Source organism: Lolium perenne, chromosome 4 (assembly GCF_019359855.2).
Source record: "Lolium perenne isolate Kyuss_39 chromosome 4, Kyuss_2.0, whole genome shotgun sequence".
Classification (NCBI taxonomy): domain Eukaryota; kingdom Viridiplantae; phylum Streptophyta; class Magnoliopsida; order Poales; family Poaceae; genus Lolium; species Lolium perenne.
In genome coordinates this window covers 93,176,920-93,249,008 of record NC_067247.2, presented here as the reverse complement: position 1 = coordinate 93,249,008, position 72,089 = coordinate 93,176,920, and the positions used below count along the sequence as shown (strand labels likewise).

At 43.7% G+C, this 72,089-nt stretch overlaps 3 protein-coding genes across 4 annotated transcripts; 1 reads left to right on the top strand and 2 right to left on the bottom strand.

Annotated features, from left to right (window-relative positions):
• The first annotated feature begins 53,620 nt into the window (after positions 1-53,620).
• Positions 53,621-57,938, top strand: LOC127293339 (FLUCTUATING-LIGHT-ACCLIMATION protein 1, chloroplastic). The gene is made up of 6 exons (XM_051322930.2): positions 53,621-54,330; positions 55,656-55,758; positions 56,067-56,122; positions 56,411-56,575; positions 56,872-56,985; positions 57,666-57,938. The coding sequence occupies exons 1-6, from the start codon at positions 53,686-53,688 to the stop codon at positions 57,756-57,758; spliced, it is 1,176 nt and encodes a 391-aa protein (XP_051178890.1). The 5' UTR covers positions 53,621-53,685; the 3' UTR covers positions 57,759-57,938.
• A 552-nt stretch (positions 57,939-58,490) lies between these two features.
• On the bottom strand, positions 58,491-60,727 carry LOC127293338 (proteasome subunit beta type-2). Its single transcript, XM_051322929.2, has 3 exons — positions 60,455-60,727; positions 60,248-60,371; positions 58,491-59,039 (listed from the first exon to the last, which is right to left on the bottom strand). Exons 1-3 carry the CDS (start codon positions 60,610-60,612, stop codon positions 58,686-58,688), a joined length of 636 nt encoding a protein of 211 aa, XP_051178889.1. The 5' UTR covers positions 60,613-60,727; the 3' UTR covers positions 58,491-58,685.
• Positions 60,728-62,345: 1,618 nt separating this feature from the next.
• Positions 62,346-71,036, bottom strand: LOC127293336 (chloride channel protein CLC-d). 2 transcript variants are annotated; one of them, XM_051322927.2, is made up of 23 exons: positions 70,564-71,036; positions 70,369-70,441; positions 69,496-69,717; positions 69,375-69,421; positions 69,187-69,285; positions 68,413-68,487; positions 67,074-67,162; positions 66,364-66,504; positions 66,209-66,279; positions 65,507-65,586; positions 65,268-65,417; positions 65,109-65,168; positions 64,957-65,031; positions 64,401-64,552; positions 64,079-64,214; positions 63,873-64,004; positions 63,697-63,774; positions 63,574-63,629; positions 63,425-63,502; positions 63,177-63,333; positions 62,996-63,097; positions 62,845-62,888; positions 62,346-62,738 (listed from the first exon to the last, which is right to left on the bottom strand). In XM_051322927.2, exons 1-23 carry the CDS (start codon positions 70,753-70,755, stop codon positions 62,660-62,662), a joined length of 2,388 nt encoding a protein of 795 aa, XP_051178887.1. In that variant the 5' UTR covers positions 70,756-71,036; the 3' UTR covers positions 62,346-62,659. The 2 variants fall into 2 exon arrangements, with proteins under 2 accessions (XP_051178887.1, XP_051178888.1); XM_051322928.2 differs by having other exon boundaries at positions 62,850-62,888.
• Between the last annotated feature and the right edge of the window lie 1,053 nt (positions 71,037-72,089).

Below are 72,089 nucleotides of genomic sequence, written 5' to 3'. Positions count from 1 at the left end.
GACGGCGACGGCTACGGCGCGCGCGGCGATTGGGCGGCCTGGCGGTGTGCGCTCGTTCGTCTCCGCGGGATTGATCTCCGCGGAGACGAAGGAGTTGCAGTTATAGTGCCCCCCCCCTTTGGACCCGGTTCGTGTTACAAACCGGGACCAAAGGCCCCCCTTTGGACCCGGTTTGTAATACAAACCGGGACTAAAGGCCATTTTTGCTGCGTTTTCGCTGCGCGCGCAAAAAAGGCCTTTAGTCCCGGTTTGTAATACAAACCGGGTCCAAAGGCCACTTTTTTTAAAAAATTTCATTCCCGCCTTATTTCAAATGAAAAAAAGCCACCGCACTGCCACACGTGTCCACCGCCGCCACCGCCGTGTAGTGGCCACTGTCGCCACCGCCACCGCCTGGCCACCACCGTCACCGCCATGTACGGGCCACCGCCGTGTACTGCCCACCACCGCCACCGCCATGTACTGGCCACCACCGCCACCGCCACACGTGTCCCTTCCCCGTGCCACGTGTCGCCGCCGCTTCCACGTGCCTCGCCCCGCCGTCACCGCCATGTACGGGCCACCGCCGTGTACTGCCCACCACCGCCACCGCCATGTACTGGCCACCACCGCCACCGCCACACGTGTCCCTTCCCCGTGCCACGTGTCGCCGCCGCTTCCACGTGCCTCGCCCCGCCGTCACCGCCATGTACGGGCCACCGCCGTGTACTGCCCACCACCGCCACCGCCATGTACTGGCCACCACCGCCACCGCCACACGTGTCCCTTCCCCGTGCCACGTGTCGCCGCCGCTTCCACGTGCCTCGCCCCGCCGTCACCGCCATGTACGGGCCACCGCCGTGTACTGCCCACCACCGCCACCGCCGTGTACTGGCCACCGTCGGCACCGCCGTGTACTGCCCACCACCGCCACCGCCACCGCCTGGCCACCACCGTCACCGCCATGTACGGGCCACCGCCGTGTACTGCCCACCACCGCCACCGCCACACGTGTCCCTTCCCTGTGCCACGTGTCGCCGCCGCTTCCACGTGCCTCGCCCCGCCGCCACCGCCGTGCGACGTGTAGATCCCGCTTCCACGTGCCACGCCCCGCCGCTTCCCCGCGCCACCTGTCGCCGCCACTTCCACGTGCCACGCCCCGCCGCTTCCCCGCGCCACCTGTCGCCAAACTTGCCGCGTCGCTGTGCTATAAAGCGCTGCGTGCGCGCGGAACCACACGTCGCCGTCGCCTCCGTTCATTCGTCGCCGGGATGCCGCCGCGCCGTCGCGGCTCGTCCGGTTTCCGTGGCGTCCGAGCGCGGCCGAACGGTAGGTTCTACGCCGAGATGCGTGCCGGTGGCTTCCGGCTCACCCTCGGCACGTACAACACCCCGGAGCTGGCGGCGCGCGCTTACGACGCGGCCGCATGGCGATTTCGGCGGCCACGGTGCGACATGAACTTCCCAGACGTCGAATCGCTAGAGGAGGCGGAGTTCCTCGCGCCGACGCCGTGCCTCGTCGACGACGAGGACCGTCGCCGCCACCGCCAGGTGCAGCGCCGGATCGCAATCGCCGAGCACGACGAGGAGTTGATGCGCCAGTGGAGGGCGTAGTTCCCCAACGACGTCGACAACACCGCCGCGTTCTTCGCTGACCTCCGGGCACAACGCAGGTCCAACAGGCGCCATCGTCGGGTCATCGCCGTGTTCGAGCTCGATAACCCGAATACAACTTGGGCCGACAACGACCCTCGGTGGGACGACATTTGGACCGAGACAACCTCCGACGACGAGTAGATCGACTAGACTAGTTGTTTATCTATTTTATTGTATTTTCAATAAAGTCGTTGTGGCAGACGCTGATGATGAGAAAAGTTTCCCGCCAGATTACATGTGGAATTAAAGTACAGAACTCAACTGAAAATTAATTAAGATACATGGCCAGATAGTACTCGTGCCTAGCCCTATAGTACTTGTGCCTAGCTCAACTGAAAATTAATTAAGATACATGGCCAGATTCGACTGTTCGAGTCATTCAGTCATACTCGTGCCTAGCCCTATAGTACTCGCCACTGTAGTCGTCGTAGTCGCCGTCATCATCGTCGCTGGCATCGGGGTCGCGGTAGTCAAACCTCGGCGGGAGAGCACGCGTGGGCTGGGACTGAGGGTAGCGCAGGCGGGGGCCACGGTGGGCCATGACGCCCTGGAGAGTTCGGTCGCGCCACCACAGCCGACGGCCGGCCTCGTTGAAGTTCGAAGGAGGCGGGCCGCCCTCCTCGTGCCTGGCGAGCGCCCTCTCACGCCGATTGATGAAGAAGCTCTCCCAAGTCGGGCTGTAGTCGGGATGCCACTGGGGATTCCTCCGCTGCTGCGGCGTGAGCTCGAAGTAGTAGTGGTTCGTGATGGCCATCTCGCGCGCCACACCTAGAGGGACGGGGAGGGACCGGTACCCCTCCGACGCTCAAGGCAACCAGCCGGTAGGGACGCGGTAGCCCGGCGGGCAGGGGTAGTTCGACGCGCAAAGCGCCTCCGCCTCCCGGAGGGTTAGAGATACGATGGAAGCCATGTGACCTGGTGATGAGGTTTGCAGATATGAGTCTAGATGTGATATGTAAATGGTGGCCAAGCCAACATATATATAGTGAAAAAATGGCGGGAGGACGGAGGCGGGAAGTAGTGGAAAGCGCGGGAAGAAAAATAGGCGGGAACGCAGTGGCGCCAAAAACTGTCGGTGGGATAAGGACGTGTGGGTAACCTTTAGTCCCGGCTGGTGGGTACAACCGGGACTAAAGATCCTTTTTTGTGTCATCTAACAAAACTGTCGGTGGGATAAGAACGTGTGGGTAACCTTTAGTCCCGGCTGGTGGGTACAACCGGGACTAAAGATGTCGGCAGGATAAGAACGCATGGGTGGACGCACTGCTCGATGAGATAAAGCATGTAGCGCACGACGCCCTGTCGAAGGAACAAGACAAAGTAGAAGAGGTGCCGTGCCTATAAAAGGAGCATCGATACGCCTTGCCAAGCCCCTGAACGACTACATCTCATCTAACAGTGTTGGGGAAAGGGTTGGGAAATCTCCCGTGGCGCATCTCCACTTTTAATATCTTACATACAGTTACATGATTACACAAAAATAAATGGGAAATTGATTGCCATGTTGAGATACTCATTTGTGCCATGAACATTCTTCAATTAACTTGATGATGGAGCATCTTCATCATTTAATTAATCTTCTTCGGCCGTAACCATGGAGCATCTTCATCATTTAACTTGATGCTTGGATCAATGTTCACTCTGAAGGGTGGAATTTCATCAAACTGATTATAATCTTCTGACATGTCTGTCTTGTCCTCCACTCCCACGATGTTTCTTTTTCCAGAAAGAACTATGTGGCGCTTTGGCTCATCGTTTGATGTATTTATTTCCTTATGTTTCCTTTTTCTTGGTTTGGTAGACATATCCTTCACATAGAAAACCTGGGCCACATCCTTGGCTAGGACGAATGGTTCGTCTCTATACCCAAGATTGTTGAGATCCACTGTTGTCATTCCATACAACTTGTCTACCTGAACCCCGCCTCCTGTTTTGTTGACCCATTTGCACCTAAACAAAGGGACCTTAAAAGAAGGTCCATAGTCAAGTTCCCATATATCCTCTATGTAACCATAATATGTGTCATTTGGGCCTTCATTCATTATTGCATCAAACCGGACACCACTGTTTTGGTTGGTGCTCTTTTTATCTTGGGCGATCGTGTAAAATGTATTCCCATTTATCTCGTACCCTTGGAAAGTCACTACGATCGAAGATGGTGTCCGGGCCAGCAAGTACAACCGATCTTCAATATGTTTGTTATTCAGGAGATGTTTTTGCAACCAACCGCCGAAAGTCGACATGTGTTCACGTCTAATCCAATCGTTCGACTGCCCCGGGTTCTCGGGAGCGTAGAAAGTTCTTGTGGTCACCGATATACGGAGCCACCAAGGTGGAACTTTGTAGGACTGTGTAGTGTGCTTGAGTCAAAGAAATCCCGTCCCTACATATCATTGATTTCCTTCCTAGCGTGCCTTTTCCACTTAGTCTCCCTTCATGCCGCGATTCAGAACACCAATCGGCTTAAGGTCAGGAATAAAGTCAACACAGAATTCAATGACCTCCTCTGTTCCATAGCCCTTGGAGATGCTTCCTTACGGCCTAGCACGGTTATGAACATATTTCTTCAAGACTCCCATGAACCTCTCGAAGGGGAACATATTGTGTAGAAACACAGACCGAGAATGGAAATCTCATCGACCAGGTGAACGAGGAGATGTGTCATAATATTGAAGAAGGATGGTGGGAACACCAGCTCAAAACTAACGAGACATTGGACCACATCATTCCGCAACCTCGGTAGAATTTCTGGATTTATTACCTTCTCGAGAAATTGCATTGAGGAATGCACATAGCTTCACAATGGGCGATCGAACATTTTCCGGTAGAAGCCCCCTCAATGCAATCGGAAGCAATCGTGTCATTATCATGTGACAGTCATGAGACTTCAAGTTCTGGAATGTTTTCTTCTCCATATTTATTATTCCCTTTATATTGGAGGAGAAGCCAGACGGGACCTTGATACTGCTAAGACATTCAAAAAATATTTCCTTCTCTCGCTTTTTGTAAGAGCGTAGCTGGATAAATGACGTCCTTTAACTCTCTCATGCAGCTTTTTGGGGTCTTTCCAACGTTGCTGGTCCTCCCGTGCTTCCGGTGTATCTTTTGTCTTCCCGTACACACCCGAAAGCCTAGCAGGTTCACGCAAAGATTCTTCGTCACGTGCATCACATCGATTGAAGAGCGGACCTCTAAGACTTCCCAATAGGGTAGATCCCACAATAGAGATGTCTTCTTCCACATGGGCGCGTGGCCGGCCTCGGCATGCGGAACCGACCGTCCGCCAGGACCCTTTCCAAATATTACATCTAGATCCTTGACCATACCAAATATATCAACACCATCACGATGGGAGGCTTCCTCCGGTGATCAGCCTCACCGTTGTAATGCTTGCCTTTCTTTCTTACGGGATGGGTAAGCCTAAGAAATCGACGATGCCCCGGGTACACGACCTTCGACCTTTTTCCAAATAATCACCTTCGAGCTCATGTAAACAAGTGTGTGCATGCATTGTATCCCTTGTTTGACTGTCCTGAAATGTTACCAAGAGCAGGCCAGTCATTGATGGTTACGAAAAGCATCGCTCTTAGGTCAAATTCCTCCCGCTTGTGCTCGTCCCACACACGTACACCTGCTAGGGACCACAGCTGTAGAAGTTCTTCGACTAATGGCTTAAGTTACACATCAATGTCGTTCCCGGGTTGCTTCGTGCCTTGTATGAGCACTGGCATCATAATGAACTTCCGCTTCATGCACAACCAAGGATGAAGGTTATATATACAAAGAGTCACAGGCCGGGTGCTATGGCTGCAGCTCTGCTCTCCAAAAGGATTCATGCCATCTGTCTTGAGACCAAACCGTAAGTTCCTTGCATCCTGTGCAAAGTTTGGGAACTCTCTATCGATTTTTCTCCATTGGGAGCCATCAGCAGGGTGCCTCAACATCACGTCTTTCTTACGGTCTTCTTTGTGCCATCGCAACAACCTAGCATGCTCTTTATTTCTGAACAAGCGTTTCAGCCGTGGTATTATAGGAGCATACCACATAACCTTGGCAGGAACCCTCTTCCTGGGGCGCTCGCCCTCAACATCACCAGGGTCATCTCGTCTGATCTTATACCGCAATGCAGTGCACACCGGACATGCATCCAAATTCTCGTACTCATCGCGGTAGAGGATGCACTCATTAATGCATGCATGTATCTTTTGCACATCTAATCCTAGAGGGCAGACAATCTTCTTCGCTTCGTACGTACTGGCGGGCAATTCGTTACCCCTTGGAAGCTTCCTCTTAATTATTGTCAGCAACTTTCCAAATCCTGAGTCAGTGACACCGTTCTCTGCCTTCCATTGCAACAATTCCAGTGTGCTGCCTAGCTTTTTATGGCCATCTTCGCAAGTTGGGTATAACAATTTGTTGTGATCTTCTATCATCTTGTCGAAGGCCAACCTTTCCTTTTCAGTTTCACATTCTCTCCTTGCATCAGCAATGGCCCGGCCAAGATCATCATCAGCAGGCTCATCTGGTGCCTCTTGATCTTCTACTTCATTGTCTTCATTGCCTTCTGCAGTATCATCGTATTCAGGGAAATTGGGATAACCGTCATTGATGACCCACAAGTATAGGGGATCGCAACAGTCTTCGAGGGAAGTAAAACCCAATTTATTGATTCGACACAAGGGGAGACAAAGAACACTTGGAAGCCTTAACAGCGGAGTTGTCAATTCAGCTGCACCTAGAAACAGACTTGCTCGCAAGGGTTTATCGATAATGTGAGCTTTATAGCGATGGCGATAGTGAAATAACAGCAACAGAGTAACAGAGACAGCAGTAGTGATTTTAGTAAACAGCAGGATTAAAATACTGTAGGCACGGGGACGGATGACGGGCGTTGCATGGATGAGAGAAACTCATGTAACAATCATAGCAGGGCATTTGCAGATAATAATAAAACGGTGTCCAAGTACAAAGCAATCAATAGGCATGTGTTCCATATATAGTCGTGCGTGCTCGCAATGAGAAACTTGCACAACATCTTTTGTCCTACCAGCCGGTGGCAGCCGGGCCTCAAGGGAAACTACTGGATATTAAGGTACTCCTTTTAATAGAGTACCGGAGCAAAGCATTAACACTCCGTGAACACATGTGATCCTCACATCGCTACCATTCCCTCCGGTTGTCCCAATTCTTGTCACTTCGGGCCATTGGTTCCGGACAGCGACATGTGTATACAACTTATAGGTAAGACCATAAACAATGATTATCTTGATGAAACAATAACATGTTCAGATCTGAGATCATGGCACTCGGGCCCTAGTGACAAGCATTAAGCATAACAAGTTGCAACAATATCATCAAAGTACCAATTACGGACACTAGGCACTATGCCCTAACAATCTTATGCTATTACATGACCAATCTCATCCAATCCCTACCATCCCCTTCGGCCTACAGCGGGGGAATTACTCACACATGGATGGGGGAAATATGGCTGGTTGATGTAGAGGCGTTGGCGGTGATGGCGGCGATGATCTCCTCCAATTCCCCGTCCCGGCGGAGTGCCAGAACGGAGACTTCTGGCTCCCGCGACGGAGTTTCGCGATGTGGCGGCGTTCTGGAGGGTTTCTGGCGACTTCGACTTCTTTTCGTGCGTTTTTAGGTCGAGGCCGATAAATAGTCCGAAGGAGGGCGTCGGAGGCCGGCCGAGGGGGCCACACCACAGGGCCGCCCGGGCCCCCCCTGGGCCGCGCCGCCCTATGGTGTGGGGCCCTCGGGCCTCCACTTCAATTTCCCTTCTGGCTCCGTTAGTTTCCTGGGAAAATAGGGCCTTCTGCATAAATTCCGAGGTTTTTCCCGAAAGTTGGATTTCTGCACAAAAACGAGACACCAGAGCAGTTCTGCTGAAAACAGCGTTAGTCCGTGTTAGTTGTATCCAAAATGCACAAATTAGAGGCAAAACAATAGCAAAAGTGTTCGGGAAAGTAGATACGTTTTGGACGTATCAACTCCCCCCAAGCTTAGCTTATTGCTTGTCCTCAAGCAATTCAGTTAACAACTGAGCGATAAAAGAACTTTCACGAACACATTTGCTCATATGATGTATATATTCTCATGATATGGCTAATACTTAAGCAATTCATAATGAGATACATGTAAATAAGATCATCTAACAGCTATGTCAATCATGGAGAGGTACCAACAATTAATAATAAGCATCATGAATCATGTATATAAGCAGGATTGCAATGTTCATAAGAGAGTATGATAAAGTGGTATCTCGCTTTTTGTATTTGGTTGGCAAAACATAAATGCCCGGGCACCTCTGGAGTTCATAGAAAGACTAGAAGTAGTGATTGTCAAAAGATAAATGCATCAAAGTTATACCACAATCAATCATATTTTGAGACAAGCATATTATACTAAGAATGACAGTTGTGCTCTCAAGATAGTGCTCAAAGAAATAATGGAGACACAACATAAAAGTAAAAGATTGACCCTTCGCAGAGGGAAGCAGGGATTAACATGCGCTAGAGCTTTTCATTTTTATAAAGACAGGAGTAAAATTATTTTGAGAGGTGTTTGTTGTTGTCAACGAATGGTAATGGGTACACCAACTACCTCACCAACCGGACTTTCAAGAGCGGCTCCCATGAATTATTTGCATATTTATGTGGCACTCCTTCCAACCTTTCTTGCACAAACCATGGCTAACCGAATCCTCGGGTGCCTGCCAACAATCTCATACCATGAAGGAGTGCCCTTTTATTTTATTTTCATTATGATGATGACACTCCCCCCCAACCTTTGCTTACACAAGCAATGGCTAACCGAATCCTTCGGGTGCCGTCCAACAATCACAAACCATGGAGGAGTGTCTATTTAAGTTAATTAATTTGGGACTGGGAATCCCATTGCCAGCTCTTTTTGCAAAATTATTGGATAAGCGGATGTGCCACTAGTCCATGTGAGAGTCCGTCAAAAGTAAATGACAAGGTTGAAAGCTAAACACCACATACTTCCTCATGAGCTATGAAACATAAACACAAATTGAGAAGCATTTTGAAGGTTTTAAAGGTAGCGCATGAGAATTTACTTGGAATGGTTTGAAATGCCATGCATAGGTATTTATGGTGGACACTCTGGAATAAGTTGGTTTTCATGTGTTTGGAAGTACGAGCAGCGTTCCCGCTCAGTACAAGTGAAGGCTAGCAATAGACTAGGGAGCGACAAATCAAGAGAGCAGTAACTGTCATAATCATGCTTGCGGCAAAATAAATTAACGGAGGCATAAAAGTGATACAAGAACTCTGAAACAATATAAATCATCGAGGCTTAATTGACTTTTTTGTTCAGTCATATGCATGCGTGAGCATGTGCCAAGTCGATATAAATGAATTATTCAGAGGAGGATACCACAATGCCATACTTACTTATGAATAAAACAATGCAAGCAAACATCCATGACATGCTACTCATATTAATAGATTGGAGCTAAACATGAGAGATCATAAACTACTAGACTTTCTCAAATAGCATATACCTCACATAAACCAACTAAGCATGCTCACATGGATGAGTATATGTACAAAAATGAAAACAAATAGAGTTCATACCAGCCTCTCACCACAATCAGATTGTCGTAGATCGTCATTATTGCCTTTTCACTTGTGCAGCTTGGATAATATGAAATGAAAACCACGCTCCAGCCACCGAAGACCATTGAACTCATAAAGAACTTTACAAACCAGAGAAGAACAGCAAATATTTTTGGTGTTTTCGAATTTAGAAACAAGAACAAAAGGAAACAAGCAAACAAAGTAAAATCTTTTTGGGTTTTCTTATAGCAAACTAGAAATAGCAAATAAAGTGAAACAAATGCAAGAAACCAAAGCAAACAAATGGTGAAGAGAAACAACAGAAATATTTTTGGTCTTTTTGTGTTTTGGGAAGGAAACAAAGCGAAAACAAGAAATAGCAAACTAAAAGAAACACAGAACAACAGGATGACAGAAATCTGCCAAAACCTGACAGCAGTACAGAAATCGATTTTTACAAAAATCTTACGTTGCTCAGATCGAAAAGTGTTCAACTAATGAAAGTTAGATAACAACCTGGGGAACCTGCACAAAAATTGGCAGCTTAAAATTACGCTCTGGCTATTTTTAAGAATTTTTACGGTAACGCTCCAGAATCTGTTTTCAGGCAGCACTTCCCCAAATATCATCTTCCTCTCATTAGAAAACCACTCAAACGAACAAAATAAGTATGTACAAGTATCCAGCAACCATAATATGCAAAGAATGAGTGATGCCGGTATACCTCCCCCCAAGCTTAGGCTTTTGACTCTTCTTGATCATATATCATCCTCCTCTCTTGACCCTTGAAAACTTTCTTCACAACAAACTTCTCATAAACTTCATTAGAGGGGTTAGTACTCAAAAAATTTGAATCCACCTTGGTCCTGTAGTGGCACATTGCAAAAACTCAATAAAACATTAGCTACAGCTCTCTATGTCTAGAAAAGCTCGCTTAAAGTCCACAAAAGACAATGCAAAAAAAAATAGAGACAGAATCTGCCAAAACAGAACAGCCAGTAAATACGAATTTTAAACAAACACTTCCGTTGCTCAAATCAGAAAACTCAAAACTAATGAAAGTTGCGTACATATCTGAGGAACACGCACGTAAATTGGCATAATTTTCTGAGTTACCTACAGAGAAAACAGCCCAGATTCGTGACAGATAGAAATCTGTTTCTGCGCAGAAATCCAAATCTAGTATCAACCTTCGATTAGAGGCTTCACTTGGCACAACATTGCAATAAATAAAGATAAGGAGAGGTTGCTACAGTAAGTAAAACAAGTGGAGGAAGAAAGAGATGTTGTTTACCTCTTCTATGCATATAAAAAGTATTTGTTAACAAGGTTGATCAAGTCTTGTCACCAAATAACTTTTTCATAGCATAAGAAGAAATAAACCTCAAATCAATCATGTTACCTTGAATTGTATTGATATGGATCCAATCACGAGAGTTTGATATTCTTCCTTAGGCTCATATATAGGACAATCAATAGTTCCCACTTTGATAGTTCTCACATTAGAAATAGTATTGACTCCACATACTTTATCAATCTTCTTGGGGAAATAAATGGTATGCTCCCTATCATCAACATTGAAAGTAACATTTCCTTTATTGCAATCAATAACAGCCCCTGCGGTGTTAAGAAAAGGTCTCCCAAGAATAATAGACATATTATCATCTTCAGGCATTTCCAATACAACAAAATCAGTTAATATTAAGCAGTTAGTAGTAACTTGAACAGGAACATTCTCACATATACCAACAGGAATAGCAGTAGATTTATCAGCCATTTGCAAAGATATATCAGTAGGTATCAACTTATCTAAGTAAAGTCTCTTATAAAGAGAAAAAGGCATAACACTAACACCGGCTCCCAAGTCACATAGAGCAGTTTTAACATAATTATTCTTGATAGAACAAGGAATAGTAGGTATACCTGGGTCGCCCAACTTCTTCGGAACTTTGCCATTGAAAGAGTAATTAGCAAGCATAGTGGAAATTTCCTCATTGGGGATTTTCCTTTTGTTAGTAACAATATCTTTCATATACTTTGAATAAGGAGGCAATTTAATAGCATCAGTCAAAGGGATTTGCAAGAATAAAGGTTTCATCCAATCGCAAAATTTATTATAGTGTTCTTCTTCCTTTGATTTTAATTTCTTAGCAGGAAAAGGCATTTGCTTTTGCACCCAAGGTTCTCTTTCATTACCATGTTTCTCAGCAATAAAATCTTCTTTAGTGTACTTTTTATTTTTAGCATGCTTTTCAGGTTCTTCTTCAACCTCTTCTTTATTAGGAGTATCATTCTTATCATTATCATTATCATTATCATGTTCATTACCACTTTCAGTTTCAGCATCAGAAATAGAAATACTATTAGGATCATTAACAGGTTCAGAGGATTCTACAACATTTTTATGTTTCTTCTTCTTTTTCTTCCTAGAATGAGCACTAGGTTCAATGCGTTGAGAATCTTGTTCAACTCTTTTGGGATGCCCTTCAGGATATAGAGGATCCTGGGTAGAGACACCACCTCTAGTTGTTACTTCATAAGCATGTTTCTCTTTAGAATTATTCCCTAACAAGTCATTTTGCACTTTAGTGAGTTGATCAATTTGAGTTTGAATCATTTGAAAATGTTTAACAAGCATCTTAACATCATTGGAGGTTCTCTCCACAATATCATGCAATTCATTAATAGCTTGAGAATTTTCCATTAAATGATTCTCTACTCTCATATTAAAATTTTCTTGCTTAACAATATAATTATCAAACTCATCTAAGCATTGTGCAGGAGGTTTCGAATACGGAATATCTTCCCTAGTAAAGCGTTGAAGGGAGTTTACCTCAATCATGGATGAAGGGGGAATTATCTCACATATATCTTCAATAGGAGGTAGATTCTTCACATCTTCGATTTAATACCTTTCTCCTTGAGAGACTTCTTGGCTTCCCTCATATCTTCATCATTCAATTTAATTAAACCCCGCTTCTTCAATATTGGAGTTGGAGTCGGTTCAGGCGTAGTCCAATCATCATGATTCCGGCTTATTTTAGCCAATAATTCTTCAAATATTGCCCTGGAGTTCTTTTCTGAAAACCCAACCAGCCCAACTATCCAGGGATGACCTAGACTCACTGGTTAGTCCACTATAAAATATATCAAGTAAATCATGCATTTCCAAATCATGCTCAGGTCGAGCTCTAATAAGAGAGCAGAATCTCGACCAAGCCTCGTGCAATTTCTCTTCATCTCCCCGATTAAAATTATAAATTCTCTGCAAAGCAATATGTTGAGCACTAGCAGAAAGTATTTGCGGAAGAAAACATCAAGCAATTCTTTCGGACTTTTAATAGAATTAGGTGGCAAATTATTATACCAAGTTTTAGCGTCATCCTTTAATGAGAATGGAAATATTTTAGCAACAAAGTAAGTACGCATCTTAACATCATCGTAAAACAAGCTACTAAGAGTAGATAGCTCAGTCATGTGTTCAACAGCACTTTCTTTTTCAGTACCACAAAAGGGTGTTTTCTCAACAATAGCTATATGAGATAGATCAAGAGAAAAATCATAATCTTTATCCCTAATGTTTATAGGAGATGTGGCAAACTTAGGATCCGGAGACAGCTTTATATCTAACGGCATGTTCTCAAGCAACTTTTTAATTTTTCTTGCATCAGTAGTAGCATTGCATTTTTCAATAAAATCATCATTAAGCTCCACATAATCTTCCTCAGATCATCACTAAAATAACCAAGTTCGGGTGAACTAACAGGTGTAGTAGCATTAGGAGTTTCGGTATTTTCAATTTGTCTAGACCTAGCAATTGTAGCATCTAGAAAAGATCCTAATGAACCACTATCATCAAGCACAGCAGAAACATTATCAATATTATGAGAGTGTTCAGATTCAAGCGGATGTACCCGCATGCGAAGCATGTGGCGGTGAAACAAGTTTATCAATGAGAGATGGTGAATCAAGAGCAGCAGAGGTATTCAGAATTGTACCTTTTCTTGTAGTGGATGGTAATATGGCGATCTTAGTATCGCGAGGTTTACCCATGATGGAGAATTTGCAGCGAACAATATTAATCCAAGTGAACTTCCAAATAAAGCTATGCTCCCCGGCAACGGCGCTTTAAAATAGTCTTGATGACCCACAAGTATAGGGGATCGCAACGGTCTTCGAGGGAAGTAAAACCCAATTTATTGATTCGACACAAGGGGAGACAAAGAACACTTGGAAGCCTTAACGGCGGAGTTGTCAATTCAGCTGCACACTGAAACAGACTTGCTCGCAAGGGTTTATCGATAATGTAACAGCTTTATAGCAGTAGCAGATAGTGAAATAACAGCAACAGAGTAACGAGAGACAGAGTAGTGATTTTAGTAAACAGCAGGATTAAAATACTGTAGGCACGGGGACGGATGACGGGCGTTGCATGGATGAGAGAAACTCATGTAACAATCATAGCAGGGCATTTGGCAGATAATAATAAAACGGTGTCCAAGTACAAAGCAATCAATAGGCATGTGTTCCATATATAGTCGTGCGTGCTCGCAATGAGAAACTTGCACAACATCTTTTGTCCTACCAGCCGGTGGCAGCCGGGCCTCAAGGGAAACTACTGGATATTAAGGTACTCCTTTTAATAGAGTACCGGAGCAAAGCATTAACACTCCGTGAACACATGTGATCCTCACATCGCTACCATTCCCTCCGGTTGTCCCAATTCTTGTCACTTCGGGGCCATTGGTTCCGGACAGCGACATGTGTATACAACTTATAGGTAAGACCATAAACAATGATTATCTTGATGAAACAATAACATGTTCAGATCTGAGATCATGGCACTCGGGCCCTAGTGACAAGCATTAAGCATAACAAGTTGCAACAATATCATCAAAGTACCAATTACGGACACTAGGCACTATGCCCTAACAATCTTATGCTATTACATGACCAATCTCATCCAATCCCTACCATCCCCTTCGGCCTACAGCGGGGGAATTACTCACACATGGATGGGGGAAACATGGCTGGTTGATGTAGAGGCGTTGGCGGTGATGGCGGCGATGATCTCCTCCAATTCCCCGTCCCGGCGGAGTGCCAGAACGGAGACTTCTGGCTCCCGCGACGGAGTTTCGCGATGTGGCGGCGTTCTGGAGGGTTTCTGGCGACTTCGACTTCTTTTCGTGCGTTTTTAGGTCGAGGCCGATAAATAGTCCGAAGGAGGGCGTCGGAGGCCGGCCGAGGGGGCCACACCACAGGGCCGCGCGGGCCCCCCCTGGGCCGCGCCGCCCTATGGTGTGGGGCCCTCGGGCCTCCACTTCAATTGCCCTTCTGGCTCCGTTAGTTTCCTGGGAAAATAGGGCCTTCTGCATAAATTCCGAGGTTTTTCCCGAAAGTTGGATTTCTGCACAAAAACGAGACACCAGAGCAGTTCTGCTGAAAACAGCGTTAGTCCGTGTTAGTTGTATCCAAAATGCACAAATTAGAGGCAAAACAATAGCAAAAGTGTTCGGGAAAGTAGATACGTTTTGGACGTATCAGTCATCATCCTCTTCCTCTTCGTCATTGTCTTCCATCATAACCCCTCTTTCTCCGTGCTTGGTCCAACAATAGTAACTGGGCATGAAACCGGATCGCAGAAGGTGGCTGTGAATGAGACTCGAGTGAGCGTAATTTACGGTATTCTTGCAGTCCACACATGGACAATACATGAAGCCACCATGTTTGTTTGCCTCCGCCACGGCCATAAAATTATCCAGGCCCGCAGTGAACTCGTCAAACCGTCGGTCAATGTACATCCATTGCCGATTCATCTGCATGATATAATTAAGCTAATCAAAACCATTACAGAACATCACGATGTATATATACACATGCATTTTATCAATTGCAGATGAAAAGGATAAAGTTGTTAACCTCGATGAAGAAGAAAAAAGCAAGTTAAGTGTGGCTTGATTTGTGTAAACTCAAGTGGCAAATCCTCTTAAGCATTTCATCGAACACCTCTTGTGCATGTGAAGAAGAGAGGAAAGCAATACACCCCTCTTGTGAAGATAGTGAAAAAATGGCTAAGTGTGGCAGGGGCAAGGTTATATAGCCAGAGGGGGGCCTTTGGACCCGGTTTGTCATACAAACCGGGACTAAAGGGTTCCCCAGACTGACACGGCCTGCCGCGCCCTGCGGTGGACCCTTTAGTCCCGGTTTGTATGACAAACCGGGTCCAAAGGCCGCTACAGGACAGGCGCCAGCGGGTGGGGTCGTCCTGGGCAGAAACGAACCGGGTCCAATGGGGGCATTGGACCCGGTTTGGTTCAGCAGTGGGACATTTGCTTGGGACCAAAGGCCTCTTCTCCACTAGTGATGGTTCAGTATATTTGTGTGTTTATTCAAGAATTATAGATTTGATGTAATCCTTACCACCAATTTGTTTGTATATAATGAGTGTACCAATATTAAAAGCCAATGACTCTCCTCCCACCCTCCTTCTCGCAGCGACCCCCTTGTCAGCGATCCCCCATCTCCGACCATCCGTATCCAGATCCAATACCACCTTTCTTCTCCCCGTTGTCTAGGCTCTCTCGTGTTTCGTTTTTCATGGCGGCGCAGGCAGCCCTTGGTATAGGGTTGGATTTTCCCTTAAGACAGGCTTTTGCGACGAAACTCTTGTTGGATATGGTGCCCTATAGGCAAATAATAAAGAATATTTATTTTATATATATATATATATATATATATATCAGTACTTCATAATAGTTGTGTGTCATGGTATAACTATATTAATAAAAAACATTGATACACGTATGGTATTGTAAACAAACCAGGGCCACACTTCTCATGATATAACTTCTAACGATGTCACACTTTTACATATTTACATAAGAAATACCACCGCACCTACCCCCCCCCCCCCCCCCCACCACCAACAATATGTTGTAGTTTGTTACGCAGGTTTGTTTTGGTCAGTCACGTAAACATTTTTTTGTTGTTAGTAAGATATATCCAAAAACGACTTTGTTAGCAATGTTTATTAATTAGTGTTCAACAACAAGCCTCGATCAAAGCGCTCTCACAGCCGGATGAATACAATTGCCACAGGTGGTGCTCAACAACGACTTATCGAGAAAATCTACTATGTCCATTATTAGAATGAAAATCTAAGGTCTGGTCTTAATTGGTTGTGCTTGTCAGTGGATTTGTTGAAGGCACTGTTTTTTGAGCGGGGACTATCTTCAAGGTGAAAATCTAAGATCTTTTGATCGGGCGACGACGACGCTTGCACACTATTCCCTTCTTGGACACGTCGTTATTGGAGTGCCTGGAGTTCAGGTGTTGTCTCGGTGGTGGATATATTGTTGCTTGTAGGGCTGAAATACCGTAGCAAGATTTTTTATTTTCTAGTATTTTTTGGGTTGTGTGCATCCATACTACCATAAGGCTATTGCGTTGTTGCAAAGGCTGAGTGTAATTGCTATCTCTCGATATTAATATATTCTCGTCGAAAAAAACGTCTCCACCAAGGTCTTGTGAGAAGAGGGTTGTCCTCTTCCTCCCTGTCTAGAGCAAACGTCTACATCTGCTCCGGCCGCCTCTACTGCTTCTCCTTCCTGATGGTCTGCTAGGCAGTGGACCGCATCCTCCATTGGCCATTGCTCCAAGGACCGTGCCCTCGTCCTTGTTCTCTCCTCCAAGCAGCCACACAACCCTACGTCGCCGAAGTGGAAGCCGCCACAGGACTCGGGTTTTTTTTTCGAAATGGGGTGCGCTCCGGCCTCTACATAGGTTGATGCACACAGCCTTTTACTAAGAAACTGAATATTCAAAGTTTACAATTCAAAGATCACCGAGGGTCGATACAAAAATCAACCACCGAAAAAAGAGAAAACTGCTAAGCAATCTAGGCATCATGTAATCTCATAATAGGCCGCCAAGTAGCCTAGTAGAAAATATCCTGGGCAACCATTCGAAGGCGGTTGCATCCAGAAACCATGCACTCCCGCTGGTCCTCCGGGAGCAAGAAACACCAAAGACGGATCCAGTGAACCATAGTGTGAATAACCTGCAAGAAATTAGTAGGGTCATTTCTATTAAAAACAATATCATTTCTGCAATTTCAAATTGACCAACATAAAGCCAAAACACCAATGCGAATCTTGGCTTTATCAGTTTTGTCAGTTCCATTAAGCAATTCACAAACATATTTGTGACACTGGATGGAGGTGGAATATTATATGCAGCAAAAACCACCCGCCAAATAAGCCTAGCAAAAAGATAGGAAATAAACAAATGTTCAACTGATTCCTCAGCGTCACAGAAAGATCATTTCGTATTTCCATTCCAATTCCTCTTTGCTAGATTATCACGGGTCAAGAGGACTTTCTTACTAAGGAACCACATAAAAATTTTAATTTTTAGTGGGATTTTTATTTCTAAAGATATTTACGAAGATATCTTGTATGCCCATTTAACATATCACCATAGAGAGTGGATTTGGTGTTCAGATGGGTAGCTACGCATGCGGTGGTTGCCATCGGATCTGCGTTGAGATTCGATCCTCATAGCCCCGCCTGTTGACCGTGTTAGGTAGCTATTCGCTAATCATTGTGGTTAAACCACATTAACACCCGACCTACGCGACATGTCTCCTACCTCTGTCCGCCCCTCCTCCATATATGATTCCCCAACCCCTCCTCCCACCACTAGCGGGCCGCCGAGCATCGCCGCGCGCCGTTCCTGCCCGGCTCGTCGGTCGGGGACGGAGAAGGCAGCCCAGGGCATCGACCCGCGGGTGGTGGATCCTGGGCGTGGTCTGGCTGGGAGGGTCGGAGGCGACGTGGCCTACCTTGTCATGCTGCCTACCCGCAGCGGACGAGGACTGGTTGCTGGCGAGCAGGCCGGAGCGGCTGTTCCAGCTGGCCTCAGACGACGACGCCGTCTGGTTCGTCGGCGCATCCGCGGCATGGACCGCGGCGGCGCTGTACTTGACGGCGCCGGTCGCGTTGAAGTAGCGCTCGCCCGTGAAGATGTCGGCTGCGTTGAATTAGCGCTCGGCCGTGACGATTTGTGTGAATCCAAGTCAACCCACACACCCGATTTGATTCAGACGGAGGTAGGAGATGAGGTCACATCAGACAAGCGTTGGGTGGGGGATTTTACTATCGGGCATCAGAAAACTGCAACTCATAGCGTCTCCCACGCGCTCGTGCTCGTCCGCTCGCGTATAAAAAAAATCGCGATGGCCCAGGCAGCCGCCGCCGCCTCCTCTTGCCGTCCGGCCACCCGCCCACCCCAAGCTTCGTTGTTGGCCGGATCTGAGGCACCTCCGCCTGAATCGAACGAGCCCAGTCGCGCACCATCGTTTCTCTTCTACTCCAAAAATCGATTATGGACGGCCTCTGCCCCTCCTCTGGCTAATTCGCGCCCATGGAGGCTGGACGGCGCCGTCGAGCGTCAACCGAGCCTCGCATCGCGTCTTTCGCAGTGGTTGGCCGCCGACCAGCCACATACCACTTGGGGAACGATGATTCGCTCGATTTTGAGAGAGAAGAACCAAACTGCTTGGGGAAATCAGTAGATCATGAGGGAGGAGCTGCAGATCCGGCCAACGGCGGACCTTGGGGTGGCCGGACGGCAAGGGGAGAAGGCGGCGGCAGCTGCCACCTCAGTAGCGATCAAGGGGGGAGGAGCTGGGAGCTTTTTATTTTTCTTACGCGAGCGGAGGAGCGCGTGGGGGTACACACTGTGACCTGCCCTAATTAATCAATTGTTGTGCCACCCATTAAGGACGAGCGTGTGTTAATCATGTTTGACCAAACAGACAGGTGTTGGCTACGGAAGGGGTGGTAGCTACCCATGTGAGTATCAGGCTTCATCCGTATCACCATACATAGATTTAACAGTGAATTTCACTGAAGATGTTAGGCCCCAAACGAACTTGTCTTAATCATTATATAAATTTATCTTCATTAATCTTTGGCATAGGTGTACCCATTGATCTCATTTATCACCAATCAGCCTTCTCCGAAAATAAATATTTAACGGAGTTGAACTCATAACATTTGCCACCGTATCATGCTTACGATGGACTATGTTGTATAGTTGGGGATACTGAGATGCAAGGGTCTGATCACCTAACCATCTATCTTCCCAAAATCGCACTCCTTCTCCGGAGCCTACCTCAAATTTTCCTCTACTAAAAAAATCCCCCTTTAATTTTCATTAGTCCTTTCGAGAAAGGTGAATCAGTAGGCTTAGTTTCAACTTCAGCCAAGGTTTTCTGTGAAAGATACTTGTTTTTTAATAGTTGTTGCCATAACCCTTCTTCATAAAGAAGTTTAAATAGCCATTTAGTAAGTAGGCAAGAATTTTTAACCTCAGAACTTCAATTCCAAGACCACCTTGGTCCTTAGTTCTGCAAATTAGGTTCCACTTAGTTAACCTATATTTCTTTTTATTTTTCTCACATTGCCAAAAGAAACGTGATCGGAAAAAATCTAATCTTTTCCTTACCAATTTAGGTAAATCAAAGAAAGATAGCATAAACATCGGTAAACTAGTAAGAACAGAGTTAATCAATACAATGCGATCCCTATATGATAACAATTTTCCAGCCCAACACTCAAGTTTTCTCTCAAACCTACTTTTCACTGGATTCCATTCCGAGTTTTTTAACTTTCTATAATGGATTGGGATACCCAAATATCTGAAGGGCAAAGAACAAGATTCACAACTAAATAGTTGTTTATACTGCTCCTCTTCATCTTTGGCCTTACCAAAACAGAAAATCTCGCTCTTGTGAAAATTAATTTTTAGTCCTGACAATTCTTCAAATAAACGCAATACTAGTTTCATATTTACAGTCTTTTCAAAGTCATGTTCCATGAAAAGTATCGTGTCATCGGCATATTGCAGTATAGAAATTCCTTTGTCAACTAAATGAGGGATAAGACTTCCTATATCTCCATCCTCTTTCGCTCTTGCTATTAGGATGGCCAACATATCTGCAATAATGTTGAATAACATAGGTGACAGCGGGTCACCCTGTCGAAGACCCTTCCTAGTTTGAAAATAGTGACCAATATCATCATTGACCTTGATCCCTACACTTCCTCCCATAACAAATTGTTCGATGAGTTGAAACCATTTGGGATCAAAACCTTTCATGCGCATAACTTGTTGAAGAAAAGGCCATTTTACCTTATCATAAGCTTTCTCAAAATTAATTTTAAATATCACCCCATCCATTTTCTTCTGATTGGCAACAGGACTCGGTTGGCAACGACAACGGCCTCACCTGCCTGTTGTGCAGCGACCCTGGGACCTCCTCCTAATCCGCCACGCAGGCCCCGACGCCATGCATCCTGTTTTGAGATCGAACGGCGCGAGACAAGTGCACGAACCCCAACAATGTTGGGTTCAAATTCCCCCGTCAATGGCTTGTTCCTGCCACACAAGGCACATTGGATCACGGATCACCCCATCATGTCATGTATCTTGCATGGTATTGTAATCAATATCTTCTTTGTAGGGTGTTTAAATTACCAATCGATCTCTACATCATCGATAATTTTGAATTTGTGATATGACTGCAAATAACTAACTATCTACTTTACCTTCTCCCCAAATTTCCCTCAAGAGAATGACCGTTGAGGCTGTAGACCTTGCCTTCTCCAATATTGTGCCTACCATCTTCCCTGATGCTCCGCCCTGCACTGTTGCAAGCCGTTTTTAGCTGGTTTCTTTTTGATTGATTTTAAAACTTTTTGTTGCACTGAATGGCCAGGCAATACCAAGCTAAGGTTGTTTTATTTCGTATGGTTTTTGTGTGTAATATTGTGTGTGGTTTCCTGTTCTGCCTATTTATTTTCAGAGAAGAGAGAGGGAGCATATAAATGATCCAGGTCATCAATCATAACCAATTGTTATGGCCTAGGGGAACTTCTGCAACTTGTAGAATTAGGTTAGCTAGCAATTAGCTTCAGGTCTGGATTATTAGAATAATTATTCTACCCAATGGTGCGTAACAAAATGTTGATGATTGTTAACTTAGACTAGGTGGAACTTTGTGTAGTTCACGTGCTTGTTAATGTATATCTTTTTATTTTTTACTAGCATAAACCTGTGTGTTGCTATGGTGCCACATTAGACTAAATGGCCGCCTGTTCGTAAGGTTTAAATCCATACACCAATAAACGGCATGAATCATCTGTTTGATTTGTCTTTCTACCGTGCATTAGCAAAATTCACAAAACAGATGTTCTATCTTAGTTAGACTGAAACCTCCTTACTCAAACAGAAATGCTCCATTTGCTCTGCCCACTATATCTTTCAATTACTTATCCAGTTCAAAATCATTTAACCTAGGTAGGTCCTATAAATTTCAGACAATATACCGGCACGTGATGCCACAAAATCATTCTTTTAGACAACTGGCCTGCAACAACCTACAGAGATTCATCTCAACATACAGTAAAAGGCCAACCTTACCAATTAATTGTGGGAAGAACGAAATATCTTTTTACCATGTTTCGAAGAACTAAATAGTGATGTACAAAATCAATCACCATTATTCTGGTCTATCATGAAAGCAATCTAATCGTCATAGGTTAACCCTAGGTGGAGGCTGGTAGATGTGCCTTCTCTATTTCACGATTCAATTTGAAGCAGTTGGGGCGGTGGCAGTGTAGGACGCCTCAAGGATCGAACATGCCGCACCGGATTGCACGTTAGATCCCAGTAGAGTTGACGATTCGGGTATGATATGAGGCCGCCATGACCTCGCACTCGTCCTCATATTCGTTCTCCATGTGGCTTTGAGGATCTAGGACGGCAACGAAATCCCCCGGCCATGGCATTCTGCAGCATGCAGGCGACCGCGTCAGGCAGCGCCTCCTGCGCGGAGCCCTCATTATCACAGTTTTGGTGACTTGGCTACAACATGCAAGAGAGGACACTGGATGACGCTAATAGTGGTGTTCAGTCTGGCGACGCGGATATCAATTGACGGCATAGTAACAACGTCCAGGACGCTTATGGTTGTGGGACACAATTCAAATTGGTAGGTTTGCCGCCTACGATCTTGGTTCGGCATGGTGGAGGTACCGGTATAGCTCCAGTAGTTAATGGGACCATGTCACCAATGTTGGCGCGAAGACTCTCATGAGCAGATGACACAAAGCCTTGCTCCCCCATGATACATTCAAACTTCATGTATGATTGTCTTGGTCCTTGTTTCAGGTCATGGAGACTTTTCTTCAGCTTGCACCTTGCATACATAGTCTTCTTTGCCTTTAACAAGAAACCCCTAAAGGTACTTTATGTAGATTTCTTCCTCCAACTCTCCATGTAGGAAAGTTCTCTCCAGATCCATTTGCTCACCCTCCAGGTAGGATCATTCTAATAGATGTCATCTTCACTACTAGAGAAAAATATTTCATCAAAATCAATACCTTTTCTTTGGCCGAATCCTTCCACAAGTATCCTGGTCTTATACATTGGATGTGATGTGTGCTCTTCTTGCTTGATTCTGTAGACCCACTTGTTCTTTAGATCTTTCTTGCCCTTAGGCAAATTCACCAGCTCATAAGTATGATTTGTATGCAGAAAATCCATCTTGATACGGGCATGAAGGCCAAGGTGAAGCCCAATTTCAGGACTCCACCAGCCTAGTTATCTTATTTTATGTAATGGTCATATATGGGCCAATTAGGGTTTTTAATAAGTCAAGTTAGTTTTGGTTTGGGCCTGTCCAAACCAAGTTAGGCAAGCCGGCCACCCCCTCATATAAGGGCTGGCATGGCTAGGGTTTAGGGTCACACAAGTTTAGGTTAAACTATTACGTGTGTTCACGTGTATCATCCCTCCGGGAGTACGGCGCTGCCGTTTATCTAGTTCGTAATAAGATCTGTTGCGAAGGTTCTTGTGTTCATCAAGGATTGTCTAGCTCAGGTTTGAGGCGTATCGTTCATCGATCTGTTGCTTGCTGGATTCGTCCCTCTTCTCCAAGCTGCATTCATCGCGTTGTTGGGAGATTCTATCTACCCGGGTTCTCGCTGTGAAAGATCGGGAAACACCCTAGGAGGATCGGCTGGGATCCCCTTATCATGTGGAGAGGAAACCTAGCTCTGATACCAAGATGATACGGGTCGTTGACCCAATCTTTCACGGTGCACCTCCTTGATCCATTGGATCCGATAACTCTCCCAATCACATGTGCGATACACGTAACCTGAAGATGGGGAACGCCAATTCGGCGAGCAACTCGATGAAGAACGCCGAACCTCAAGCTGGATAGACACGCCAAGATCGATAACCGTCGATAGTTCAAGGACCTTCTCGCACGCACGATCACCCTTGACAGACTCAAGAACTATCACGCCTTTATTGATGGATAATTGGACGAACGTCTGAGACGCCGTCACACACGCCGATCTCATAGGGACGGTGATAACTTGAACTCGTGGTTCTACATTATTCTGATTTAATCTAATCTACTAAACCATAACCGCACCACCACCTTATATGAGGGGGATGGTGGCCGGCCAGCCCCTATTGGGCTGGGGCGCCCCACTATGAACCTAGCCCTAGTTGGGTTGGACATGCCCAAACCCACAGACACACTAAAACCCCTAAATGGCCCACCACATGACCTGGCTACATTATTTTCTACTAATAATACAACGATAAACTGTTGGTACAACCTTAGACTTAATCATCGTATCACGGGTTGTCCTAGTGTACCAAGCTGCCTGGATGTCCTCATCACATCTCTTCTTGCATAGCCTTACTCCACTCTTTTTTCTAATTTTTCATTACCTCTGAAAAGCACTCAGGTTCTGAACCATCAGACAATAACACCACATATTGATCTGATGCATACCTAGTGGAAGAAACATGGCCACTATTGGACCGTCTGGGTGGATCTGCTGGTTGACTATCTCGTGATGGTGCTTCGTGATGATCATGATCATTTTCTTCAGCATTATCATACTCCTGCTGTTGGGGAGCATCTTCACCACCTGCACCACTATGTGCATCATCATCTTCAGCTTCATGGTGAGCTGGATCTGCAAGACCTGGGTCAGAATCATGTATGTCTTGTTGTTATTTTTTAGGAGGAACACCCACCAGAATTGACTTTGGAACCTTATCCTTTGTCTTCACAGTATCCTCAATAGTTTGGTCTTCAACAAACACAACATCACAGCTTCCCACAAGCTTTTTTGATATTGGATCATACAACTTGTAGCCGCACTGGGCACCTCCATAGCCAAGAAATATGCATTGTCGTGTCTTTGAATCTAACTTTGACCGTTCATCTTGAGGTATATGAACAAAGGCCTTACACCTAAAAACCTTCAGGTGCTCATATGAGACTTCCTTGCCATAAAAGATATTGTTTGGAACATCTCCTTGCAATGGATAACTTGGTGAGCGATCGATAAGATACAAAAGAAGCTCGGTGAACAGGGGGATACGTGAGCACCCCCTGGCTGGTCGACACGTGTCATCATTAGATATATATGGTCATCCCCATAGTCTGGTTAGCCATGCACATCACGAGCTAACCCACAACCCAAATCAGGTAGACCCTACAGTTTGAATTCAAAAAGTGGACCCGCACACGTACTGTTTATGCAGGTCCTACTTTTTGAATTCAAATCTAGGGACTCACAAACCGGCCCCACATTTTTGAATTTAAACATTGAGATCCATACACCTTTTAAACTTTAAACATTGTTTTCTATCCGCACCTCTTGGAGTCTGGGCCACTTTAAAATCCTTTTTGCCAATGATATGCTGAGTGGCTAAAACTGCCACGAAAACTCTACGCGTAACAGGAGAGTGCTTAAGAAATTTTACACGAACAAGTTTTTTGCTATCCTGTACTATCGAGAGCCCGAAGTAACTCTTGATTGCATCGACCGAGTCAACCTAATCCTTGTCCACTTCACTTTCTTCTGATTGTTCAAGCCCCAAGGACCCTACCGCGGCCGCTTTGCTCCCCATCCACTACACAAAAATACCAACTCGTCAAAAGTTTCACAAACAATCACAGTGACTAACTTTTCCCATGACAAATGTTTCAACAGTGCAATACCTTGTGAAGCGCAGTCTGGTAGCAACACTAAGGACCAAGTGAAACGCACATAGGGGACTGGGCACACGCCGCGCGCCCCCGCTGCGTCATCGCTGGTGTGGTCGGCGGAAGAGTGCTCATGGTGTCGCCAATGGTGGGTCGCGTGGTACCGGCGGGCGTGACACATCAGCGTACGCGGCCGATGTCACTTTCCCCGGCAGAGCCATCGTTGCCGCTTCTGCGGGCGTGGCACGTCAGCGTGCACAGATGTCAGGCTGAGGACCGCGGCGGCATTCTCCTTGGCGCGCCATGTCGCGCCACCGGGGGGCATGGTTTGGGCGACAGCCTCCACGGCGCTGTCCGCGTGCATGATGCGGTTCTTGTTGGCCTCCAGGATCGATACGTTTAGGAGAAGAGTGAGTGCGTTGAGTTTTAGCCCGACTTGTTCACTAGGAACAACGCCGTCATGCGCGCCATCTCCAGCGCCGCCTTGTTGGCTCGCTCGTCTCGTCTGCGCAGGCGTACTCCGGGCGTACTCCGGCAATGCAGCTAAACAGCGGCGCCTCGACGTCTACGCAGCCGTACTCCGGCGATGCAGCTGAACAGCAGCGCCTCGACGCGCTCGGCCTCCCGACGACTCCACCAACCGCCGAGGCAAACAGCAGGGGCAGGCGCGCCGCCGCGGAGGACGTGCCGGAGCGCGGCGCGGAAACGGCGCCGTGGGAGAGACGAAGCCGGCGGCCAGTAGCGCAGCTAGCGGGCGCGCTGCGTCGGGGGAGCTCGCCGCCGCGGAGGACGTGCCGGAGGCGGGACTCGATGCGCCTGATCCGTGCCGGCTCGTGGATGGGCGCGTCGGTGTCCTCTTCGCGGACGAACACCAGTTCGGCGACGCGGCCGCCGTGCGTTCACGCCCTGGCGTCGCACTATGGCTTGCACGATGAGAACTCCGAACCTTTGGAACGTGGGTCACCACCGCAGTCCTAGCAGCTATAGCGAACACGACTTCTCTACGGCCTCCTCCCGAAGCTCCGGCGTTGAACGCAGCCATTGCCCCTATCGATCCGTAGTTTATTTACCAGTTTGATGCCAACGGTGGGCATGCATCTACCATTTTTATAAACGCTTGCCCTGAGGTTGCAGTCACGTGGTAAACCAATCTACAGAGAAGATACCTCCATAGCTACTTACGCGCGCTTCTCACCAGCTGGCACCAAAAACTACGCGGGAAAAGAGTTCCCACCAGGAGACGGTAATATTTCGCGGGCTCAATAATTGGAACGTGGGTCCTGCTAGCCACGTGAAGTTTAGATTAGGCAGTGCATTGATGAACGACCGGACAACTACCTCCTTGACGGTAACCGAATCTCAACGCACAATGGATGGCAGCCAGGGGGTGCTCACGTATCCCCCTGTTCACCAAATCCTCTCTCCGATAAGATAAACTCCAGTCGACAAAGCTTCACCCCAATAATGTTTCGGTAGCTTTGCACTTCACGGAAAGCATCTAACTCTCTCCACAATGGTCTTGTTCATTCTCTTAGCAAGATCATTCAGATGTGGTGTCTTTATAGGAGTAAATTGATGCCTAATTCCATGCTTCTTGAAATAGGCATCAAATGGGCCAATATACTCTCCCCCATTATCAGTGCGAAGACATTTGATCTTCTTCTTAGTTTCTCTCTCAACTGAGACTTGGAATTGCTTGAATATACTTAGTACTTGATCTTTGGTCTTCAATACATAGACCCAAACCTTTCTGGAGAAGTCATCAGTAAATGTGACAAAGTACTTTGCTCCACCCATTGAACTCACCGACATTTTGCAAACATCGGAATGTACAAGTCCAACACCTCGCGCTTCTTGTGAGGAGGCTGACTCTTGAATGCAACACTGTGTTGCTTCCCTGCTAGGCAATCTGAACATTTTCTTGATGTGGACACATTTTGAAAGAACATATCTCTACCATTATGGTTTTGTGTGTTAGATGACAACATTAGTGATGGTTTCATGTGTGATAAGTGGTGTAGGATGTTTAGGCTCATAACCATCAAACTCTCTATATAGTCGATCAATATATGCTGAAAAAGGAAGTGGCTGGAAAATCTCGAGGCCGGATTATTTTGAAATATCTGGCCGTAGAAAATGCCTAAGGACCGGAAGGAATTCGGCTCTAGACACCCCCATGATTATTGGTCGGATTATTGGTTGGATTATTGGCAAGATTATTGGTTGGACTATTCAAAAGGCCGGATAATCCGGGGCGGATTATTGTCGAAATATCTGGCCCCTCGAAAATGGCTAAGGGCTTAAAGGGTGTGCTCTCTGGACACCCCCCTCCCCTAGATATTTGGTCGGATTATTCAGGGCCGGATAATCCGGCTCCAACTTAGCCAGGATAACCCGGGCCCCAAATTCACCAATGGCCAGATTTTGAGAAGGGCTAAATAGCCTTCTTCCCCAATGGAGAAGGTTGCTCGACCTGGTCAAGAAGAACCCTAATAGCTGAGCCACCTAAATCAATTGATCTCCTCCCTCAACCACCCAAAGCTCTTGATCTTTGGAGAATCGAAGGAGAAGACTCCGATCTAAATCCTCACCGAATTGATTTGCATTTCCCCTCATTCACTTGAGGGCCCTATGGCTAGTGTTTCCTTTGTAAATCCTAGTTGTTGTTTACTCCATTTGTAACTTGTTGTTGTGTTGTAACAGCCTTGGGAGCCTCCAATTCAGTTGTGGATGCGTGCCCCAAGAACATTGTAAAGGCCCGGTTTCCGCCTCGAGGAAATCCCTTAGTGGACACATGAGCTAGGCCTTCATGGAGAATAGGGTGAGGCCTTTGTGGCGTTGGTTAGGCCTTTGATGTCTACGGGTGCTTCTATTCTTGTAGACAGTGTTGGGCCTCCAAGAGCAGAGGTTTGTAGAACAGCAGCAAGTTTCCCTTAAGTGGATCACCCAAGGTTTATCGAACTCAGGGAGGAAGAGGTCAAAGATATCCCTCTCATGCAACCCTGCAACCACAAAGCAAGAAGTCTCTTGTGTCCCCAACACACCTAATAGGTGCACTAGTTCGGCGAAGAGATAGTGAAATACAGGTGGTATGAATAAGTATGAGCAGTAGCAACGGCACTAGAAAAGTGCTTTGCCCAGGACTGGCGTGTGGTTGATGGTGGTAATGTTGTGGGAAGTACAGATGCAGTAAAACAGTAAACAAGCAGCGATAGCAGTATTTAGGAACAAGGCCTAGGGATCATACTTTCACTAGTGGACACTCTCAACATTGATCACATAACAGAATAAATAGATAGATGCTAGACTCTACACTCTCTTGTTGGATGATGAACACCACTAACTGTGTAGGATTACACGAACCCTCAATGCCGGAGTTAACAAGCTCCACAATATTCAATGTTCATATTTAAATAACCTTAGAGTGCATGACAGATCAACATAACCAAACCAAGTACTAACATAGCATGCACACTGTTACCATCACACTATGAAAGGAGGAATAAATCACATCAATACCATCATAGTAATAGTTAACTTCATAATCTACAAGAGATCACAATCATAGCCTACGCCAAGTACTACACGATGCACACACTGTCACCATTACACCGTGCAGGAGGAATAAAATACTTTAATAACATCACTAGAGTAGCACACAAATAAACTGTGATACAAAACACATTGCAATCATAAAGAGATATAAATAAGCACTTCACTATGCCATTCATAACAGCGAATAAGTATTCTGTGAAATATAGCCTAAGAGACCCACATGGTGCACACACTGTCACCTTTACACACGTGGGACAAGGAGTCTCCGGAGATCACATAAGTAAAATCCACTTGACTAGCATAACGACATCTAGATTACAAGCATCATCATATGAATCTCAATCATGTAAGGCAGCTCATGAGATTATTGTATTGAAGTACATAGGGAGAGAGATTAACCACATAGCTACCGGTACAGCCCTTAGCCTCGATGGAGAACTACTCCCTCCTCATGGGAGACAGCAGCGGTGATGAAGATGGCGGTGGAGATGGCAGCGGTGTCGATGGAGAAGCCTTCCGGGGGCACTTCCCCGTCCCGGCGGCGTGCCAGAACAGAGACTCATGTCCCCCAGATCTTGGCTTCGCGATGGCGGCGGCTCTGGAAGGTTTCTCGTACCGTGGCTTTTCCGTATCGAAGATTTAGGTCAGGGACCTTTAAATAGGCGAAGAGGCGGAGTCGGAGGGCTGACGGGGCGACGACACAGTAAGGCGGCGCGGCCAAGGCCTGGGCCGCGCCGACCTATCATCCTGTGGCCCCGTGGCCCCCTATGGCGACTCTCGGGTGTTCGAAGCTTCATGCAATCCTAAGATGCTGGGCGTTGATTTCGTCGATTCGAGAATATTTCCTTACTAGGATTTCTCAAACCAAAAACAGCAGAAAACAAGAATCGGCCCTTCGGCATCTCGTCAATAGGTTAGTTCCGGAAAACGCATAAATATGACATAAAGTATGCATAAAACATGTAGGTATCATCAATAATGTGGCATGGAACATAAGAAATTATCGATACGTCGGAGACGTATCAGCATCCCCAAGCTTAGTTTCTGCTCGTCCGAGGTGTAAACGATAACAAAGATAATTTCTGGAGTGACATGCCATCATAACCTTGATCATACTATTGTAAGCACATGTAATGAATGCAGCGATCAAAACAATGGTAATGACATGAGTAAACAAATGAATCATATAGCAAAGACTTTTCATGAATAGTACTTTCAAGACAAGCATCAATAAGTCTTGCATAAGAGTTAACTCATAAAGCAATAATTCAAAGTAAAGGTATTGAAGCAACACAAAGGAAGATTAAGTTTCAGCGGTTGCTTTCAACTTGTAACATGTATATCTCATGGATAGTTGTCAATGCAAAGTAATATAACAAGTGCAATATGCAAGTATGTAGGAATCAATGCATAGTTCACACAAGTGTTTGCTTCTTGAGATGGAGAGAAATAGGTGAACTAACTCAACATAAAAGTAAAAGAAAGGCCCTTCGCAGAGGGAAGCATTGATTGCTATATTTGTGCTAGAGCTTTGGTTTTGAAAGCAAGAAACAATTTTGTCAACGGTAGTAATAAAGCATATGTATCATGTAAATTATATCCTACAAGTTGCAAGCCTCATGCATAGATACTAATAGTGCCCGCACCTTGTCCTAATTAGCTTGGATTATCGGGATTATCATCGCAATACATATGTTTTAACCAAGTGTCACAAAGGGGTACGTCTATGCCGCCTGTACAAAGATCTAAGGAGAAAGCTCGCATTGGATTTCTCGCTATTGATTATTCTCAACTTAGACATCCATACCGGGACAACATAGACAACAGATAATGGACTCCACTTTTATGCATAAGCATTCAACAATAGTTAATTTTCTCATATGAGATTGAGGATATTTGTCCAAAACTGAAACTTCCACCATGGATCATGGCTTTAGTTAGCGGCCCAATGTTCTTCTCTAACGTTATGCATGCTCTAATCATTAAATAAGTGGTAAATCTCCCTTACTTCAGACAACATGGACATGCATAGCAACTCACATGATATTCAACAAAGAGTAGTTGATGGCGTCCCCAGGAACATGGTTATCGCACAACAAGCAACTTAATAAGAGATAAAGTGCATAAGTACATATTCAATACCACAATAGTTTTTAGGCTATTTGTCCCATGAGCTATATATTGCAAAGATAAAGAATATAAATTTAAAGGTAGCACTCAAGCAATTTACTTTGGAATGGCGGAGAAATACCATGTAGTAGGTAGGTATGGTGGACACAAATGGCATAGTGTTTGGCTCAAGGATTTGGATGCACGAGAAGTATTCCCTCTCAGTACAAGGTTTAGGCTAGCAAGGTTTTTTGAAACAAACACAAGGATGAACCGGTACAGCAAAACTCACATAAAAGACATATTGTAAACATTATAAGACTCTACACCGTCTTCCTTGTTGTTCAACCCAATACTAGAAATTATCTAGACTCTAGAGAAACCAATCATGCAAACCAAATTTTAGCAAGCTCTATGTATTTCTTCACTAATAGGTGCAAGGTATATGATGCAAGAGCTTAACCATGAGCACAACAATTGCCAAGTATCTCATTATTCAAGACATCATACCAATTACTACATGTAGCATTTCCCGTTTCCAACCATATAACAATTAACGAAGCAGTTTCAACCTTCACCATGAAAATTAAAAGCTAAGAACACATGTGTTCATATGAACCAGCGGAGCGTGTCTCTCTCCCACACAAGCATTTATTCAAACAAAAACAAAAACAAAAACAAACAGACGCTCCAAGTAAAGTACATAAGATGTGACCGAATAAAAATATAGTTTCAAGAGAATGAACCTGATAATTTGTCGATGAAGAAGGGGATGCCTTGGGCATCCCCAAGCTTAGATGCTTGAGTCTTCTTGAAATATGCAGGGGTGAACCACCGGGGCATCCCCAAGCTTAGAGCTTTCACTCTCCTTGATCATATTGTATCATCCTCCTCTCTTGACCCTTGAAAACTTCCTCCACACCAAACTCGAAACAAACTCATTTGAGGGTAAGTGCATAATCAAAATTCACATGTTCAGAGGTGACACAATCATTCTTAATACTTCTGGACATTGCCCAAAGCTACTGGAAGTCAATGGAACAAAGAAATCCATCCCACGTAGCAAAAGAGGCAATGCGAAATAAAAGGCAGAATCTGTCAAAACAGAACAGTCCGTAAAGACGAATTTTAAAGAGGCACCAGACTTGCTCAAATGAAAATGCTCAAATTGAATGAAAGTTGCGTACATATCTTAGGATCATTCACGTAAATTGGCATAATTTTTTGAGTTACCTACAGAGAATTAGGCCCATATTCGTGACAGCAAAGAAATCTGTTTCTGCGCAGTAATCCAAATCTAGTATCAACCTTTCTATCAAAGACTTTACTTGGCACAACAATGCAACAAAATAAGATAAGGAGAGGTTGCTACAGTAGAAACAACTTCCAAGACTCAAATAGAAAACAAAGTTACTGTAGCAAAATAAACACATGGGTTATCTCCCAAGAAGTTCTTTCTTTATAGCCATTAAGATGGGCTCAGCAGTTTTAATGATGCACTCGCAAGAAATAGTATTTGAAGCAAAAGAGAGCATCAAGAGGCAAATTCAAAATAAATTTAAGCCTAACATGCTTCCTATGAAAAGGAATCTTGTAAATAAATAAGTTCAAGAAGCATAATGCAACAAGCATAGAAAGATAAAACAAGTGTAGCTTCAAAAATTTCAGCATATAGAGAGGCATTTTAGTAACATGAAAATTTCTACAACCATATTTTCCTCTCTCATAATAATATCCAGTGGCATCATGAGAAAAATCAACAATATAACTATCACATAAAGCATTCTTATCATGAGTCTCATGCATAAAATTATTACTACTCCCAACATAAGCATAATCAATTTTATTAGTTGTAGTGGGAGCAAATTCAACAAAGTAGCCGTCATTATTATTCTCATCATCAAATATAGGAGGCATATTGTAATCATAATCAAATTTATCCTCCATAACAGGCGGCACCAAAAGACTACTATCATTATAATCATCATAAATAGGAGGTAAAGTATCATCAAAGTAAATTTTCTCCTCAATGCTTGGGGGACTAAAAAGATCATGCTCATCAAAACCAGCTTCCCCAAGCTTAGAATTTTCCATAGCATTAGCAACAATAGTGTTCAAAGCATTCATATTAATAACATTCCCATTAGCATGCATATAAAGTTCCATGGGTTTTTTAATTCTCTCTTCAAACACATCATGTCCTAATTCAAGATAAAGTTCATAAACATCTCTCATATTTTTGTTGTTTTCCATTATGCCTAACTAGTGTAAACAAGAAACAAAAAGATGCAATTGCAGGATTTAAAGGAAATAGCTTCGAGTACTTACAACGGCGGAAAATAGCTTGGTAGCCGAGATCCGGAGTGTGAGTACCTTTTACCTTTCCTCCCCGACAACGGCGCCAGAAAAGTGCTTGATGTCTACAGGTGCTTCTATTCTTGTAGACAGTATTGGGCCTCCAAGAGCAGAGGTTTGTAGAACAGCAGCAAGTTTCCGTTAAGTGGATCACCCAAGGTTTATCGAACTCAGGGAGGAAGAGGTCAAAGATATCCCTCTCATGCAACTCTGCAACCACAAAGCAAGAAGTCTCTTGTGTCCCCAACACACCTAATAGGTGCACTAGTTCGGCGAAGAGATAGTGAAATACAGGTGGTATGAATAAGTATGAGCAGTAGCAACGGCACCAGAAAAGTGCTTTGCCCAGGACTGGTGTGTGGTTGATGGTGGTAATGTTGCGGGAAGTACAGATGCAGTAAAACAGTAAACAAGCAGCGATAGCAGTATTTAGGAACAAGGCCTAGGGATCATACTTTCACTAGTGGACACTCTCAACATTGATCACATAACAGAATAAATAGATAGATGCTAGACTCTACACTCTCTTGTTGGATGATGAACACCACTAACTGTGTAGGATTACACGAACCCTCAATGCCGGAGTTAACAAGCTCCACAATATTCAATGTTCATATTTAAATAACCTTAGAGTGCATGACAAATCAACATAACCAAACCAAGTACTAACATAGCATGCACACTGTTACCATCACACTATGAAAGGAGGAATAGATCACATCAATACCATCATAGTAATAGTTAACTTCATAATCTACAAGAGATCACAATTATAGCCTACGCCAAGTACTACACGATGCACACACTGTCACCATTACACCGTGCAGGAGGAATAAACTACTTTAATAACATCACTAGAGTAGCACACAGATAAATTGTGATACAAAACACATTGCAATCATAAAGAGATATAAATAAGCACTTCACTATGCCATTCATAACAGCGAATAAGTATTCTGTGAAATATAGCCTAAGAGACCCACACGGTGCACACACTGTCACCTTTACACACGTGGGACAAGGAGTCTCCGGAGATCACATAAGTAAAATCCACTTGACTAGCATAACGACATCTAGATTACAAGCATCATCATATGAATCTCAATCATGTAAGGCAGCTCATGAGATTATTGTATTGAAGTACATAGGGCGACAGATTAACCACATAGCTACCGGTACAGCCCTTAGCCTCGATGGAGAACTACTCCCTCCTCATGGGAGACAGCAGCGGTGATGAAGATGGCGGTGGAGATGGCAGCGGTGTCGATGGAGAAGCCTTCCGGGGGCACTTCCCCATCCCGGCGGCGTGCCGGAACAGAGACTCCTGTCCCCCAGATCTTGGCTTCGCGATGGCGGCGGCTCTGGAAGGTTTCTCGTACCGTGGCTTTTCCGTATCGAAGATTTAGGTCAGGGACCTTTAAATAGGCGAAGAGGCGGAGTCGGAGGGCTGACGGGGCAACGACACAGTAAGGCGGCGCGGCCAAGGCCTGGGCCGCGCCAGCCTATCATCTGGTGGCCCTGTGGCCCCCCTATGGCGACTCTCGGGTGTTCTGGAAGCTTCATGCAATCCTAAGATGCTGGGCGTTGATTTCGTCCGATTCCGAGAATATTTCCTTACTATGATTTCTGAAACCAAAAATAGCAGAAAACAGCAACTGGCCCTTCGGCATCTCGTCAATAGGTTAGTTCCGGAAAACGCATAAATATGACATAAAGTATGCATAAAACATGTAGGTATCATCAATAATGTGGCATGGAACATAAGAAATTATCGATACGTCGGAGACGTATCAGCCTTCGTGGCTACCACACCCTTCCAACATAGACGTACTTCTCCTCAAAAGGAAGTAACTACGGGAATCATCCCTTATGTCTCCGCGTGCTCCACTCTCGATTACTCTATCCTTTATTGCATTATTGTATCTTGCTTAGTGGTAGCTTGCTTGTGTTGCTTGTAATCTAGGTAAATTCACATAGTTGCATATCTAGAGAATTTACCTTTGTGCCAAGCCTAAAGTGAAAAAAGAATTAAATTTTTTGTAGCACCTATTCACCCCCTTAGGAGCGGCATATGATCCTATCAATTGGTATCAGAGCCTCAGCTCTTATTTCGGGCTTAACCTCCTAAGAGTATGCCGAATGATGGGGTAGAAGGAGAGGCCGGTAAGACGGCATCTATGGACGATCTCAAGGCTATGGAAACTTCCTTGAAATCCTCCATATAGAGGCTCAAATGTTAGAATTGAAAAAATAATTCGCAGAGCTAATATTGGCGCCAAAAGCCCCTCCCATTATTCACATCACGAAGGACATGCTTTTTATTAAGTGATAAACCCTCAGGCTCACCCTCTAGTCAAAATCCCATGGATGGTGATGACTTAGACAAAGATAAGGAACCTAGTGTCTCTTCCAAAAAGGGTAAAGAAGGGAAGAGGGATTACCATGAAGAAAAGTGGCGCTCCCCCCATCCTCTTATCCCTCACCCTCATATAAACACTAGGGGTGATCCACCTAAGCTTAATGTTGAGGACATTAATGGGTGGCAATTTGAGTTTCGCTTTCGTGTGTGTAGTGCTTCCAATGAGCTTTGGAAAATCATCATGGAGGGATACAAACCTTTCAATGCAAATAATTTGAATAGAAGAGAGGTGGTTCATAGCCAACTCAACTCTGTCGCCTTGAACATGATTCAACAAGTTGTTGCTTCAAATGACTTGTATTATATTCTGCACTTCAAAACCACCAAGGAAGCTTGGGAAGGGTTGTCTACAATTTTTGTGGGCAGTGAAAGCATGAAAAGAAACAAGTTTAGTGATCTTCAAAACAAAGCCGAAGGTTTCATGAAGATGCCAAATGAAGACCATCAAGAGATGTACAAATTCTCCTAACCATTGCCAACATACTCCGTTAATTTGGTAATGTGGGTGCCAAACATATTGATGATGCTTGGATCAAGGATAAGTATATTGATGCTCTCGTGCCCTATGAAACCATTGACATCAAAAGTATTTTAGGGAGGTACAACTATGGTCAAATGACCTCCAATGAAGTGATGCTAGAGATGCAAGCTCTTAAGGTGTATGAATAGAATGCTCAAGACTCCCGGTATAGTGACATAGGAATAGAAAAAGGTAAAAACCTTGCCTTGAAGTCCAATGTGGTTGAAGAGGTGGATTGCCAAAAAGCGTCTAAAGATTCTTAGAACATGAGCTATCCCGAAGATTTGGGGCGTGTTTGGTAGCCTCTGGTCCTCTTTTTTGCATGGGCTGATGCAAAAAATGAGTTGTTTGGTTTCCTGGACTCTCCCCTATTGTTGCATGAACCGGGTTTTAAATCGGTCTTCGCTGTGGAGCCTAGCCCATTGTCTTCAGACGGTTGCACACGTTGGGAAGGGAGACGGAAACGACGCGTCCCTTTGAGAACATGCGCCATAACTCTCCTCATCGCACCCCTTTCCTCCTCTCACGTGCCTCTTCACTCTCACCCCCCTCGAACTGTCACATCACCAGGGTTGTTGCTCTACCACCGACAAATCCGTCGCACCGCCGCAAGGGTGTCAACACCCGGATTTTTAAGTCCAGATGCCCGTTATGCCATACATCGCAATCCCAGGAATATTGTTGTTGCGAGACATAACAGTTGAATATCATAAGTCGTCATTCATTACATATCATAGTCGTCTTACAAAGAGATCACCTGATCCCATATTACAATAATAGTTGAACTATTGTTCCAACATACATCACAAATACATAGCGGAAGCGTAGATAGAAGGGGACTCTATAGTCCACAGGCCAACGCTTGACGTCAGGAGTAGTCCTAGTTGTCGTAGACGTCCTGCTGTCCATCCTCTTCATACTGCTGCTCCTCTTCATAGTCTGGCCATTTGAATAGCCAGGGACACAGCCGTGAGTACTTTAAAGTACTCGCAAACTAATACTAAAGTAAGTACGAACATTTCTGGTAAGGGGGTGCTAAGCTCTAGTTTCTTTTGCATAAAGCCAATTTTAGTTCACCAGTATTTGAAATCAAAACCTTTCATATGCTAACTAACTCAAGTGGGAACATTAGTGTCATTCCCACAACATTTGTTTGTAATACAAGTCAAATTCACCATCCACCTTTCAAAAGTAAAAATTCACCAGTCATATGTCACCTTTTTGAAAAATGGTCTGATGACGGAACAGTATGGCCTTTCCAACCGTCCTTAACCGTGGACGCGGCTATTCGAATAGGTTTACACTCTGCAGAGGTTGTACGCTTGTGCCACAACTTTTGATTACATCCGTCAGGGGTAACCCTGAATAATCGTAACTCAGTACGCGGATCATCAACCAAAACCTTTCACTTACATTTCCTAGTATAGGTACCTCTCCCCATGAGCTTGGCCTCCCGGTGAAGACCAACTGTCAACCCGGGAACCGCACGTGGCTTGGGCCGGACATTCACCTCATCTTTAGCGTCGTTTCTTTTTTGGTGGTGGCAGCTTTCGGCATAACCCCGATGACGCTTGTTTAGAGGGAACCCATACTAAGACACATAAACTTCCAGCTTAAGCCCTACCCATAATCGTATTGTGGGGGTACATGTAAATTGGAATGGTATCGCATCCGAACCCAACCATCGGTTTTCGTAAAATTCACCAAGTCCTTCACAAGTCATATTCACCTTCAAAATCTTTCAATAAAAAGAATAATCATTCCAAGGTTTTCAAAGTCATTTCATTTCACAAGTTCCCATCTAGAGTAGTCAATTTTATCTGTTAGCACTAGCACTAGTCATGAGGGGTGCTAACTTAGCTTATAGCTTTCTAGGCTAAGTTTGATACTCTTGTAGTATTCTATCTCTAGACCAAAGTTAACTATAAAAATAAGCTATAATCATCAAAATAAAAGCTTGTAAGAATAAAACTTGGGATGGGATCATGAAGCATAGAGTAAATTGTGGTAGTGCCTTGCTCTGGTAGAGCTTTGCACTTAGCAAGAATAATTGCTTGCATTGGTAATAGCTCGCAAGAATACTAGCTTGCCTTGGTTGGTGTATTGATCAAAATGTTCCTCCTTCTTCTCCGTAGATGTTCTCGTCGTCTCCTTCGTAGCCTTCGGAACTAGCGTCTATAAATACGAATACGAGGTATACAATCACCACACAAGTTCAAGAGCTATAAAAAGCACACACATAAATCACACCAACTATTCTAGCATTTACACATTGTCATCAGGTGGGTTGATATGGTTTTATTCTTAAGAAAAATAATTTCCTCTCATTATATATGTAAATGATAGTTTCCTTTAAATTCTTGAGGAATAATTTCCTCTCATTGAATCTTCTTAAGATTTAATTTCTCAAACCATCCCACATGAATTTATGTTGACCTAAGTCAACCATTCATCATCATCATTTGAGAAAATGATTTAAATGAGGTAGAGATACCTCATACCATTTAATAATACCTATTATGATTTAAAATCTCCAAGTATTTCATGTGAGAGTGTTTGACCAGGGGTTCAGACTCCATATGAAAATACTTGAGACAAGATTTAAATGAAGTGATACACCTCATATAATTTACACCAGTAGCTAGCATCACTCATTACTATTAAGTGGGTAAATGTGTTGTTTTCTTATTTAGGAAAAATAATTTCCTCTCATACTAAATAAGGTGTTACTTTTAATTACTTAGAGAAATAATTTCCTCTCATTGTCTTATTAAGATTTAAATTCTCTCATGAACAATATATGACCTAGGTTGACCAAAGTCAACCTCTTCATACTTATTATTTGAGAAAATGATTTAAATGAGGTTCCATACCTCATGCAATTTAATACTAACAGGGTAGTGATTTAATGTCACTAAATAACTCAACATGAGATTATATAGAATAGTTATTATCTCATGTTAAATTACTTGAGAACAAGGTTTAAATGAGAGGATTACCTCTCATATGATTTAACATATAATTGTAACTAATTTAATAGAAACTACTATTGAGTTGATTTAATATTCTCAAATAACAGGAATGATACCATGTTGACCAAGGTCAACACTTCACATTTATTATTTGAGCAAAGTGATTTAATTGAGATTCATCATCTCATGTGATTTAAATAACTAATGCAATTTAAATACTATGTTGATTTAAAATCTACAAGTGAGCAAGCATGAACCTAAGCATTTAAGGGTCAACACATTACTTCATATCACTTGTGAGAAAGATTTAAATGGGGTGCTACACCTCATAGATTTAAATCCTAATTTTGAACATAATTTAAATGAGGTGGTGCACCTCATGCATTTTACTAACACATAGTAATGATTTAATATCATCAACTAATTCAATATGAGATTTAACTAACCATGGTATCTACCTCATGTTGAATTAGTTGAGACAAGATTTAAATGAGAGGGAGGCTCTCATATATTTTCATAAATTATCTTGTCTAATTTAAATGATCTAGAACTTAGCCATAGGGCCAATCTTTAAACTAGGCCATGATCATACACAGAACCTATATCATATTTTTACATAAACAATTAGAGTTTGTGAAATGTGAATTATGAGAGGTGGAATCACCTCAAAATTCAAAAGGGTTGATTTTTAATAATTTTTCTAAGGCAGAAAAGTCCCTGTCTTGTTTATTTTGCTACTTTAATTCTATAACAGATCTAGGTTTGAATCCAGTGGCATTTGATAGAGAAAACTCTAAGATTTCCAAAAATATGAAATTCACTAAAAATGGCCAAGTAGATTTGTCCCTATTTATTTTTGAAGTTGACACCAGTTTGTAATATTTATCTAATCTGGAAATTTTTGAATTTAAACTGTGGGCTGGCGGGAAAGGGTTTGGGCCGCAGAGGGGGAAAAAAGTTGGGCCAGCCCAGCTAGCGTGCCACGCACGCAGCGGGCCGCCTGACGGTGGCCCCCGCTTGTCACGGGCTTAACACGCCGAACCGGTATGCAGCGATGTGAGCCATAGGATTAGATTTGGGATCGACGGTCCACAGTCGTCGTCCTCGACGACGAGGGGCAGGGTTGCGGCGGCGCTAGGCGGGGTTGGCGGCTCACCTGAGCTCCGGCGAGGCTGGGTGTCGGCGGCGTTCGACGTTGTCGAGGACGGCGCGTCGAACGGTGGTCGAGGGAGGGCTTGAGGAGGACGCAATCGTCGGCGGCTTCTGCGGCGGTGCTGCGGAACTCCGGCTTGCAATTGGGCGGCTACGGCTTAAATTGAGGGGCGGCGCTGCTCGAGGAGGAGTTGTGAGGTGAGGGAGGAGAGTGGGGGTGCAGAACGACGGCTGGGGTGGCCTCTTATTTATAGCGCGAGGTGGTGGCCGTGGCTGCGGGTGAGGTCGTCGACGGCGTCGTCGTTTCAAGGCGGAGAAGGGGCAAGGGATGGGGGCGTCCTGTAGGCGACGTCGTGGCGGTTCGGAAGCGCGACGTGGCGAGGACAGGGAAGGACTGAGCGGGTCACACGAGGAGATGCACCGGCGCGGTATTGGCGGACGGTCGTCGTCCTTGACGACGGTGACAGGCTCGCGAGCCAATGGCGATGTCCAGAGGGAGCTGGGATCCTGGCGAGCAAGTGGGTGAAAGGAGGGGTCGCGAGGTGGTCCGAGGCGACGGGTCGAGCAGCGCATCGGCGCGCCCGTGACCGTGCTCGTCTTGCGCGCCGGGCGCGTGCAGACGCGGTGATCACGTCGAGGACTGGCCCGTGTGGTCCTCTCTGGGCCGTGGCTTGCGCCGCCGGATGCGGGGTGAGATGAGGGTTCGCCAGACATGGTTGGGCAGGGCTGAGGTGAAGGGAGAGAGGGGTGACATGGGGGTGACTAGGGTGGCCGGCATGGCATGTTCTAGGGTTGTTTAAGCCTTTCTTTTGGTCTCTCGAGGGCTTGGCACTGTGTGTGAGGTGAGTCCAAAGCTAGTTGACATGGTGGCCCAGGTTGGAGAGGTCTAGGGTTTGTACATTTAATACAATTCAAAGTGTATGTGACATGAGACAAGATTTTTAGAGCATGGTGGTGATGGGAGGTGACCATGCACTTGGTGAGGTCATGTTAGAGGGTTTTGGGCACCAGGTAGTGTGGATGAGCACAAGGGAGAGAGAGTTGAAGTGATGGAGAGTGGGTGGAATAGTGGTTGTACCTCTATGGAATCATCTTTGATTGTTTAACAAGGTCTCTTGTGTGATGACTTTTGACCAAATTTCTGCATGGAGGGGTTCTAAGTAAGGTTTGACACTTATTGGTGGTCTTGGTTGGAGGTTTGAAGTTGTTTTGCAAAATTTCTAAATTTTGAGAGAAACTAGAATTGGTTTCAAAGTTGCCACTTGGCTTGACTTTATTAGTCAATGGTCAATGATCTGGTCAAAGTGGTCAACACAAAAGTTGCTCACCTTGATGAGGTCTTGGATGACATGGCAAGAGTTGGTCAAGGTTAGTTTGGGAAAAGTCAAAGCCAGGGGTGCAAAGTGGGTAAGATTTTATAAATGGGTCACATGACCATTATCATATGTGATGTTGATTTTGAGATTTGCTTTGATTTGATTTTGGTTTCTTTGATGCAATTGTGTTTGTTTATCATATATAAGAGTTTTACAAACAATAGATCAAGCCATGGTGGCCTTGGTTGAAGATTTGCAAATTTGGCTAAGTGTATGTGAGTGAATTTTGGGGATTTTCTCCCTATTTGATTTCTCCCCATTTGAGTTGACTTTTGTTGACTCAAATGTGATTCTTATTAGTTTAGAAATATTTTCAAACCATTGAATCCATTTCACAAGGTCTTGATCCAAGATTTGCAAAATTGGCCATAACACATAAGAGGTGAGGTTCAAATTTTATTATTTTTGTAAATTATTTCCCCTTGCTTCACTTGGACATGGGTTAGGGTCAATTTAGTGTTATATTGGGTTTAGAGATGGTTTCCCATCATTTGGTCAAGGTTTAAAGTCATAGGTCAAAGTTTGGTGAAATGGCTATGTGCCACATATGCTTCTATGCATATGTTGCATTTGATTTTTGATTTGAGTGTTCTTGGCCCATTTGATGTTGTTGGGTGTTTAAATGGCATATGGAAGTGATCCAACCATTCACAACAAGTCCTAGGGTCAATCCTCTCAAATTCACAAATTTGCATTTTACTCTCATATGCCTCTATGGCCTTTTTAGTTTCTTTTTATTTTCTTTGGTTTCAACTTGGAATTGGTTTGAGAAGTACTAGATAAGGTGGATGAAGGTTTTCCAAACCTCTAAGCAAAGTAGAAAGTCTTAGGGTAAAGTTTTATAAAAATAGCCATAGGCACATATGCCTTCTCTTATTTATTTTCCTTTTATTATAATTTCACTAGGGTGGTGAAGAGAGGGGTGAGGTTTAGGGTTTAGTGAGGTTCACAATGGTTCACCACCATTTAGTATAAATAACAAAGGTAGGGTTCAAGATTTACCTATTAGGGTTATATGCCCCTACATGTCTTCTACTTTATTTTGGTTTCTCAAAACAGATCCAAATGATTATTGGAGAAGATTAGGGTTTGAGGTTTTTCTTATTTGATTTCTTTCTCTTTTATTTTATTGGGTGGGTGATCTTCACTTGATCACTTTAGGGTTTTAGGGTTTAGCACATAAGCATAATAACACTCATCAGGGCAAAACACAAGATTTAAACAAGATCTATATGTATCAATCTTATTTTAATAAAAGTTTTTGTTGGTTCCAAAATTTGGAACTAGGGAAAAATCATTTCATTTGTTTTGAAATTTTTGGGTTGTTACAAACCCTTCCCCCTTAAACAAATCTCGTCCCGAGATTTTATGAAAAGTTAGGTTCCTAAGAAAGATTGAGTAGTGAGATTAACAGGGGAACATACTTGGCATGTCCTGGGGTGCTTCCTGTGCTTCGGTGGTATTCAAGCGGTAGTAACGACCGTTGCGGTTGTTTGGGTAGTTTGGGGCAAACTTCCTTCCAGTTGGGGCACAAGCTCTGTCTTGGGCGATTGCAGCGGTATTGGCGGCAATCTGGCAAGCTTTTTGGGGCACTCATTGGAGAAGTGACCCACAACTCCACATTCATAGCAGGTTACCGTTGACTTGTCCGTTTGGGCAATGGGTACAGCATTGCTTCCAGTCCTTGGGGCATTGTTGGCGGCTTTCATCGGGCACTTTTTAGAGTAATGACCAGTAACACCACATGCATAGCAAGTCACAGTGGACTTGTCTCTAGGGGCATGGTTGGGTAATGGGATGAGCTGCTCCAGTGATGCTATCCTCACGCGGAGGCGAGCAATGAGGTAGTCCTTCTTGGCGTGCTGATGACGAAGTGCCTTGCGCTCCATTGCAAGGATGTTGATGGTGTCAGTCATCTTGGCGTGCTTAATGTGCATCTGGTTGGCTTGGGCACGGGGGTTGTTGCGGGTAGGAGGGGCCATCTGAACAATGAGGTAGATCATAAGATAAAGGGGGAATTTCTATGGTTTGGTTGAGATAAAAATTTGAAAAGTTCCAAACTTGAGTAGTGTTGAGGGGGTACAACCAACAACACTTTTTCATTCATACCAAGCATCACACATTACAAATCAAACACACCGTTGGTTTGAAGAACCATTCATTCGCTCTACGATACAAGGGGATCCTGATACAACTCACACCTACTTAAGTGCTGGAGTGATACTACTCTTCAGGGTGGATTCTTCTTCTTCACGGGTGAGGTGATTGGCGAGAGGTGAGGGCGTTGTCCAAATCCCTGCGGGTTTTGTACTGCCTGAAGTCCTGAGGTGCTTCATAGGGGTTCATCTTTGGTTGTGGTGGGGGCATGGTCATCGGTCTTCCCATGGAGTCATGTCTTGGGTAGTAGATGAAACGAGTGTTCTTGATCTTGTCCTCATTTTGTCCACACAGACGGGAAATTGCTTCTTGCATAGCTTTGACTAGTCCTTCCTTCCAAGTGTTTCCCGTTACAGAAAACCATATGGTTTCCCATACCGGGGCATCAAGCTTTCTTCGTAGATCGCAGAAACGTCCCACTGAGGTGGTTCTCCTAACTGAGCTTTGAGGGGTATTCCGAAGAACTCGGGATACGGGTGTCCTAGATAGTCCACTAGTTGCTTCAACTCCTTTTCAAACCTTAGGTCGCCTCCGGGACCAAGCTGATAGGACTCCCATTGGTACGTCATCTGTGAACCAAGAGGAGGAGTAAATTAGAGAAGTAGTCCGGTGTGCAAAATTTTATGTAGGCTTGCAAAGAAAGTAGTGTATAGATTCCTCATCTTTTTGAAAAAGGATCTCTAGGATAAGGGTAAGAACAAGTTTTCACAAATATGCACTTCATTGGTTTTTGAAACTAAGTTTTTCAGACGTCCATTCTAACTAGGGTCTCCTAAGGTCAAACAATGGCTCTGATACCAACTTGTCAACACCCGGATTTTTAAGTCCAGATGCCCGTTATGCCATACATCGCAATCCCAGGAATATTGTTGTTGCGAGACATAACAGTTGAATATCATAAGTCGTCATTCATTACATATCATAGTCGTCTTACAAAGAGATCACCTGATCCCATATTACAATAATAGTTGAACTATTGTTCCAACATACATCACAAATACATAGCGGAAGCGTAGATAGAAGGGGACTCTATAGTCCACAGGCCAACGCTTGACGTCAGGAGTAGTCCTAGTTGTCGTAGACGTCCTGCTGTCCATCCTCTTCATACTGCTGCTCCTCTTCATAGTCTGGCCATTTGAATAGCCAGGGACACAGCCGTGAGTACTTTAAAGTACTCGCAAACTAATACTAAAGTAAGTTCGAAAATTTATGTTAAGGGGGTGCTAAGCTCTAGTTTCTTTTGCATAAAGCCAATTTTAGTTCACCAGTATTTGAAATCAAAACCTTTCATATGCTAACTAACTCAAGTGGGAACATTAGTGTCATTCCCACAACATTTGTTTGTAATACAAGTCAAATTCACCATCCACCTTTCAAAAGTAAAAATTCACCAGTCATATGTCACCTTTTTGAAAAATGGTCTGATGACGGAACAGTATGGCCTTTCCAACCGTCCTTAACCGTGGACGCGGCTATTCGAATAGGTTTACACTCTGCAGAGGTTGTACGCTTGTGCCACAACTTTTGATTACATCCGTCAGGGGTAACCCTGAATAATCGTAACTCAGTACGCGGATCATCAACCAAAACCTTTCACTTACATTTCCTAGTATAGGTACCTCTCCCCATGAGCTTGGCCTCCCAGTGAAGACCAACTGTCAACCTGGGAACTGCACAGGGCTTGGGCCGGACATTCACCTCATCTTTAGCGTCGTTTCTTTTGTGGTGGAGGTAGCTTTCGGCATAACCCCGATGACGCTTGTTTAGAGGGAACCCATACTAAGACACATAAACTTCCAGTTAAGCCCTACCCATAATCAGGTATTGTGGGGGTACATGTAAATTGGAATGGTATCGCATCCGAACCCAACCATCAGTTTTCGTAAAATTCACCAAGTCCTTCACAAGTCATATTCACCTTCAAAATCTTTCAATAAAAAGAATAATCATTCCAAGGTTTTCAAAGTCATTTCATTTCACAAGTTCCCATCTAGAGTAGTCAATTTTATCTGTTAGCACTAGCACTAGTCATGAGGGGTGCTAACTTAGCTTATAGCTTTCTAGGCTAAGTTTGATACTCTTGTAGTATTCTATCTCTAGACCAAAGTTAACTATAAAAATAAGCTATAATCATCAAAATAAAAGCTTGTAAGAATAAAACTTGGGATGGGATCATGAAGCATAGAGTAAATTGTGGTAGTGCCTTGCTCTGGTAGAGCTTTGCACTTAGCAAGAATAATTGCTTGCATTGGTAATAGCTCGCAAGAATACTAGCTTGCCTTGGTTGGTGTATTGATCAAAATGTTCCTCCTTCTTCTCCGTAGATGTTCTCGTCGTCTCCTTCGTAGCCTTCGGAACTAGCGTCTATAAATACGAATACGAGGTATACAATCACCACACAAGTTCAAGAGCTATAAAAAGCACACACATAAATCACACCAACTATTCTAGCATTTACACATTGTCATCAGGTGGGTTGATATGGTTTTATTCTTAAGAAAAATAATTTCCTCTCATTATATATGTAAATGATAGTTTCCTTTAAATTCTTGAGGAATAATTTCCTCTCATTGAATCTTCTTAAGATTTAATTTCTCAAACCATCCCACATGAATTTATGTTGACCTAAGTCAACCATTCATCATCATCATTTGAGAAAATGATTTAAATGAGGTAGAGATACCTCATACCATTTAATAATACCTATTATGATTTAAAATCTCCAAGTATTTCATGTGAGAGTGTTTGACCAGGGGTTCAGACTCCATATGAAAATACTTGAGACAAGATTTAAATGAAGTGATACACCTCATATAATTTACACCAGTAGCTAGCATCACTCATTACTATTAAGTGGGTAAATGTGTTGTTTTCTTATTTAGGAAAAATAATTTCCTCTCATACTAAATAAGGTGTTACTTTTAATTACTTAGAGAAATAATTTCCTCTCATTGTCTTATTAAGATTTAAATTCTCTCATGAACAATATATGACCTAGGTTGACCAAAGTCAACCTCTTCATACTTATTATTTGAGAAAATGATTTAAATGAGGTTCCATACCTCATGCAATTTAATACTAACAGGGTAGTGATTTAATGTCACTAAATAACTCAACATGAGATTATATAGAATAGTTATTATCTCATGTTAAATTACTTGAGAACAAGGTTTAAATGAGAGGATTACCTCTCATATGATTTAACATATAATTGTAACTAATTTAATAGAAACTACTATTGAGTTGATTTAATATTCTCAAATAACAGGAATGATACCATGTTGACCAAGGTCAACACTTCACATTTATTATTTGAGCAAAGTGATTTAATTGAGATTCATCATCTCATGTGATTTAAATAACTAATGCAATTTAAATACTATGTTGATTTAAAATCTACAAGTGAGCAAGCATGAACCTAAGCATTTAAGGGTCAACACATTACTTCATATCACTTGTGAGAAAGATTTAAATGGGGTGCTACACCTCATAGATTTAAATCCTAATTTTGAACATAATTTAAATGAGGTGGTGCACCTCATGCATTTTACTAACACATAGTAATGATTTAATATCATCAACTAATTCAATATGAGATTTAACTAACCATGGTATCTACCTCATGTTGAATTAGTTGAGACAAGATTTAAATGAGAGGGAGGCTCTCATATATTTTCATAAATTATCTTGTCTAATTTAAATGATCTAGAACTTAGCCATAGGGCCAATCTTTAAACTAGGCCATGATCATACACAGAACCTATATCATATTTTTACATAAACAATTAGAGTTTGTGAAATGTGAATTATGAGAGGTGGAATCACCTCAAAATTCAAAAGGGTTGATTTTTAATAATTTTTCTAAGGAAGAAAAGTCCCTGTCTTGTTTATTTTGCTACTTTAATTCTATAACAGATCTAGGTTTGAATCCAGTGGCATTTGATAGAGAAAACTCTAAGATTTCCAAAAATATGAAATTCACTAAAAATGGCCAAGTAGATTTGTCCCTATTTATTTTTGAAGTTGACACCAGTTTGTAATATTTATCTAATCTGGAAATTTTTGAATTTAAAATGTGGGCTGGCGGGAAAGGGTTTGGGCCGCAGAGGGGGAAAAAAGTTGGGCCAGCCCAGCTAGCGTGCCACGCACGCAGCGGGCCGCCTGACGGTGGCCCCCGCTTGTCAGCGGGCTTAACACGCCGAACCGGTATGCGACGATGTGAGCCATAGGATTAGATTTGGGATCGACGGTCCACAGTCGCTGCCGTCGACGACGAGGGGCAGGGTTATGGCGGCGCTAGGCGGGGTTGGCGGCTCACCCGAGCTCCGGCGAGGCTGGGTGTCGGCGGCGTTCGACGTTGTCGAGGACGGCGCGTCGAACGGTGGTCGAGGGAGGGCTTGAGGAGGACGCAATCGTCGGCGGCTTCTGCGGCGGTGCTGCGGAACTCCGGCTTGCAATTGGGCGGCTACGGCTTAAATTGAGGGGCGGCGCTGCTCGAGGAGGAGTTGTGAGGTGAGGGAGGAGAGTGGGGGTGCGAACGACGCTGGGGTGGCCTCTTATTTATAGAGCGAGGTGGTGGCCGTGGCTGCGGGTGAGGTCGTCGACGGCGTCGTCGTTTCAAGGCGGAGAAGGGGCAAGGGATGGGGGCGTCCTGTAGGCGACGTCGTGGCGGTTCGGAAGCGCGACGTGGCGAGGACAGGGAAGGACTGAGCGGGTCACACGAGGAGATGCACTGGCGCGGTATTGGCGGACGGTCGTCGTCCTTGACGACGGTGACAGGGCTCTGGCGAGCCAATGGCGATGTCCAGGAGGGAGCTGGGATCCTGGCGAGCAAGTGGGTGAAAGGAGGGGTCGCGAGGTGGTCCGAGGCGACGGGTCGAGCAGGCGTATCGGCGCGCCCGTGACCGTGCTCGTGCGCGCGCCGGGCGCGTACGGGACGCGGTGATCACGTCGGGACCGGCCTCGTGTGGTCCTCTCCGGGCCAGGGCTTGCGCCAGCCGGGATGCAGGGTGAGATGAGGGTTCGCCAGGACATGGTTGGGCAGGGCTGAGGTGAAGGGAGAGAGGGGTGACATGGGGGTGACTAGGGTGGCCGGCATGGCATGTTCTAGGGTTGTTTAAGCCTTTCTTTTGGTCTCTGAGGGCTTGGCACTGGTGTGTGAGGTGAGTCCAGGCTAGTTGACATGGTGGCCCAGGTTGGAGAGGTCTAGGGTTTGTACATTTAATACAATTCAAAGTGTATGTGACATGAGACAAGATTTTTAGAGCATGGTGGTGATGGGAGGTGACCATGCACTTGGTGAGGTCATGTTAGAGGGTTTTGGGCACCAGGTAGTGTGGATGAGCACAAGGGAGAGAGAGTTGAAGTGATGGAGAGTGGGTGGAATAGTGGTTGTACCTCTATGGAATCATCTTTGATTGTTTAACAAGGTCTCTTGTGTGATGACTTTTGACCAAATTTCTGCATGGAGGGGTTCTAAGTAAGGTTTGACACTTATTGGTGGTCTTGGTTGGAGGTTTGAAGTTGTTTTGCAAAATTTCTAAATTTTGAGAGAAACTAGAATTGGTTTCAAAGTTGCCACTTGGCTTGACTTTATTAGTCAATGGTCAATGATCTGGTCAAAGTGGTCAACACAAAAGTTGCTCACCTTGATGAGGTCTTGGATGACATGGCAAGAGTTGGTCAAGGTTAGTTTGGGAAAAGTCAAAGCCAGGGGTGCAAAGTGGGTAAGATTTTATAAATGGGTCACATGACCATTATCATATGTGATGTTGATTTTGAGATTTGCTTTGATTTGATTTTGGTTTCTTTGATGCAATTGTGTTTGTTTATCATATATAAGAGTTTTACAAACAATAGATCAAGCCATGGTGGCCTTGGTTGAAGATTTGCAAATTTGGCTAAGTGTATGTGAGTGAATTTTGGGGATTTTCTCCCTATTTGATTTCTCCCCATTTGAGTTGACTTTTGTTGACTCAAATGTGATTCTTATTAGTTTAGAAATATTTTCAAACCATTGAATCCATTTCACAAGGTCTTGATCCAAGATTTGCAAAATTGGCCATAACACATAAGAGGTGAGGTTCAAATTTTATTATTTTTGTAAATTATTTCCCCTTGCTTCACTTGGACATGGGTTAGGGTCAATTTAGTGTTATATTGGGTTTAGAGATGGTTTCCCATCATTTGGTCAAGGTTTAAAGTCATAGGTCAAAGTTTGGTGAAATGGCTATGTGCCACATATGCTTCTATGCATATGTTGCATTTGATTTTTGATTTGAGTGTTCTTGGCCCATTTGATGTTGTTGGGTGTTTAAATGGCATATGGAAGTGATCCAACCATTCACAACAAGTCCTAGGGTCAATCCTCTCAAATTCACAAATTTGCATTTTACTCTCATATGCCTCTATGGCCTTTTTAGTTTCTTTTTATTTTCTTTGGTTTCAACTTGGAATTGGTTTGAGAAGTACTAGATAAGGTGGATGAAGGTTTTCCAAACCTCTAAGCAAAGTGGAAAGTCTTAGGGTAAAGTTTTATAAAAATAGCCATAGGCACATATGCCTTCTCTTATTTATTTTCCTTTTATTATAATTTCACTAGGGTGGTGAAGAGAAGGGTGAGGTTTAGGGTTTAGTGAGGTTCACAATGGTTCACCACCATTTAGTATAAATAACAAAGGTAGGGTTCAAGATTTACCTATTAGGGTTATATGCCCCTACATGTCTTCTACTTTATTTTGGTTTCTCAAAACAGATCCAAATGATTATTGGAGAAGATTAGGGTTTGAGGTTTTTCTTATTTGATTTCTTTCTCTTTTATTTTATTGGGTGGGTGATCTTCACTTGATCACTTTAGGGTTTTAGGGTTTAGCACATAAGCATAATAACACTCATCAGGGCAAAACACAAGATTTAAACAAGATCTATATGTATCAATCTTATTTTAATAAAAGTTTTTGTTGGTTCCAAAATTTGGAACTAGGGAAAAATCATTTCATTTGTTTTGAAATTTTTGGGTTGTTACAAAGGGGGAGGAGCGGGACCTAATGAGGCGACGACAGTGAGAACGACCTGACCTCGGCCGCAACCTGCACCACGCACGGGACCTGCATCTCCAGTTCGGGCGCAACCTCGACCTCTTCCTCGACCTGAACAATGGCGGTAAGATACTCTTCCTCTCATCTTCGTCGACGTTCTGCAACAACACGCCGTGCTTCATCGTTTGTTATGACGTGCAGATTAGATCTGCTAGGGTTTTCATTAGGACTGGGTTCTGATAGACTATTGATTGCTATTCATGTCAGTTGTTTGTTGTTCACGGTTGCGATTTGCTTACATCTGTTAGCATACTTTGCAATCGCGGTAGATCCATTCTAGATCAGATTAAGATTGGTCGAACTTTCTCTTTTTGTTGTACGTGCAAAGAGGGGAAGGGTTTTTGTGATGGGATTTTGCATGTTGTGATTATTTTATAAATATTAAGCTGAGTAGCTCTAGTTTGTTCAGACCCGAGTGCAAGACGAGATGGATGAGTTGAAGAATGAGGTTTCTATGCTAAAGGATGTGTAGAGAACTCAAACACAAGTCATGAGGTCTAAGAAATAGGAATGGGAGGCAGAAAGAGAGGTGTTGCTGACCGAAAAACAAGATCTAAAAGATGAAAACAGAAAGTTAGAGTATCACATATACGGTCTGCTCAAACTGAATTTTCAAAACAAGGAAAACCTCAAGATGATCAGGGCTATTTGTGATAAGTGATGATTGTGTTAGAGATGTAATGTAGGAGATTCCGATAATGGTTGAACTAAGTAGCATTTGTAATGTACACTAAGTAGCATTTTTATTGTACATTATTGGGAGATTGTGCTAATGTTTGAACTAAGTATCCCTCTATTTAAAATGGTATACTCGTGTTGTTTGTGAGTGAACTAGGTCGATGATTATATCCAGGGATCATACTATGGATGGGATGATTGATTAGAACCTATGGCATGAGTGAACATGACCATGCCATAGGTTCTCATCAAACATTTCTTCCATATGTACTCATACTATGAGGCCTATGTTACCTTGCTTTGCATGTTTCTGCTTCTTCAATGGTGATATCCAACCGTGTGCATCAATTGTGCACTGTACAATGATTCAAATATGGCAATGTGGAAGGCAAGGTGCTACCCTCAAACTTAATCGTATGTGCCACATTTATTCACACTAGACTTAGTTTGCAGACAATTCATCTGCTTGCCGTGTGAGCCAATGTATGAGGCTTATTTTGGTTTTTCTTCCGCATTGACCAATGATTCAAATATGGTATGGAAGGCAAGGTGCACCTCAAACTTAGTTGTGTGTGCCTCGTTCACTATACTTAGTTTGGGGATAGTTCCTTTGCCTGCCGTGTGACCCAACGTATGAGGCCTCGCTAATATTTTTTATGTCCATGTTCATCTATTGTGCACTTGCTTGTTGTGAGCAGCCACCTCTAATGACATGTGTTTTTTGTGCAGAGTGAGAAGATGCACCTAGGGGCACCTACGAAGGTTCTCGGCGAGGGTCCGTCCAAGAAGCGTCGAGGAAGGAAGGCTATCGTTGGCCACTTACATGACGACGTACGGCCGGAACACTTCCTAAGGATCATCTTCAAGCCGACCTTTGGGCATCTCGCAATCATTTCAAAGTTCATCAAGTAGTTCGGACCCATCCCTTCCAACATCATCGTCCGCAGCAACACTGATTGTAGCTGGAAGATGACTACCAAGAAAGTTGGCGTCCAAACATTCATCGACCAGTGGTGGGCAGCCTTCGCCATCACCCATCAGGCTGAAGATAGGCTAGTTCCTCACCTTTAAGAAGGTGACCGCTAGTGAGTTCAGTGTGATCATCTTCGACCACACCTCCTGCACTAAGGTGATGACCAGGTGCTCGGACCATGGCGATGCCACCATGGCTCAGCTGGCATTGTGTCTCTACTGTCCTAGCGTGTTGTGTTTGAACCCTGGTTTGTGAACAATTGTCGTGTCGAGTCGACCGAACCTAATTCGTATCGTCTATGATCTTTGTAGTCTGATCTTACCTTGTGTGCTCGTGCGCTATTGATTGATCACTGGTAACCTCACCACTCAAGGGAAGAGGTAACGAGAGCCTAATTTCGGGTTGCAACCAAACAACAACATTATCGTTTTGGGCTGCTACATGGCCTTAAAACCGGCCAACCAGTCAGCTAAATTACATATCTCCACGGGCCGAAAAAAACTCTTCGCGAGCAACCAAACGACACGTCAATTCTGACCTGTGACCCGTATGGAAGGTGCAGAATGTTCCATCTCACTCTGATGTACTGAGATGCAAAACTGGTCCAGTCTACCAAACAGGTTCTTGGAGTATCACTACAATGACCATGTGGCATGCCATGCAAGAAGCTTTTGGGTTGATCCATCCAGAGCAAAAGAAGAAAACAACAAAAGAACAATTCAAACGGTTTCGAGAGCTCGGACCCAAGATCATGCTTCTGTTGCGGCTACAGGTTTTCATGGCCAAATGCCCGTTTCAGAATAGAGAAACTCGCGGGGGAAACTTATTTTTCACCCATTCACAAGAGAACGTTGGGCCCGCACGCCACGTCCTCCTCCCGCCGCCGGTCATCCTCTTCGCCGCGCCTCCAGCCTCACATCCCGATCCTCCTCCTCTCCTCTCCCCCACACACTACTCGCAAAGAAAAAAACAAATCTTCCCTCCCGCGCCGCACCTTGCTCGCCCCGCCATGGCCGCCGCGGCCTCCCTCCTCGAACCCACCCGCTTCCTCTCCCTGCCGCTCCCGCGCTCGCTCCCGCCCCGCCGCGGCCTCCTCCACCTCCCCAACTCCTCCTCGCCCCACCGCGCCCCGCGCCTCCGCGCCCAGGCAACCACCCCCCGCCTCCCACCCTCCTCCCCCTCCCCCTCCTCCACCTCACCCCACGCCCTCCTCTCCGCGCTCAAGCAGTCCCTCCTCGACTCCCTCGCGGCGCTCAAGAAGCCCGCGCTGGCGCTCCTGCTCGCCGGCGCGCTGCTCGCAGCCACCGCAGGACCAGACCACCACGCGGCTCTGGCAGCCTCCGGCGGCCGCGTCGGCGGGTCCGCCTTCTCCTCGTCATCGCGGCGCTCCTCGCCGCCCTCCTCCTACGGCTACACCGCGCCGGCGCCCAGGATGGGAGGGGGGTACTCCGGGTACTCCTCCGCGCCCTTCTACTCGGCTTCCCCATTCGTGTCCGTCGGCCCCGCCTTCGGCATCGGCTTCGGCGGCTCCGGCTTCCTCCTCACCCTCGTCGGCTTCGCCGCCTTCCTCTACCTCGGCGGCTTCCTCGGCGACTCGGCCGGGGGCGGGAGCGTGCTCACCGACACGCAGAAGACCACCGTCCTCAAGCTGCAGGTTTTCTTTCTTCTTACCCGGTTCCTTCTGTTCATGTCCTCTCATGTCTGGACGGATAACTTGCCTGAGTAACTGATTCGAACTAGTAGCATCGATCAGTTGACAGATGCAGCATTTCATATGTTTGCAGGATAAATATGCAAATGAGTTGATGATAGATTGGTTGTTGTAAAATGTCTTCAAATGAACCCATGATAGATTGGCTACTGTAAAATGTAAACCATTTCTTGATTTGGTATACCATTTCTATGTGTTAGCATAAACCATTGATCGAGTTCTCAAAGAAACAAAAAAAAACATTGATTGGGCATCATATTGTAATCCAGCCTTGACTAGCATAGATCAGTCGACAGACCCAGCATTTCATACGTTTGCAGGAAAAAATATGCAAACGAATAGATCGGCTAACGTAAAATGTGAACCAGTTCTTCAGTTGACCTGTTGTTTGATTGGCTACTGTGAAATCTAAACTACATCCTTGATTTCCCATACCATTTCTAGCTCTCGGCATAAACCATTGCTTGAGCATGTCAATGTAATTAATCATCTTGTCAGGTTCACTGGTACACTAGGAGCCTTGCCGAAAGCTAACTTTGTAAACTGTACCGACTGTTCGGCAGTGCTAACTTCATGGATTTAGGATCCATCCAAGGTAGCAGCGTAGAAGCTGTATGGGAAACAAAACTTAGCTTAGTACATATATATCTTTAAAATGTCAGAATTTTTTGGAGCTCCTGATGTACGTTGGCAGCTGTACTGTGGTACAGCTGAGGACAATTATGGAATCGAGACAATGTATTTCCGTCATATAATTTTACCTTTTTTCTCTATTATTCTTAGAGATGAATAAATTGTTTGGACGAAATGGGGGCCTTAGAACACAAACCATCCTTCCAAACGTATAAACTAGATGCACTAAGATTAGCTGGTGATGCTAGACATATTGCCAATATCATAGAGGATTTCATTTGAAAGAGTTGTGGTAAAACAAGATATCACTAGCAGATCTTGCTTGATTCACTGTTCACTTGCCGTTAATGGAAGAATGATATATTTATCTTCTGAAACTTAACTATGTAGTGTTGCTTTTCAAACCGTTATAACTGTTGTGTTTACCCAATGTTTTGCCTTCAGATGTACATTGCTTGGTATAATTAATTTGTTTAGTAATTGTACCCGAGGTAACTCATGTTGTACATATATGTACAACAACTGCACAAATACTTGATCCATGTAGATCGTCCATATATGTACAACAACTCTTATTTTTGTGTGGGAGGAATCCATTTTAATTTCCTAATGTATATGTTGACATGTGTTCCTAGGTTGGTTTGCTAGGTTTGGCCCGATCATTTCAAAAGGAGCTTGATCAAATAGCCGAGAAGGCAGATACATCAACCCCAGCTGGCCTGAGCTACGTACTAACAGGTAAAATTAAATATATGTTGATTTATTATACTACTTCACAGGTATCATCATATATGGTATAAATATTTGGTAACAAAAAATTACCCCATAATGTATTAGGTAAAGAAGGCATTATCTTATTGGTTAGGAGTTAGGACACATGACTCCTAACATACAATACACTTAGTTTAATAATGATAAACCGCATTTAATTATGCAACTCCTTTCTGAAGCATATTGTGGAGATTTGTTCCTTTTGTAGGTTTTGACCATTTTTCTACTTCGCTGAGTCAATCTAACTATTTGGTTAATGATATTATATTTTTCAGAGACAACTTTGGCATTACTTCGGCATCCAGATTGCTGTATATCAGCTTACTCAACAGTAAGCACATGCTTTCTCATTGAATTTATCATTCACTTTTTGGAGCAGAATTGCTTCTTTTTTCCTTCGCTTCGTTTCAAATCTATGATAAGCTTGCCAAGATTTCCTCACCAAAAGAAGATATCCACAGATTCTGAATGAGAAACAACCCCAGTTTGTAGGTTGTAGAACCTTGCATACATGAGCACAATATCATATAAACCAAGGAGATCTTATAGATTTTTAATTCAGTAAATTCCTTGTTTGGATCTATATTTTTAATCTCCTTGTGGTTCAATTTTTCTGAAGGTGGATGTGAAAAGGAGCATAGATGATGGGGAGAAACGCTTTAATCAACTGTCGATTGAGGAACGAGGCAAGTTTGATGAAGAGACACTAGTGAATGTGAACAGCATCAAGAGGCAAAAGGCAGGGAGTCAAAGATCAAGTGGTTTTAGCAACGAGTACATTGTGGTAGGCTTTCTAAAAATACACTCAAGTTAAAATGCCAGCAGTCTTTCGATGCAATACCTCTCTGATAAACGTGTGCTAATATTTGGCACCTTCATTATGTGTAGAAGTTACTATTCGGTATTCACTTATTTTTAGTTATTTATGCCTAGTAATATAAACATAATCGACTGACGTGGAAATACTCTCGCCCCTTTTACAAAAATTGTATCAGCCATGCTCCCTTTTTACTTACAAACCATATTCCTGATTACTGGTGGTAATGATCATATGATATCTGAGATTTTTATGTCTTGTAGATTACCATATTGGTTGCTGCTGAGGGAGTACACAAGATACCTACTATAAATAGCAGCTCTGACTTGAAAACAGCTCTACAAACTCTTGGTGGTGTACCGTCAAGCAAAATTTTGGTACGTGCTGCTTGTTTCTCGTGTCTTATTCTACTGTCAGCTGTACTATACTGGAGTCAGATAATGTACACCAGCAGCAAACCTGGTTACAGTAACCAAAACTAACAATTCTTCGAAATAGAGCTGGTTAAATATTTCAATGTACTCGGTTCATGCTTAGTTGAGTACTATACTAGTATACTGCTAGTATTGAAGAATCTGACAGATCTCTACTAAATAGATGAAAAATCTCACGAATTAGTAATTATTATTACAACTCAGTACACTCACTGATAGCTGGTTAAATATTTCAATGTACTCGGTTCATGCTTAGTTGAGTACTATACTACTAGTATTGAAGAATCTGACAGATCTCTACTAAGTAGATGAAAAATGTTACGAATTAGTAATTATTATTACAACTCAGTACACTCACTGATAGCTGGTTAAATATTTCAATCTACTCAGTTCATGCTTAGTTGAGTTACTTGAGTACTATACTACTAGTATTGAAGAATCTGACAGATCTCTACTAAATAGATGAAAAATGTCACGAATTAGTAATTATTTTTACAACTCAGTACACTCACTGAGAAACATCTTTTGGACTACTTTTTTTTAATAAAATGCAGCCCATCTTTAGTTAATATGCTTAAGCAGTTACGATGATTTTTGACATTGTCTTGACCTTTTTATTATAGGCGGTTGAGGTCTTGTGGACTCCACAAAATGAGAACGACACATTGTCGGAGCGGGAACTCCTGGAAGATTACCCACTTCTGAGGCCCCTATAGAAGGATTAACATGTATACTGCCCTTATAAAACAAGCAGTGGATTCATTTTTGACAGACCAGCTTATTAACTAGTATAGCTCAGGTTTCACGTTTGTGTGTGTAAAAATATGATTGTAAATGAAGTTACTCTTAGCAGTTACATGAAAGTTTGCTCAATGCAACCGTGCTGCATTACACAATCTGACATAGTATGCTAGTATTCAGTTTTCCTGACACAGCTCAAGTTTGTAAATAAATTTCATCAGCAAGAACACATTGCTCACTCGTCATACCCAGTGCATCACATGCATTTTAGTCTATTGATCATGTTAAGATACACAAGTAAAAAAAAGAGATAAAAATGAACAAACCTGCTGGTAAAGTGGGTGCACTGTTTTCTCTGAGAAGTGTTGATTTCGTGCCAATTTATCAGGAGTAATAATCCAAATTCACAAAGTAGAGATTACACATACAAGCAAGCAGACGACCAGCAGCAGTACCTAGCAAAACGGTGGACTATTCGCGCATATAAGTAGAGGATTTTGAGCTGGAGGACGGTGTCTAATGGTTTTGTTCAATATGATTTATTTTGACACAATTGACACAGAGCATGCAACATGAATTACATTCACAATTCGCTCAAATTTGCAACATCAAGTAACAGTAATAATCAGCAGCAATCCATTACTGCAAGGTATGCACATAATTGCATAAACATGAAGTCTAAAATAATCAGACACACAGACACAGCATTTGAGAGTAAGAAACTGAGAAAACATATAACAATGCAGTAATGGGCATAGACAGACTAGTCAATGTCTGGGACAATTTGCAACACAGTTCTCAAATCCAAACGTATTGCGATTACATTGTGACAGTAGTACGCAGAAACAATTAACGGGAAGGTTCAGCCTCTATCCAGATGATCGGCAACAGGGCCTATCACCTCAGGCGTTCACTGCTGCCGCTGCAGCTTCAGCTGGAGGAATGTCGCCTACAATTTCACGCCTTGCATAGTCCCGGGCACCATCCTTGTCCACGATCTTGATCGCGAAATTCTGGGGTGCAACGACCAATCGGAGTCTGATCTCCTTGATGCACTTGTCGATAAGGTCTACCGCCTCCTCGACGGTCATGTCAGGGCGGTAAAACTTGTCCATCAGTGACAGACAGAAGTACGAACCGTAGCCAAATGCACCCTTGTCAATTTTGTGTAGTGTTGCGATGTAGTCGATGTAGTACATGGATGCACCAACATCTTCATCAAACCCTGCAAGTATGATGTTTACAGAGTAGGGATTCTGCACAAGCGTAACAAGATACAATGTCAGAAATTGTAAAATTTTGAAAAGATGAATATACTACTACCAGATTCAGCAAGTGCTTCTGTTAATTTCAACTAGTGCTCTACAATAGTAATCTCAGTCTTTAACTAGGGTAAAAGGAAAAGGTGGCACAGATGTATTGACCATTTAGAAAGAGGAATTAAGTTAAATATGGAATAGCTAGCTACTATAACTCAAGTCTGTACTGACTATATCAGCCTAATAGAAGCTTTTTATCTGTATAAATCGCAGCTGCAATTTCTCTTTTCTGATAAACTTCCAACTATATGGCAAACAACAAAATAAAGGGAAAACAGGCAGAGGCCCATAGTGCAGGTTAAAACATTGCTTCGTCTCCACCTAAAGTGATGACGAGTTTGCATGCACGATGATTCTAACAAAAGAAACAAAGACATTTTTGTCAATGAGTTAATTAACTGGCAAAGATGACAATGCCCAAGGTTGATTAGAAATAACCACTATTGCAGATTCCAAACTATCCCCATGTCGCTATTTATCCATGACATGAACAAACAGCCAATTAGGAAAATCTAAGACAATTCAGGAGGTGCAGTATCATAGGCGATAGCTCAATCTTACTAAGCATTTCCTGGGTGTACTGTAGAACAGTTCTTCTGTCAATGATCCTAATGCTGGAAACATTTGATTAACTAAAACTAGCATAGATGCATATTTACTACGAAACGCCCTGAGCAGTTCAAGTCCATATGAACGATAGAGTTAAGGCAACTAATCGAATATACTCCCTCCGTTCGGATTAAATTGACGCGAGTGCCTAGAGAAAGTAGCCTACAGACGTGCTTATCTCGCGTCGATTAAACATGACCAGAGGTAGTAGTACAAAATAGGTTCTGCTAGGCATTAATTCAAGCTACCAAAGACACATAAATAAAAAGATATCTAGTTTCCTAAATTGTTTGACAAAATAAGTAATGGACGATATTCATAAGCAATGCAAAGAAGAAAACCTACAAACCTACTACTCATCAGTAAAGCCAAAATCCCCCATTTTAAGTCAGCGAAAACCTAAGGTCACATAACAGTTTCTGCCCAACCGAACCCTAAGAAAACAAAACCCTAGCCCGTCCCTGCGGCAGTCACGCGCAATCCACAGCAGACCGGTGAAAAGAGGGTAAAAAAGTAAATTAGGTCGGATCGGGTACCTTCCGCAGAGCGGTGGCGAGCTCGCCGCGGGTGAAGTTGGCGGTGGCGGCGGTGCTGAGCGAGACGTTGTTGCGGAACTGGTGGAGGTGGAGGTTCTTCTGGATGAACTCGGTGAACTGCACGCTGTTTTCAGGCCAGATCGGGTCAGATCGAGACACGAGCGGGGGGGACCCGAAACCAATCGGCGGGGGTGGCGGGGATCTTACCGGTCGCCGGGCTCCCCGGAGGCGCCCATGAGCTTGTGGGAGTCGAGGACCATGATCTTGTCCTCGTCCGTCTTGTGCACGAGGATGCTCTGCACCGCGGACGTGTCCGCCGCCACCACCGCGAAGTCGCGGCCGACCACGCCGATGACGCACTCCATCGCCTCCGCCTGCCGCCGGCTCGCCTGGGGGGTCGGTCGTGGGGGAGTAGAACAGGGTGAGGGATTTGTGGGGCGAGTGAGCAGAGCAGATGGCGAGAGGGAGGTAATATGGGACGGGGAGGTGGAGTTCGGCTTCGGTTCCAAGAAAGAACGAAGCGAGGGGGAGAGAGATGAGGACTCTGGGCCTTGCTGGGCTGCCTTACGGTATCAGGCCCGTGGGCTGTGCCTTTTCTTGAGAGAGAACTTATTGATTAATTCACATCAATACAAATGGTTCCTCTGATACAATCCGGGACATAATAGAAAATACTTTTCCCTCAAAAAAAATACTTGAATATTAACTACTAGTCTTGGCTAAAGTATGCGCCGCCTCATTCAGATAACGCCTCACGTGACGAAAGGATGTCGACGAGAAGGAAACCACCGGTTGCTTGATGTCTTGTCAAAGCCTTCATTGCGCGCTAGCGTTACTGCTCGTCGAAGGGCTAAAGCCTCTGCATGTTCCGGTGGTGCAGTACCATTCAGATGCTCCCGACAAGCCACGAGAAACTCACCGTGGTCGTTACGAATGACAACACCAGCCACCATGCACCCAACAGCCTCAAAAATGGCAGCATCAGAAGTATCCAGAACCGATCCTGACGGCGGTGGAATCCATTTTGGAGATGCTAAATTGGAATCACACCTTTGCTTTGGATAGGTCTTGAACAACTGATCTCTGATCAAATCGATATATGCTATAGCTTTAGCAATTCTGCGGCCCGGGTTAGGTTTGTCATTGGAATTGCGCTTGTCATTGCGAGCTTCCTAAATGTGCCAGAAACCAACCGCCACCGCTGTAGCTTGAAGTTCGGGCGAACGGGCCAGAAAATCAAAAAGCCACTGTTCGCATGACGAGAAACTTTTGATGACAAGTTGAAGAGGAACTTTCTGCTTGATCTCTCGCCAAACCACCCTCGCAGACTGACATGAAAGCATGGCATGCTCGATGCCTTCACTTCTCCCGCAGAATGTACACACGCCATCCGCAGGCACATGTCGACGAACTAGTTGCACGCCACTCGGTAGACAGTCGTGAGCGAAACGCCAAAGGTGAATCTTCATTTTCCAAGGCACTTTAATACTCCATATGGCCTTCCAATGTTTTTCACTCGCCGCGGAGTTCGATGATGCACCATGGGTACCAAAGAACTTGGATGAACATTGCCTTGTTCCTTTTTTTTTTCCTTTTCCTTTTCCTTTTCCCCAGTGCCAGTTAGGTTCATGCAAAAACTCTTTTTTTGTACATATAAGCATCTATATATTTCTAACTTCATTTCAAAATCATGATGCAATATCTCCTTGTCCCTTCTTCCATACTTCCTTGTGATTTTATTTCTCGAAATTGTGAGTATCAAAGAGGCTTCACATTTGACAGACCGAAAGGAATTCTTCTGCCACAGTTAGTCACGAATGCGAAATTGCTTCATATTCTTCAAATCTTGCCGGCGAACTCCTGCCAATACAAGATTGAGCGATGCATGCACGCAGCTAGATTGCAGAACAACAAGTCAACAATGCCTTGCAGAAACGAAACAAAAATAAAGATACCCCTGCCGATCCACGGTTCAGAGTTCACAGCAAACAGAGACCACTAGCATGAAACGGTAACCCAGACAACCGACTAAACCCAGGACGTTCCTCGCAGACTCGGCAGTCTACACCAAAGAGATGGAATTTACACAGAACCCGCAGAAAGCAATGCGACGCAAGTTCCCTCGAATGAATTTCTCGTGAGTACACATGAATGGTGGATATGACCACCATGAGTGAGTGTGAGTCTATAAACATTTCTAGCGAACTTACAATCACCTAATTAGTCACCCAACACATGGGATATCCTACTGTTGCATCAACCTTGGAGGATCCATCCTATGTTGCATCTCTCATCCCTTCAGTGTTGCTTGGTTTGTGTGCCTCCAAGGTTCTGATGGTGCCCCCAACATGCGGTGGAAGGTTAACTGCTTGCTATCAAAATTATCTTCTGACGTATTGCGCTATGTATTTACTACTCAATCATCAGACTGTCAAGAAGAGGACGCTGGAGATGTGGGTTTCCCCCTGGCGTTTTACCGTTCAGGTGAGCTCTGCAGGACGAAGTAGTTTACAGTCAATCCAAAACGGCATTAACAAATTGTGCTACTACTAGACTTATGGCAGTAGACAAGCTTGCAAGATGTAGATAATATGGACCTTACAGTCGACTGGAGCTCTGTTGTCGCAATATCCCCATCCTCCTGTAATCCAAACAATAGCAGTGACAAGTCAGAAATGGGTCTATAGACCAAAGGATAGTTTCTTAAACTATGTACAATACACCAGCAACAATCACATGGCTCATCACCTCAAGTAACAGATCCTTTCTTGTTATCATTCCTACGACACGAGAAGGCCGAGGAACAACAAATATATGCCTCAGCCCTAGTTGGCGGAAGAGGTTGTACACCTGAGAACCATTACACATATTGTCATACATATTCAACGCAGTGAAATGGATCTATAGTCCAAAGGAAGGCAAGCTTTACCTTTGCCAAAGACATGTCCTCTGGCACTATGTAAGGAGAAGGATTTAGAAATGGAGCTAGATCCAAATACAAACCAAGCTCATCATCCGTCAAATGAATATCATCGATTGACTTCCCTTTACTTGATGGTGGTTTAACAAAGTCGCTAAAATTGTGCCTGAGAATCAGCAAAAATAACCCATTATTGCCGGTCAATAAGATAGTATACTGAACCTATTGGTTCCTACTTAGATAGAAAAAGCACAAACCTGTTCAGTACACCTGGTCCACAAGGGAAAGGGGTATTCTGGAAATCTACTTTAGATTGCAAAAGCACCAATAAGTGACTGAAAGAAGAGGAATGGGTCAGTGAACAAGGTAAACCAAGAAAGCAAGAGTGCATGGTATTGCATCTTACCTACGAAGTATGAGACCTATGACAAGTTGCTCGCCATTCTGCCCACGATCAACAATCTAAACAACAACGACAATCAGTTACTGAATGCCACAAAGGAACAGCTCATAACTGACATGTACTTACAGGGAAACCATTGTGATTGTTGCTTCGCAAAACAGAGATAATGTCGACAACTCTTGAAACACGAGGAAGGCATACAACCTAACACAGATCACAGAAGTTAGGACCTGTTAGAATTTGACTGTGGACACAAGATATAGTTATTACTTCTACATAAATGGCTTAGAAGTCTTCAGAACCTTTTGATTCTTGCAGGCATCCCTTGCACTCATGTTTCTCATTATTTGCTTAGGCCTAGAATCAAGCAAGGGGATTCCCTTTAATCGGGCTTGCTCTTCATATAGCCCTTCGTTAAAGAAGTCACCAACAGCCTACATAAAGAGAAGTCAGAAGGGACACCCTAACATCGTGTTCAACAAAGAATCAATGTTTATAGAGTTTGTACCTTTGAGATTAGAAGAACAAGCATTATTAGTGGCAAGAGTTGCAAGTTGTTTGTAATCTCAACCATAATAACACATAAAGATACGGTCATTCTCATCGAACCACCAAGAAATGAAGCAGCACCAAGTAGAGCATACCTATACCAATATCGATAGTAAGTAGGAAATTATGTCTCACCAACAAATTATCAAAACAATTAAATACCCGGGGGAGAAAGGAAAAAAATAATTCAAGGTGCTATTGATACAAATTAAGAAGCCTAATAGAGTGGTATTAATAATGCATGAACCATAGGCTGAATTGAAGAGATTGTGAGAACTCACGTGCCCTCGTCAACATTTAGTTTCTTATAAAACTTAACAACAGACATTCCAACAAGCCGGCCATATGTAGATCCAATCATTATTCCTGGAACAAACTGACCCGCTGGAACAGCAGTTCCAAATGTTACAACAGCTAAGGAGTAAAACATGACCTGAGCAAAGCAAGAAAAAGGGGGACAGGTAAGCATATGAAAAACAAACATTTTTTATATCTCAACACTCATCCAAAAGATGGCAAATGGAATGTTGAGAAATAGAGTTTGCTACAGCAGTAATATATATGTATATATTAGCTGAGAACCCATTATTGTCTATCATACCAATAGCATGTGCTACTAAGACAGGAAAACACAATCAAACTTCGACAAGATATACTGATTGTTTGAACCCTATTTTAGATTATGATTATATGGACATATAGGTGCTTCATACTTTTGCTAACTCGATATTATTAAAAGTGAACTAATTCAATAGCTCAGGATGAAACCCTAATGGACCCAGGAAGATAGTGTGAGCTATAATATTCCATAAATCAAACAGACAGACTACGAATTACCAGAAAAGTGATAAGGCTTTGTGCGCTGTACTCGTGGAATGTTTTTGCACTGAACAGATTACGTATTGCATCATCCTGCAAGAGAATGTATTCGACTATTGTCACATGGAATACGGAATGTCAAAGGAAAAGCTCACCAAATATATTCTAACCTGAGAATTGAAGAAAATGGTTGCTAGATCATTGTACTCATTATCTTTTGAGCAGTAAAACTGCAAAATGCAAAGAACAGATTAAGGGGAAAATACAACTAATATAACTGTAGCTAGATGACATGTAATTTGAGTTGAAAATTCCCTAAATAGACTCACATTAACAAAATTCCCATCTGTTCCAGGTGGATGAGGGCATTGGATACCAGAATTAGCTTCTAATTCAGGACAAGGACTGCATTTCCTCAGTAGTGGCAACACAAAGGAAACGGTGGATGTTATCAAAGATATGAGGCAAGCTTCAAAAATCTGCAAATTTTACCCCAGTGTTAGGCACAGAACCAGAGCAGGAACTCTACATCCGTAACCACTAAGAAAATATCGTATCCTCAGCATACCTGGACTCGTTTCCCTTTCTTATGAAGATATGTTCGCCGCCATTTAGTTATATACAGGGTGAGTTGATTAAATAGTGCTCCTGAAGAAACACAAAATGGATTGATTGAAAAATTATCAAATATAGGCAAATTGGCACAAACATACCAGGACTGCTCATTTGTTTTTTACCTATGGTTAGTTTGTGGCCAGAAATTTTTAATATTGTGGTAAATCAGTAAATTAACACTATGAATCTCCATGGAACTTGATCCAACTCTAACTAGACTGAGGGAATAACCTCCCTCCCTTCCAGGTACCAGCTAACCTAAAGTTGGGTGAGGAAAGAATCCAGGCTCTAGCTAGGTGCAATTTTGCTTTTCTAGATAGTTGACATTCAGAGGAGTTCGTGAAGTACAACCGTCTGAGTCTTGTCAGAGGTATAGTTCAAGAGGCATACACGTCGACCGGTGACTTATAGGTTAGCTCAAGAGGAATATAAGTGGACACCGAGGAGGCAACACCAATTTTTGGATAAATTGCAAAAGCCAGGACTCGGACTTGAGACCTTAGGCTCTGATGCCATGTCAAGCTTCATGCACTAGCCAACGCAACCAAAAACCCGAACTGATGAAAAGGGCCAGTGCAATCCACTTATACACTTCAACAAGTCTGACTATGGCATTTCAAGATATACTGGATAAAGTTTGCATACTGTTACTTACCAAGAAGTCCACCAATAACACCGATAATCGCCACAGGCAGAAGTTCCTGGTAAGAGTAATCTTCTTGGCCTCTTTAAGAAAAAGTGAAAATCAAGATCATGAAAGGTCATTTTCAGACTGAGGATTCTCTGCTAACAAGGAAAAGGTAATCTTACCCAGATATGTCCCAGATAATGAAACCTCCAGCACCAAAATGACCACACTTTCCGCTATTGCACCAATTCATGGCTGATCGCACCACAACAGCCACAACAGCAGATGTAAAGAATACTCTCCACATAAGATGGCTTCTCCACCTTCAGCGATACAATGATAACATAATCAGTCATATCACATTACATTAGACTAAGGACAGGCAGTTGAACAGCACGTTTGACATCATTTGGCTACCCAGCATGAATAGATGTACATAAGAAGAACTGTCATGAGAGGTTCCAATGCACAACTCCCAAACATGCTAGAGAAATGTATATCAATGCTACATAATGAATTAGTTGACTGTAGAACCCACCACAGGCATACTCAGGAGTAAGAAGAAACAACTAGCTATAATCAAACCACACAATAAAAGCTCCAAAACTATCTAGACATATATCACTATGACATCTGAAGTAAGATTCATGCGGAGCAAGAGTTCCAATTTTCATGCAACGTGACTGGTGTTGCAAAAAGATTTTCCTATGGATTAACCTTACTGACCCAAAAAAAATACACACTTAGCATAATAAAACATATAGTAACAGTGTAATGGCAGTGCACACACAACCCTAAAATATGATATTACAAATACAATGGTACTTAGGTTTCACGTCAGCATGTCCTGCTTCTCTAGAAAAAAGAAATAATAAAGAAAGAATATTCTTACCAGGATGTTACTTCCTCCAGGGCGAATAGTACCCCACCAACCGGAGCTCTGAAGGCGGCAGCAACTCCAGCTGCACATCCACATGTCACCTTTTGAAACATTAATATAGCTTTGAGATCTTTAATATGAAAACTGACCAATTCCATCCTAAAAAGAGGCTTATTGCCATGGAGCATAATAGAAAAGAATGTATTCAACATGAAAAACAAAACAACCTAGTTCCTCCCTCAAGTGAGTTATGTTTCAAGAAATTCCATCCATTTCATCGCCCAGAATAATACCCAGTCCTGGCAATCTCAATGACAATCTCTGGTTTAGTTTAGAGATTACTATAACTTCTTGGTACTCTACCTCTTCAAAACTATTTTTAGTGCTACGAATTGGGAACTGTGCTATCAAAGGTTCAGAAAAAAAAAACTGAAAGCCATATGATAGCAACAAGAGGTATAGACTTCCCTCAAGAAAAAAGGGTTCTGGATAAGGTGGTGGCACCAGCCAAGAAGTGTGGGACTGGTGTTGTCATGTGGGACATGAGTACATGACATGGGCACAGGAGGAGGCCACAGCTGGACTCCGGTCAAGGAGAGGATGTGTTGGTCCTTCCAAATGAAAAAAACTGTTTAAGTTATGATTTGGTTAAATATGTCCCTGTTTCTCAAGTTATCTTTCCCACGTTGGTTTTGGTTTAGCCCAAAGTTGATCTCCTAGGCATGTAGGCTGTAGTGCAGGCCATATAATGTCTTCCACTAAGTCAACAAAGCAAGCAAGAATTGTCAACCTCCCTATGCCGATCAGCGCCTCATGCAGCACTCTCACTGCATGAAGGGGGTGAGGTCGTGTACCTCGACCTCCTGTTGAGCACCCCTACAGCCCAAGGTCCAAACAATGCCCCCTTAGCTAGCTAGGACGTGACAGGTGCTTCTGCTCAAATCCCTCATTTTAAACAGAGAAGAAGCCGGCGACCATTAAGTATTTGTCTAAAGTGTCGAAAGTTTTAAACTAGAAAGATAATGCTCATGTCTGAAGTCTGAACCATTTCAATCTCAATGGAACAACCTTAGTTTATAATATTAACATATAGCGTCATGGCCAATGGAAAATCTCAATACAGCATACTCTACACAAATATATTATGCAACCACGATATGCATTGTTTTTTCTGTTGACGAGCTGCTAACAGGAAGTGAAACTAGTCACAATAAAGGTTGTTCAATTTAATAAAATGGTTCAGTTGGGATGTTAATAAGAAAGTTGAAATCAAGAGATCAAGTTAATGTAAACATGAAAACATAAAAATTGACAAATAAATAGCTATTGCATGGTAAGGAGAATGACTTACAAGGTCTCGCCGATCTCGGTCACTTTCAAAAATCTGCACCCACCTAGAATTCAAGTGGTACTTCGCGGATCCACCCTACGTACATGCACAGAGTAAGTAATTGACAATATTTGTATGCCCCAAATAATCATTACTTGCAGAGTAGAAATGAAGTAGAAATGAGAAAGACAAAAGCTGACGGCAAGTCGTTATGTACTGGGTTTTACGACAAACACTGTTGGGCTATACAACAGGGATGCAAGTTTAGATGGATTGCCAATCCGCTCAATTTGTAAACATCGGTACTGCTGACGACTATAATATTCTTGAAACGGCCTGTCTCCAGTTTTAATTTCTGTAACAACAATGTCAGTGGTTGCATGCTTTATAAATTTGATGAGGTGGTTAAGCGTTGTATAGATCTTCATTAACACTACAAAACCACACCTAGTACTATGTTACATGTAGCACCAACCATCTTTGTCATCATATACTACAACATCTAATCATGATGAACACTACAAATTCTTGATAGGGTTTCCATGGGTTTTTCTAAATTGATGACAAACTGACGCCCCTTTTGGCACAAAAACTAGGCGCTTGATAACTGATTCATAGACCTGTTAGTGAGTCTATGACCCCTTTACAGGAGCTGGGGTACCACTACTGCCTATTTTGCCCTATATATTTATGCTGATCACATGACACTGTTAAACATGATAGAGAAAATCATATATCTGTTTTTTCAACTGAGATAAATGCTGAATGGAACATTATAGCGCCAACATAACCTACTTGTCCAAGAAGTGAAGCAATACAGGCCCCAGTGTGAACAAGAGGACCTTCTTTTCCTAAAGCCAATCCACCTCCAACCGATCCAATGCTCCCAAAAATCTATTACGTAAAGGTCAAAGCAGCAATATTTGAGCATGACCTGACATATTATAATAGCTGAAGGAAGCAATGTAAAATTCAAAACTCACCTTCCCAACTAATGTCCTAAAAAGGAGTATTCCATGCGTGTCAACCCCTACATAAATATTTAAAATTATGTCCCGAGCTGTTCAGAATACCAATGCCACGAATTCAAGTGGCCAACCTTACCATTTAAGTAACCTTTGATCTCCGGAATACCAGATCCAGCAGCTGCTGGTGCAAACTGTGTGATTATGTATACAGAAGAGAAGACGAGGGCTAGATTGAGAAGTATGTACACCAAGAACCCCAGAAAGTACGAGTGCTGTATTATTTTAAAAGTCAGAGTAAATTTCCATCCAGAAAAGTTCTCGACAGCCAGATTTATGAATATAGCAGCCAATCCAGTACCTGAAAACAGCAAGATTGCATCATATACCAAAACAAAATCCACTCACTGCGAAGAACTGGATCATGGGAACAGGGGGGGGGGGGGGGCAAAATTTTAGTGTATAAAACGGTCTCCATTGACAGGGTATCTGGTCTTCTATGGTTGGACTTGGTATTTTTCCTATCTACTAAATTATTTTTGCAAGGAATAGCCGATTTGGAGCGATACAGAGAAGCTCACATTGCTAAAATCATTAATGAACCTCATAAAAGCAAAAGATAATTTAGATTACTACATATGAATTTCTGAAGTTTTAAGCAAAAATTAATTTGACTGTATGTTTAAATGAACAGCCGGGGAGTTTGGTTATAAATTACAGTGTTCTCTATACGGATGGCATAAGGCAATTATCATATCACTTGCTCTAAAAAAAAGACAATGTCACCATTCCTCGTGCTTAGCTTCATCGTATTATAAAACTGTTTTCTCGCTCAGATGATACTACGAAACAACATAACAGGCACAGCTAACGCCCAGTAAACAATGAATATCTTACTCCCACACCTCAGAGATCGCCTTTCTAGGTTAAGCTTTTAGTCTCTTCAGAAATGGCAAATTCAGCTCAAGGGCACCGCGCGTGCAAACAAATCGTGGAGAAGGCTGGCACTCACCGACGCCGATGAGCAGAGCGAAGAACCACTTGAGCATGATGTAGTAGGGCACCCAGAACTTGCTCCGCTGCGCCTGCAAGCACCCAAAACACGCACCGGAAGCTCACCCAACCGCGCGCACACGGACAGTCCGAAACCACGAGCAGGGCAAGTAGGGCACGGCAGTACAGCGAAACGGGGCGCGTTAGTGCGTACCTGCTCCTCCCGGTAGGCGTAGTTCTCGATGACCTCGTAGTCGAGGCTCTCGACGGCGCCGACGAAGAGCTCGTCCTGGGGCGCGGAGGTGGACGCGGACGCGGCGGCGGACCCGTCGGCGGTGGGGAGGCGCGTCCAGGCCAGCCGCGCCATCCCGATGCCGTCGGGGAGGTCCTGGTCGCCGGAGAGCATCGGATCGCGCGCCGGATCCCGGCCGGGGCGGGCGATTCGGACGGCTCGCGACGGACGGGGAGGGCGTGGGGGGAGTTTTTACTGGACGGAAGAAGCTCTGGAGCTGCTGGGCTTGGTTGGTATCGGAACAACCTGTCAAAAATTTGTGGGTTGTTTTTGGCTGCTTGTGGGCTGGCCACGGCGTCGCGGTCGTCGCGGCTTTGGCGTGGCGCTGGGATCTGGGGAATCGATGGCGGCGGCGTGCCGGAGCACGTGGTCGGAGACCGGGAGGAGTGGGTCGGAGAGCGTGTCCCGTGCACGGTGCGCTCGTGCTCGTGGTGCAAATGGATGGGCACGGCCACGTAATCCAGCGAGCACGCGTGGTAAGTTGGCACGTGATGTGCTAGGGTTACACACACCACGCATGTTTTTTGGTTAAAGCCGTGCACTTCCGAATGGTGAAATTCAAAGTACAGTGCAAACATCCGTTATGAGATAAGTATCGCGATTTTATCAAGATACGAATGCATTTTTTCTGTTTGCAATTAGTTTACTATTTTAGGTTTAATTAGAGTTATAAAGTTTGACTTGATATTTAGAAAAAAAAATCAACATTCACAATGTAAAAATTATAGTATTAGATGACTTCCATGTGTTTAAATATTAGTTAAATAGATCCCGGGTTCGAGTATACTATGTGTTCTATGCTGGAACACGTGTCTGACATATATCAAGAAAAGTTACCAATTGCTTGTAAGTCAACTTCAAGGCTACTTGCATTGGATCCTTACGTAACGACGAGTGGGGGCGAGAGATTCTTTGGTATTAATCATTAGTTTGGTTACATTTTGGTTTGTCTTTACCTTATTCGACACTTCATTTCGTTTACAATTGTTGCACGAACTTGAATCGCCAACAAAATATATGTGGTTGAACCGATGTAGAGGATTGGCCCTTTTCTAAAAGACATGTGAATATATGTTTTCACTAAAAAAAAATACTCATCATTTAGGCCTCTTCAGTTCACAAGATTCCGAAAACGTAAAAACAGAAACAACACAGCCACACAGACATATGATAGTATTGCATCTTTGTCCAATAAGTGTATACTATGATAGTATTGCATAGAGAATTGTGAAAACACATGAATTTGTGATACTTGATGTTTGATACACAAGAGTAGGAAAACTAAAGAATCCTAAAAGATGTAAATGGGTTATTATTATGCAAACTTATAGAGCTTCAAAGAATTTTTGAAATAATTTTGTAGTCTTTTATCGCATAGGATTTATTTTTCTAGAGTCCTTATTTTTTTGTTCAAAGGCGAGAATCCACCAAAATTTACGTGGATTGCT

Coding starts and splice junctions, on each gene's coding strand:
- LOC127293339 (XM_051322930.2), top strand. CDS start 53,686: ATGGCCGCCGCGGCCTCCCTCCTCGAACCCACCCGCTTCCTCTCCCTG. Junction 54,331..55,655: donor CCACCGTCCTCAAGCTGCAG/GTTTTCTTTCTT, acceptor ATGTGTTCCTAG/GTTGGTTTGCTAGGTTTGGC. Junction 56,123..56,410: donor GTATATCAGCTTACTCAACA/GTAAGCACATGC, acceptor ATTTTTCTGAAG/GTGGATGTGAAAAGGAGCAT.
- LOC127293338 (XM_051322929.2), bottom strand. CDS start 60,612: ATGGAGTGCGTCATCGGCGTGGTCGGCCGCGACTTCGCGGTGGTGGCG. Junction 60,372..60,454: donor TCCGGGGAGCCCGGCGACCG/GTAAGATCCCCG, acceptor GCCTGAAAACAG/CGTGCAGTTCACCGAGTTCA. Junction 59,040..60,247: donor TCGCCACCGCTCTGCGGAAG/GTACCCGATCCG, acceptor ACGCTTGTGCAG/AATCCCTACTCTGTAAACAT.
- LOC127293336 (XM_051322927.2), bottom strand. CDS start 70,755: ATGCTCTCCGGCGACCAGGACCTCCCCGACGGCATCGGGATGGCGCGG. Junction 70,442..70,563: donor ACGCCTACCGGGAGGAGCAG/GTACGCACTAAC, acceptor GGGTGCTTGCAG/GCGCAGCGGAGCAAGTTCTG. Junction 63,098..63,176: donor AGGACATGTCTTTGGCAAAG/GTAAAGCTTGCC, acceptor AATGGTTCTCAG/GTGTACAACCTCTTCCGCCA.